Consider the following 72,089-nt stretch of genomic DNA (forward strand, 5'->3'; position numbering starts at 1 on the left):
GAGCAAAGACATTAAGTGATTGTGTTCTTCGTGGGTTTGAGATTTGATGTTCTCTCTGGTTGTTCTTCTTTTTGATGCCGTACTAAGTTACTTTGAATGAAACATTTTTTCTATCTAAGAATCTTACAACTGAAACAGGGAAAAGTAAGGATGTATCAAAGAAGAGCACACATGAGTACATGACCTGAAACTCTGACATTAATTTTTCTTTCTGAATTAGTATTTTGTAGAATACAAATGTTTATGATACTGAGATACCTCAGATACTTTGATAGTCCAGGGCAGCAAGAAAGCCATATATTGCTGTAAAAGCCATATATTGCTGTAAAAGCAACATATAGCTAATTTTAATCAGTTGTTCACCAGTTAACTACCTAGCTAGTCTACATCTATCATTAGCTTTCTTGTTAGCTAGCATTTTGCTAACAGTAGCTAACTTAAGATGTCTAAATGAACATGAGCCAACCTAGACCAGGTGTCACTGGATAATTGGGTGAACAAGGTTTCGAATTTATTGGCTAATAAATCCCAGTGTAGGAGTTGCTGCAGTCAGTGTCCACGTGCCACATCTGGTGTAGGAATGAAAACTCGCAGCCGTATGGCCCTTCATGGAATAGTTTGGACATGCCTGATTTAGGCCAGTTGTGCTCAGAGTGTGAATCCAATGTGCCTCTCGGCCTCTTTGTGTTGTTTAGTGGATTGGCAGGTGCCTGTGCTTCACTGATGTCCACTTGGACTGCATTTGTGTGTTGGTGTTACTGTTTTTGTAGCTTTTTGTCTTTAAAAGGATAGTCTGGATTATTTGAAGTATACGTACGAGGTACTCACTGATAGTTGCCTACAATAGATGGTGATTGACAGGCCCCTAGTCTGTGACCAGCACAGAAACTAAGCAATATATAGCTGTGGTGGTACTTCAGCCACCAACAAAATCAGTATGACTTTACAGGTATGCTATATTTAAAATGTTTTCATTGCTTTACCTTGCCTTTAGAAAGCCTATTTTGATGGGAAACCACATTTATATAAGCCAGATATCACCTTCTGCAAACCAACCAGACTGCACTGCCAAAATCTGTAATTTACCTTAACAAAAGTCACACAAACAATCTAACACATTTCCTGTGAGAAAAGACTGTCTGACTGCAAGGTAAAGTGGTGAAAATATTCTACATACAGTGTCCACTTAAAGTGAGACAGATTTTTTTTCTAGGTGGACACTTTTTAGGCATTGCTTAGCTTCTGTGCTCCTCTGCTTCTCCAAACGGGGCTCATGTCAACTGCCATCTTCTGTAAACGTTCAAACGATCACAGATATAATCCTAAAATTCAGCATTTTACTGCAATGTAAGAAGTTGATCTCCAGACATTACATTTAGTTGCCACACCGAAATAGTGTTCGTGGGGTCTCTTTGTGTATAAATAGCAGCTACATACCCCAAACTCTGATTTTTATACCCCAGTGACTTTGCAAAAATGAGCATTAGTCAGTTATTATTGTATTAAATGAAATGTATTAAAGCAGAGCAACATGTGAGTTCTTAAAAATGACTGCCTTTCATTTTAATATAAATAGATAGAGCTGTGCCCACAAAACGGTTGTTATACTGGGAAATAATTGAGCACAGTCCCTGAAGAGAACCCCTGTCTCTACACTTCTTTCTGATCATAGCAATCTTTGGGCTAAAAGGAAAAGGCACAGTCAAAGAGATATTTTACAGCAGTGCCGCTTATTACCCTCTTTTGCAGCCTTCCAGGAGGCTCATCTCGACATATTTTTGCCCAGTCCCAGCAGGGAGCATTAATAATCACCTCCATGCAACACTGAGGCCATTGTGACACAAGAGGTTCCCACACAGGCAACGTTAATGTCTCAAAGGAACCACTATTGACATCTTAGTCCCTCTGCTAGGATCTATTGGAGAGACGAGAAACCCCGCGCCTGATAAAATGCTGGCCTGTCAGCCTTGCAGGTTGCCAGTAAGTGTGCTGGGAGGGTGCCGAGGTCAAGAGCACTCACCCTTGACATTTAATAGCAGGAGGCGGGACCCCACTGGATCAGTTATACAGATTATCAATAAGCAGAGATGAGGTGAGAGGATCCAAATGGTGGGGGATAGCGCTGGGAATATTTTATGACTTGGACCAGGTTGCTAATTTGGTGCTTTTTAATTTTTTCTTCAAAAGCGTGTTCATCTCTAAAAGAAATGATCTGTCTTTATTATTAAAATACATTTTTTGACCATTGCACCTCACCGTATCAAATGTTTGTGGGCAAGTTTGCAGTGGTTGATACATATTTTGATCCTTTAGTTAAAGGGATACTTCTGAAAGAAGAGAAGGTGTCTGAGGTATTTATCCAAAGTCAGTGTATTCCCTACAGTAGACGGTCAACATGCCTCGAGTTCGGGGAAGTAGCAGGAGCGCCAGCAAGGAACCTAAGCAATGTACTGCTGCAGACTGGGTGAGCAACAAAAAGATTTAGCCACTTAAAAAGGGTCCATTTAAATAATTTAGTATTAGTTTAAGTATACAGTATATTTAAAATATTTCAAATGATGTACTTTGCTGTCAGACAGCCATTCCTGACAGGAAAACGTTGTTATATAAGCCAAATATTGCTCTTTCCAAACCAACCAAACTCCACAGGCACAATCAGTCATTTTACCTCACAAAACACAAGAGTTGCTGGTCTATCGCTGCCTCAGTTTGTTTGTGTTATTGTGTGACTTAAGTGTGAAGGGGTTAGTTCGGATTTGTCAAAATCACACAATAACACAGACAAACTAACCAATCGAGGCAACGATAGATCAGCAACTCCTGTGTTCTTTGAGGTAAAATTAATTGATTTTGCCTATGGAGTTTGGTTGTTTTGGAGAGAGTGATATTTTGCCTCTGTCACGTGGGTTTCCCATCAGAAAAGGCTGTTTTACAGCAAGGTAAAGTGATTAAAATATTATAAACACAGCATTAAGTTATTAAAGTTCTTATAATGCAAAGTTAATATGATTAAACACATTGGATGATTATTATTATTGACTGACACATTAATTTGCACCTTGATACGCTTAAATAAATGATTTAAATGTAGCTTGACCACCAAACTGTGAATTTCATTTGAGTCAAGAACTTATTTGGCAGTCACTGCTGCTCTGCTAAGCTAATATTAGGCTAGTTAGCTTTTTAGCAGAGCAAATTTTGCTGCTTTTTTTCTCCATGACTAGCCTCTGCCTTACTGTGGGTCAGCAAACTAAATGGTCACTGACGTTAATTCACCAAAATTAATATATCTGTATCTCTAGCTAGCTTTGACATTTTAGCTCCTTTGCTCTAGATGTGTTGTCTTGCTGTTTTCTTTAATTTTATACCTTTCTATTGCATAAAAAAGTGTTTAATGGCAAAATAAATGTCATTAACTCATATTTTGGACTGTGAGTTATTTTATTTTGGCTTTGCAGGGCAGAAAAAGGAAAAAGGAAATACTAAAGTTAAGTGCATTGTAACTAGTACCTGAGTAAATGTACTTTCAGCAACTGAAAGTGACTTCTTTCTTTCTCTTGCTGGCTTTTAATCCATTACTACACCCTTCACTTTCCAGATCAGTTACAGCCCACAAGAGGCACATTTTTGGGATATTTAGTGATTTACTGTTATGAGTCACTCAGGCAGGAAAGGGCGCCCCCTGCTGTGAAGAGTTGGTGCCCAATTATTGACGTGAAGTTAAAAAAAAAAATCCTCCCAATCCATACGGTCCAAATGAGACCTTGGCTCTCCACATTACAGAGATGGATTAGGTTAATGACCCCGGCATTGACCTACATTCCCTCTGAGGGGGGGTGTCCATATTACACTTTGGTTCATATCTGTGGCCCTGAAATATAGATGGATATCTGAGCCGCAGTCAGGTTTGGATGCCGGCGCTTTCTCTCCATTAGAGTTATATTGCTTTACAGTAAGGAGTCCCCTGATGAGCCTGTTTGCCACCTTTTAGCCCGCGGCCAATAAGCTCTGCACAGCAGGACATAATTGTAACTCCCAGATGAATATTAGGCTCTAACCAAAATCCTCTTAAATTATTGTCTTTTATTGTGTTACTTTCTTCTTCTTTTTGTCCTTTTTCTTTTACTACTTCTTCTTCATTTTCCTCTTTCTTCAACTTCTCTATTTGCTAACTTTTCTTGCATATTTCTTTATATTATTGTATATCATTATAATTCAAGGGAGAGCCCACATATATTTTGCTCTATTTGTATTTTTTATTTATTTATAGTTATTTATAATTATTAGAAATATGAGTGAAAGTTTACTGTTTCAGTGCCACTCATTGGATCAGTGCAAATAAAAAAGTGTGCTTATGTATATATTCTATGTTCTATATAATGTTTTATCAAAAAATTTTAAACTCCCCAATACCAGTATCAGCCCCATTAATTTATAATCAGACAGGCTCTAGTAGAATTTATACATAAATACACATTTTTTGCAGTGATCCCTCAAAAACTGTTAAGACTTGTGACAAAGGAGCAGGATGTTCTACAGTTTAAAAGTATACATTGTTGACCAAAGTGATATCAGGGCACTGAAACAATACATTTTCACTGGTATTTTTTAATAAAGGGTCACAAAAACACAAAGCAAAATATATGTATGTATTCAACCTGAATTTAAGATCAATTATACATAAAATTGTGCCCATAAAGTTAAGAAATAAAAACACTGTCTGTGGATAGTACTTATCCATAGACAGTCATAAACCTCTGCTTCAAAAGATCCAAAGTATCCCTTTAAATCATCTTCAGCACTCCACCGTTTGTTTTTATTTCTACATTTTTATTACTTATTTTATTCAACCAATCTATTGCATACAATTTTTCTATTACTTTTGTATTTAATGTTGTTTGTGAGTGGGGAAAAAGGGAACTACATCTTAATTTCAGTGTACAATCCTGAGTTGTAAAATGATAAATAAGTCTACCTTACCATCAGCCTTATTTCTTTTTACTTTGCCTTTTTCATAATATGATAAAGGCAACATTAAGTAAATGAATGAAGGTTTTATTCATTATTTCTTTTATCAGGGGGTATTCCTTTAAGGCCGCACCTCTTCTGCCGCCCATCATGGGTGTGGTCAGGAAACTGTTTGCCACACCAACATGTTTCATGGTGAGTACTCAACCAGGAAGTTCAACTGATGTGAGCACAAACTTGGTATTAAACAAACTAACAAAACAAAGGCTGCTGCTGCACTAAAGACCTCTGCTGCTGTTGGTTGAAAAACAGTCTTGCAAAACTCGCATACAAGCAAAAAAAACACAACAAAACTAACATTTTATTTGACCTCTCTGAGGGTGAAATATGTCCATTCTCCCACACTGCGCTGTGCTTCTTTGTCTCCTTGGTGGAATCAAGATGGTTGTTTCCTCGCCGCTCCCTGGGTGCGGTGGTGTAGCTGGCCAGGAGCACGCTGTGAGGGCCTGATGGGAAGATGGTGCTGGACCGAAGCTACAGGAGGCTGGTAAGATTTTCTAATGATTGTTGCCTTGGCTGCCACGCAGGGAAATCTCCTGAGCAGCATAATATTTTAATAGTTTTTTGCGTGTGTTTGTTCAACCCCAAGCCAAAATTATTGACTGCTAGAATGTGATAATGTCCCTGTGGATGTAGCTTCATGTAAGTCAGACTTTAAGATAGAGATGATTTGTCAGTTTGTTCAGTAAGCAAGAGAAATTAGCTTAGCTGCCCCTTTATTAGGTGTTAATTTGCTGCCTCCATATTTTTCCTGTCTGAGTCTATTCCTGGAAACAAGTCACACAGACATTCTGGTGCCCTTACAGTTCCCTGATTTATCCTGATGTATTGACCCTTCCTTGTGTCTGATCTTTTAAATATAATCTACCTACAGCAGTAAGTCTTGCTGACATTCTTTTGAGACACACTTTCACAAATCACCATTAAAAATAGGGGCAAAAGGTCCGTGTTCTCTTTCATTTTAAGAATTTTTATATGCTATCTAAATGCTAATGATCTAATTGATATTTGTGGGCATGAATAACTTCCCCCAAAGCCAGAAAGCAGAGCAGCGAGACTTAAACATGTGCTGTCATCAAGATGTAAAGCCTGAAAATACCTTTTAGAAGATTGATTTTGATGATTTTTTTTCCCCACCCTTTACCTTATAGTGTTTGAGTTTTGTCATGCAAATTTCAAGTCGTCTGAGCCAGAAAATTGGACCTACATCAAACTAACCGAACTGATGTTCAGAGGAGCTGTGCTTCAACATTTTTCAACAGAGTAGAGCAGGAACATCTTGTACTTTGTTTCTAAAAATGTGCATTGATGATCAGTAGTACATGCTTCATATTCCTATGGGTTATAGAGTATATAACCCATAAGAATATGAAGCACGTGCTACCGATCATAATATTAATAGTGCACTATTTTGGTCATTGCTGTACTTTATTAATGGGATTTAAAGGCTTGTCATGTGCAGAAATAAACAACTTATCAATGCAATGAAATTCTTAGTTTCCTATGCCTCTCTATGTGGTGCCATCAATCATTCTATTTACAAATATATATATATATAGGAGCTAAGTTTAATGAATAAGAAGATAGGAAATTAAATTTAATTAATCTATCATTCTGCACAAACAGGAAATGATGCATAGCAGTTTGAATAGTGACAAATTGATCAGCATTATGAATGCTGGAATCAGCATTCACATGCACCTCTTATTTTTTTTTTTTATTTGCTATTTCCCAGCTCTTGCCAAAGCTGTCAAACCACTTTCAGAGATTCTTTTCTTACTTGTTTTCCTGCTTTAAAGGAACAGTTCACTCCCAAATCAAAACTACAGATTTTTTCCTCTTACCTGTAATGCTGTTTAGACAGTTTCAGTGTGAGACGTCTGCCTTCTCTCAAATATAATGGAACTAGATGTCACTCAGCTTGTGGTAATAAAAGTGCCAGAAATGTATACAATACATTCAAAATAAACAAAAAAAACTAAAACTCAACAGCAATGTCTCTTTCCACAAATCATGAGGGATTATTTTCTTTCTGTGGTATAAAATTCAAGAGAAGGCAGACAGCTCCGTGGCCGATATCTCAAAAACTTGGCAACTTACACCTAAACAACCTAGATGGATAAATAGCATTAGAAGTACGAGGAAAAATATGTATATTTTATTTGGGGGTGAACTGTCCCTTTAATTGCAGATCTAAGTCCAAGGCAAATCCAGTTGTTTTGAATTTTTTACTTTAAGGTATTCTATCACCTGGAAGCACTGATGGATGTTGTTTAAGATTTACTGGTATAATTATGTTTTCAATCTTTTTAATGCTGTTGTCTGACTGGTGATGCGTATGCTTTAAGTAGCTCTAGGTGATTATCAGTCAAACCACTCTGCAGTCCTCTGATTGGATGATTGAGGCAGCTCCCATGTGTATAAATATGGAAGTGTTGCGATGGTGCCCCATATACCTGATGAAGGTCAGGACAGACCGAGACACTGCAATCAAACAAACATTTCAGCAGTTAGCGAGACGGTGTGCAGGAGTTAATCTCATTGTTTTCGAGTCGCATCGTCCTCCGATGCACCTGTCACATATTCAGGTGTGCAGATACTTTTTTCAAATGTTGTGGGAGTCTAAAAATGTTCTAATGTCCGTAGTATTTTCTTGGTCTTTATTGATCTTGTTAAAACATCAACATCCTTGTCAATTGTACATACAGTAATTTGTGCTTAATGGACATGGAGATCGCAAAGATCATTTTTTGTTAAATTTTCAAATAAACTCACTACTGTACATACAAATTTGCATGTATCAGATTTAATTTACTTTCAGTAATGAATTTGCTGTATTATAATGACAGTTACCGCACAACCCTAATACCAGAAAAGTTGGGACGCTGTGTAAAAAGGAAATGAAGACAGAATGCATCAAATTCAGGGGTTTTTCCACTTTGAACATTGCATATCGTGTCTTTGTATTATATTCAGTTGAAAATTCAGATCATTGCAATCTGTTTTTATTTATGTTTTAAAGAGCATCCCAACTATTTTGGAATTTGGGTTGTCAAGATAGATACTCCAACACTTTCTACAGCACATTTTACTACTCTGCTCTAGGCATTAAAATAGAAGGATGGAGTATAATCATATTAAAAATCCAAAGAGGTATTTCCATTTTGTTTTATTCTAAAGGTCACCCTCTCTATTTTAGTTTTGCCATTCATAGAGATCCCACGCATTTCTTCAGCCTGTATCTCTAAATTGAGACTATTTTGGCAGAGCAGAAACCTTGAAATTTTCAGAATCCAAACCAAAATCCAAATCGGCTTTATTGGCAGAGTGTACGGATACAAGGAATTTGACTCGGGTTTTTACATCGTCCTCAATACAGATATAGAATAGTTATAACAACCAAGAACAAGGACAACAAAACTAAACAAGTAAAGGTAAAAAGTAGACAGGACTGTTATACAAGAATGTGAAGAAATAGGTGTATATATAGCTTTATATAAATATATATATAAGTAGCTCCAGTGACTAACAGCATAAATAAAACCTCTGTACAAGTCTGTAAGTTGTGTAAGTGGTCTGTAAATTGTTTTCCATTATTCGTACATCATTTAAAATATTATTTACTGTATGTTACAACATAAAGGATTTGTATGCATAAGTGTTTGCACCATACATTTACAGATTGTATTCTGCTTGTGTTTTTAACAGCCCTCTCCAATGTGTAAAGTGTATTTAAAAAAATAATAAATAAAAGAAAGAAAAAATAGAAAGATTGTTGTGGTGTATACATGTGAAGGGATTTAAGGAGATTTACATTAGGGCTGCAACTAACTAAGTCATTTTCATTATCAATTAAACTGCAGATTATTTTTATGGTGAATCAATTAGTCTCTAAAATGTCAAAACAAAACAAATAAAAGACTTTAAGTCTGACATTTTTGCTTATTTTCTAATTTTTAGATGTGAAAATGATTCAGTCTTATAGAGCTGCAACAATTAGTTTATAATTCAGTTAATCCACCACAAGAAAATTAACTATTTTGAGGATCGCTTAATCGTTAAGTCAATTTTCAAGTAAAAATGTCAGACATTTGCTGGTTCCAGCTTTTTAAATGTGAGGATATGATAGTAAATGGAGAGTCTTTGGGTTTTGGACTGTTGGTTGGACAAAAAAAAAGCAATTTGAAGACATCACATTGGGTTCTGGGAAATTGGGATGAGCATTTTTCACAATTTTTTGACATTTTATAGACTCAACGATTAATCGTGCAAAATAATAATAAAGTTACTCAGTGATCAAACCAGGATCACTATGAATCACAATCAATCTAAACGACCAACCTTGTTTTTCCCTTGTTGTTCCACGGCACTGCTGCCTCACAGCAAGAAGGTCCTGAGTTCGAATCCCCGAGCCGACTGGGGAGTTTGTGGTTGGGGCAGGGCCTTTCTGTGCGGAGTTTACATGTTCTCCTCATGTTCGTGTGGGTTCTCTCCGGGTACTTTGGCTTCCTCCCACAGTCCAAAGACATGGTATAGGTTAACTGGTCATTCTAAAGTGTCCATAGGTGTGAATGGTTGTCTGTCTTTGTGTGTCAGCCCTGCAATGAACTCGTGACCTGTCCAGGTTGTACCCTGCCTCTCGCCCAGTGTCAGCTGGGATAAGCTCCAGCCCCCCGTGACCCTTCAAGGATAAGCAGTTATGGACAATGAATGAATGAATGAATGAATCTCTATTTAATATATGATGTATAATTGTTACAAGTTGTTTCCCCCTGCCCTTTCTTCTCCAGATGTGAGGAGGTTCAGACAGGCTGTTGGAAGGCTGCAGGAGAGCAAGACGAGTGTAACTTTGTAAATCGACAATAAAAAGCCACAGTGAATCCTCCACTGTAAGTTGATCGGCTGCTTATAACTCTGTCAGTTGTCCGTCAATGTGAGGTTAAACTTGTTTTACTGAAAACAAAAGCCCACTGTGACGAAAAATAAACACTCTGGACTTTATTAACATATTGTTCAATTTAACTGTTATAAACATCTGCTCCTTCTAAAAAATTGGTAATAATTTCTAACGACTGATAAGGAGACACTTAATTTGAACTTGAACTAACATGGAACAGGCAAACTAAAACAATAATTCTGGCCTGGAATAGAAATTTCAATGGAGGAAACCGTGGCTGTTCTCAGATTAGCAAGTATTTCAATTTAGCATGTTTCATTAATTTCTGATGAGATATCATGGCCATTTAATGGTAAATTACAATAAATATATTGACGATTTCTCCTTTAAAGTGTCAGAAATATTTAACTTAAACAGTCTTTAATAAAATTATTTGTTTAAGAAAGCAGCCTTTAATGAACTTTTCACAGTCAAATGAAAAGGTACAAAATCGGTGAGCAACTCACACAGAAACGTTTATTTTCCTCCCCAACTATGTACGACCATTTGTATGATAGGATATTTATATGTGATAGATGATCTATATTGATACTTTCCTGAAAAACCTATTGTATTCAATTTAAATCATGTCTTCTGCCCTGATTATCACTACAGCAGCAGCCAGCCTGCCAGTGCAAAATCCAACATGGCTGCCCTCACGTAGTAACTTGCATGTTTTTGGCAGTTATTAAAAAGTTATTGTAAGGATAACAGTTGTATTGTTACTAATATTTCAATATAGATATTTACATAATCAAAACTACCTATTGAAAATGTCTATCAAATATGATACAGCAGGTATACAAGATAATTTATCTTATTAGCAGGTGAGCACTTGAAAACAATTCTTTGGCTATCATAATCTGTATGCTATAATGACCAGTTCAGATGTTGACCAAGCTGTTTTTTGCTACCTGTAGGGTGAAATGAGCTTCATTTTTGAACAAAAAAGAACCAAAACCAATTGAAACATGCCAAATTTTCCAAATGCAATGAACAATATTTTTTTACGCTTCTAAAATAGATATTATTGTGGTCAATACACTTTTATAAATGCAAACAAAACAAAATATGATATGTAAATGATAGAAACATTTATTTTTATTTTGTCAAAAGGTCAAAAGAATACTGTAATTTAATTACAGGGCTATTAATGGTATCAGTCTCAAAAATCCCATATCAATCGAGATCTGGAGCTTACAGCCTTTTGTTGTCACTGTTTCTGCTGTATCGGCTTCTGCAGCTGTTTTGAAACAGTATCTGCTCCTAAGAGCATCGATCTTCCCTTTTCGCTCGTGTCCATGCGAGCCTAACTGTTGCTCCACCCTCTGAAAGACAGAAAGTCGACAAAAGATGCAGGATGAGCCTGCTGCGACCGCTCCTGCTGGACACCGCTGTAATGTTACTACAAGAAAATCTCGAGGAGAGCGTTTTCTATTGTTAAAAAATGTCAGGGGATCCCAAAAATGAACGCCCACCTTTGTTTCTAGCCGATAGGTTGAGTATTGAGGGCTGATCATTGACTGTAAGTGTGTGAGGCAGACAGTGGGAAGAAGCATGTGGGCTGCTGCTCCACACACACACGCACACACACACAGATATACTGTAGTTACTGGAGGAGAACTGCGCTGTCCGCGGTGCTGAAAACACACAAACGCAGCAAAATCAGGCGCAGATTTCACATGTTTTGTCTGAAATGATGCGAGAGTGCCAAATGGCGCAGACATTCATATCTATACATGCACAAAAAAGCAAAAAAGGAGGAGGAAGAATGATGATAGAAAGCGGTTGGAGTTGTTTTATTGTCTTCATGTGAGGGTCTGAAGTGGATTAAACCCCCCAGTTGGAAGAAATGAGCACAAAAATGACCAAAATAGGGCCATTTGCCCCCGTTTTCCTTCTTGTATGGTGGTGACAGTGTGGTGATGGTGGTGTAAAACACATTTGTGAGAGGAGGAATACTCTCTCTGCTGCACCGTGCGTGTCTCGGCGAGGCGATGTTTGACTTCAAATGCCATATTTAGGAAAAAAAAGACGCTTGATCGCTTTGAGTGACAGACGCGAGGGCGAATGGCGTCTTTGGATTCGGAGAAGACGTGAGAGCCAATGGCGTCGGAGAGCTCCTGTGCGCATAAGCGGTGGATTGGAGCTACTCCGGGTATACTTCCGCGTCCAATGCGTGTTCATGTGTAGGTTGAATGGATGAAACGGAGGGAGCGGAGAGGTATAGGCATGCTGTGATACGGCCCTATATATTGGCCGGCAGGACTATCTTCCTTTTAAAGACAACCTCCTCCTCGCATTGGTTTCCACTTAGTGATGTCGCGTATTTGTGTGGCGCACCTGTAAAGAGCGAGACAGGCAGAAGCCGGCTTTTTTAATTATTTGATTCCTTTTATTTCTTCTGTTCCTCCTTTTTTTCCTTTTGTTTCATGCATTTGCTGAAAGGAACTCATTTATTCTGTGTTTTGATTTAATAAATATTTCATTTCCTCATTTTATCTTGTTTGTGTTTGGCTTTTTATGTTTCCAAGTTTGAACTAAAGAGAGACAGAGAGCGGAATTCATCATTTTACACGCTATTGGCCAGGTGTTTTCATTCAGAGATTGTTTGCCCTAAGGACGTCCATAACTTTCATTTATAGAAACGGTAAGATATTTTTACACATTTGCTCATTCACCTGAAACATTTTAAATCGAGATTTTTTTTTTTTATCCTGTGTAGGAGCAGATCATGCATTCACTGTTAGTCTCAGGCTTGTCTTATTGCATGTAAACGCAATAGGAAAGTCACCGCGATGCATTCATGTTCCCATTGACGGCTGATTTTCCAACTCTGAATTGCGGTGCCTTGGCATATCATAGACTTACACGACAGGATGAGAAGGGATATTTCCGCACATGTGCTCGTTTCACAATCTGCCCAAGGTTTCAGACATGGACGGACGCATTTATGGCTCTTAGTGTGTAGAAATATAGGCCTTTGGGAGAGTGCTGAAACGTGGGATCCGCATAGTAGTCGCTTATTTTACCGCATTTAAAGTAAAAACGTTATCGTGCTGGGAATATTGGACTATAGCAGTAATGCTTTGTGTGTAGAATTTAACTGCAGTAAACAAACTAACCATATTGACATTGTTTTCATTAATCTGAGCTGTTTAATCAATATAAAAACTTGTATTTTTATTTATGATATAATTTAAAAAACATGGCCAATACAAATCTGGTTTAAACTACGATGCAGGCTATTGTAAGGACGACTCTTTGGATTTAAATGTAAAATTGCCTATAGGGTTTAAGATTGAGTGTAACTCCCTAAAAGGAGTAATGCTATATAGGTTAAGTGCAGCCTGCTTGGAGTTGCTGGATGATATTTTTTAAGTTCTGCTGTTATAGGCACGTTTGTATGAAATTTCTGAATTTCCATGTAAGTGTTAATTGTAAAGTGTAGACGAGTTTACAATTCCTAGACTAAAAACACACTCTGGATTTGGATCTCAACCTTTTCACACCAGAGTGCACTTATTACCATCCAATTTAATTAGGTATTGTCTCTAATACTAATATTAATGAAAAATATGTATGCAAAAGTAACTGCAGAGTCAGTTAAATCAAAAATAGTCAGCCATGCTGATAAATTTACTTTATACTTAAATTAATCTCAAATGACTAATTTTTCTGGGGTCTCTTGAATACATCAGGGACCCTGATGGCACCCTGACTGACGCAGCTTTGGGGCCACGCTCCAGCGATGTCATTGTTGTGTCTTTTCCCCATAGACCGTATGTTAAATAAAAGGTGTACTTTGGCTTCATGCTACCTAGCCCGAGTGCCTTTCCGAGTAAAATGTCAGTGGAAAACGGCACTCGGGATAGGTAGCATAAAACCAAAGTACACCTGCAGCGAATCAAGTAGTTAATCGTGCATTTCCGGGGTATGGACCGGTTTCCTCGCTGATTGGCTGAGGCTCTGATTAGTTTACTTAGTGGCCGCGTTCCCGCCACCGCCCCCTTTTCTACTGCGCAAAGACTGCGACCAAAAGTTTGATGTCTGCAGACTTTACATCAATAAATACCCGCAACGCCGATTCAACACCTCAAGGTAAGCCACCGCAGACGAACAGTGTAAAAAATATTGACTAACAAAATCAACTGTACGGAATTTGTACAAAGAATAAAGGGATTTAACACTTACGGTAGCTAGCAAGGTCAAACAGAAGCTGGCGCAGCAACGCTCGGACGTGTTGCTCGCAGAACTCCATTTGAAATATTCGTGTTTTACAACGACATAAAGTTGTGCAGTGTTGCTTAACGTTAAGCTAGCTAAATTAATGGTTACTGTTGTGGTGAGCGCTGAGGCAAATTTCGGTGCTAGCTAACACGCAAGACTACACCTATATGATGAGACATGAGCGCCACAAACTAATTTCATGAACGCCACAGCCGACACAAAACCATCGATTGCCAGCGGCTGTGTTCGCTAAATGCTCGTTTCTGGTATTTGTCTAAACCATGTTCGGCTAGATAGTCACGTAACCTTAATTAAAATGATCATGGAGCTTTTAATGCCAGTTAAACAAAAGTGATAAAAAACAACTAGTTTTGGCCATTTAGCATTTGCTACAGGCAGACGGTAACGTTAGCATAATTTGGACTGCGATTCAGTTGCAGTTTGGTCTGTTGGCGCACGTCGACTGCAGTGGCACAGGTGTGTCAGGTTAATCAATTAAACAGGCAGCTCTCAGCTCTCCTTCTGCATCCACTTCCCATTGTAGTTCATCTAATTAGAAAGGCCTTAGCTAAAGACAGGTTACCTTTAAACTCGGTCACCTTTTACCTTTTTAAACACAGGGTTTAATCCAGACCAAGTGATACATACACGTCTGGGGTGATATAGCAGGTGTACTTTTTATGTTTTGCCATTTATATTTGTAATTATTTCCAATACTTTGCAGAAATCTAACACACTCCTGAAAAAAAACTACATAATTAATAGAATATTTAGGCTGTTAATGTATATAGTTGTGTACATACAATGACCATTTTTTTAATGACCAGGGTTTTTCATCCAGCAACATAAACTATACTTTACTATATGTGATCTTGTGACATAAACAGTACTCTTAATTTACTACTTGATAGCATGGGGAGTGGTGCTGTTACTCATGCTTATGGGCGTATTCAGTTTTTGTTAAGGAAGCGGGTTCGTTGTAGATGAGCTCACAGGCTTTGAGGTCAATTGTTTCTGATCTGTGGTGTAAATGTGTGGAGTAATGCTGCAGGTGTCCTTTTTGTAGCACTATGTTGGTGATTATTTCCAGTATTTAGTAGAAATGTAATTCTTGAAATTACACTACAAAATTGGCAGAATATTGATTTAGGCTGTGAATATATTGATAGTGTGTACACACAGTGGCTGTTATTTTAAGGCAGGGATGTTTGACATAACGGTAGTTAGGGTGGCACAATAAGGTAAAAGTTATTTTGACATTGTGATATGATTCATGGTAAGTGGAATTGATCATTTTTGCATCACAATTTTCATATTCACTGGAAAAAAAACTACTTAAATTTTTAAGTGACATTTGTTGGGATGGATACCAAACAAACACATCTTCTTACATTTCAAGAACTAGATTTGTAGGCCAGAGCATCTCTAATTTTACAGTGCTTCACAATAATGTTGTTCTGTCACACATTTTCCTTTATCAAAAAAATGCAGTCTCTGTGATTTGGATGTTACACATGGCCATATTACTAATGATAGTCTTAATTTACTACTCGATATCATGGTAAACAGTACTGTTGTTCATGCTAATGGGTGTACCGGAACAGGTTCATTTTAGATGTGCTCCGAGACTTTAAGGACAATGGTTCGATTGTAATCTGTGGTATAAACAAAGGCATATTCTTTCTTGTTTGCAGTTTTCGTTCTTATGATTGTAGTTTCTGGCCTTGAATATTAAGCATGAATATGTTCAAGAAGCCACAGGCAGCTTGAGTTATAGCTGGCAGTCTGTGGTGAGTAATCTTCAGTTGGTGGGTCATGAAAAGATTACATATCGTCGAGCCAGCAGCTAAGAGCCTGACCAGTTAATTTAACAGGAGTTTGCCAGCACACGGGACATCTGTGGTCCTGTGGGTATAGGGGGACAGCCCAGCGAAAGGAAATGGTGGGGAGGTGCTTACAGGGTGTTTAAGGATGTGACATGTACTATAACTGTAGCTTTGAGTTTGAACATGACTTTTTAGTAGGATATATTTACATGTTTGGTGTGTGTTATTATGTGGTTTCTTAATTTAATTTATCTTCAATATTGATTTGACACTGTGACAAGTGAGAAACGTTTAGGACAGATGAAATACAGTAGAATATGATTAAAGATAAATTCAGGAGGATTTGTCCAAGCTGTTCTTGAACGCACCAGAAAGATGGTCGAAATTCATTCCCAGGACCTCAGATAACATTTTGGGCTGGTAAAGCATCCCAAATGCAGCAAAATAGTGAGGGGGAAAAAAAGGAAGTGCAAGCAGAGGGCAGATACAGCCACCACCACATACTTCTGGTGGTCATAAATGATGATTGAAAGGGATTATATGTATATGAGTGTATACATTATTATTTAGGAAAATGTTGCATATTTTGCCTTTAACATACTAGAAGCACAAAATCTGTTGCTCGTAAAGTACTTGGCCATGCCACTTTTTGTCCGTTCACCTGATTAAATATGGTTCTTGTAGTAATATTACTTTTTTTTTTTGTATATAAAGACCTATGATTTTTATTTGATGAAATTGCCTAATTCATGTCATATTTTACTTGGGTCTTGGTGTTTGGGATTTTTAAGAGTATTGTTACATAAGTAATCATATGCATGATTTTGCTATTAATACAGTAATATTAAAAGCATGAGGAGATCTTAATTCAAATCAAGCATCATTGCAGATTTCATCACACGTTCAGCTTTAATGTAGATGGGACAGGTTTCTCTTTCTATATATATATATATCTGCTGTTTTCATGCATTTTCCCTCGTCAGTGTTCATACAACTGCCACAATTTTCAGCAGCCTCTGTGCTCCTGAGAGGGACAAGAGATAAGAGCGGTTGTCTTTATGTATTATTGAGCCCCCACGTTTGCCTTTCTAAATAAAGGCTGCTGACAGAGTGACTAAAATGCAGGACAGTGAGTGAACTTCCAAAGGCCACATCACTTTGCTGCTGTACAGCAATGTGTGGTGCTGCTGTCAGAACTGGGTTAGTATACAGTGGGTGGCTTTAGCATCAAAAAAAGCAATTTTGCCCCCTTTGTCCTTCTTAAATGTCCATCCCATCCCCCTTTCTTCTCTCTGTGGCCTCCCCCTTTACTCCCCTTCTCTGCAGCTGATCTAGTGTGGATGGTGCACATGACTGTTTTGGTCCTTATTGTGTGTTGGCCACAGGGTGGCCCTCCCTCTGCATGTGTGGGTCATTACTGGAGGCCAGCAATGCAGTGTTCTTGACCCTGTCGCTGCATCACAGCAGCTTTTATAGATGCTCTGTATAGGTGTTATGTGGTGAGTGTTGATTTGTGTAGTTTAATGTTTGGCTGTATTAGTGTGTAGGCCTATGATGGTGAGAAGCAGAGGTAGTGTGAAATATACCTAGTGGTGTCTAAACATTGCAGATATTTTTTACATTGAATACATTGCATTATTGGATTGGATCTCATTGCAACTGTATTGCAATTTCTAAACCATGTGTCTACAAAAATGTAGGTAGATTTGAGAAGAGTATGTGTTTTGATTTTGTATTGATTCTCAAAGTGACTGCTAATTTTTAATTAATAGTTTACATGAAAATACTTGTGGCAGTGATTCATTTTGTGCGGTTTAACCCCTGACCACTAGATAGCAGTGGTATGTCATCACCATTATGACTACATAAAAAGTAAAGTAAAGTTTTTAGGCATATGGTGGTGTTCTCTTTATCATGACAGTTTTCTTAAAATTAGATAAGACAGTATTGTGATATCATGATGTCAGTCATATTGCCAGATTCTTCAATAGAGTCCTAAAACCAGATTTAGTGTTTGCATCTTGATCGTTAAATTAACAAAAATCAAAGTAACTAGTTTTCAAGTCTAAAAAGGCACCAAAAGACTGAAATGTCATTTATATATGTACTGTATGGTTTGTTGTCTTTTATTTCCACCATTGATATCCAATAATTAAAGAAAACTGGTATAACAAATCTCAAGTCCAGCTTTTAGTATCACACTGTCAGTTTTTTTTTATTTTTTTTATTTTGAATAATATATTGCCTTTACACCTTTTTATGTGACAGTATCTGGAAAATATTTACTGTCACAGTAAGGTTCACTCTCAGCAGGGATGGGTGTTGAGAACCAGTACTAAACCAGAACTGGTTCTTGACTGGCCAGTACAGAAATCTCAACAAGCACCTGGGCAAACGATACTGCTATCGGCTATTTAATTTCAGTCCCTTTAGTGATGTGATTTTTAGAGTTTTACTGTCAGTAAATTTTTGGAATCATACATTTGACATTGATTACTTGGTTTTAAGTGATCATCAGAGTAACTCTGAGTTAACACATTCATAAGTAATAGTGTTGGTAAATAGCTGCAAGAACAGACAATAAATTTGATCATAACAGACTGTTTTTTTTGTCTTTTTTTTTAAACAAAGTAAAAGAAAATTGTGAAATTGGAGCAGAAAATATGGAGTATCTTTTTTTTTTTTAAGCAGCAATGACATGTTGATATTTTTACATTGGTTTTCTAAAAGCATCAGGCCAGAGAGAATAAAAAATGCCTCTGGACAAAATTTCAGAACAAGTCAATATTGATGAACATGTGTTGTTGTCTCTTGAGCAATGCAAAACTACCCAACTGAATTTTATTTCAGGCACACTCTGTAGTAATTTTTTTTTTCTTACTAACATTGCTGGATTATTCCTTTCTCCCAAAGTGTTGTTGAGAAATCGTACACTTCTACTTTGGAGGCAGCCTGCCAATTATAACTCAACATTGCATCACTTTTCAGTATTATTCTGACTGGCTGTGGTATGAGGGAGCTGCTGCATAACTAACCCACTTTCAACCCCCCTACCCACTGTAGCTTTTACAGCTTCAGGACAAACTTTAGCAAGCTATTGAGTGTGCATCTATGTTGATACATTTCTGCTTCGCTTTAAATGTTAATCTGTAAACAAATGTGTTTGTAGAAAAATTAGAGCAAACATGCACTGAAATGGAAAAGAGTTTTAAGATGTGGACTGAGCAACACAGTGTCAGACGACATGGAAATTAGGTTTACTTACTACTGTTCCCTTGTTGTTGGCAAAATTACCATTATTACAGGGCTGCAACTAAAGATTATTTTTATCAATGATTAGTCTGCAAAACTTTTCATGATTAGTAGGCTAAACTGTTTCGTGTATAAAATGTCAAAAATAGTTAAAAATGCTGATCATTATTTCCCAGAGCCCAAAGTGAAGTCTTCAATTTGCTTCTTTTTTTCCAGTGAGCAGTCTAAAACCCAAAGGCTCTTCATTTACTATTACAAATGTCGGGCTGCAACTAACAATTATTTTCATTGTTGATTAATGTTAACTGTTGTACTGTTGTTTGCTGTTGTAAAAGAGTAAAGAAACCAGAAAATGTCTACATTTAAGAGGCTGCGATCAGATTTTTTGACATTTGTTCTTAAGTTACTGAAACTGTTAATGATGTTAATGATTAATCATTGCAGCTCTATACAAATAACAAAGACGAGCAGTAAATCTTGACAAATTATTTTGTTATTGACAATGACAAATTATTAATTGATTATCAGAATCAATTAATCGAGTAATCCTTGCAGCTTTAGATTAGTCAAAGTTGGCTTCAGAATTTAGTGCAATCTTTCAAGCTTAAAAAGTGCATATTTGAGGATAACTACATGAAAATCTTTATTTTTTAAAAGAGAAATTGGTTAAGATGTACACGTTGTGCACCACAGCACTGCCATCACTTTACACCTTATTTTTATCATCAAGGTATAAATATTACCATATTACAGCATTGGCTGTTCTAAGCGTCTGTCCTTGCACACGTCAGTGTGTGGGTAGACTAGTCACATCTGTTTTCAGCTGGGATATTTTGAACTGTTACTTGTGGGCTTTTAGTTTTCAAGGACAGGCCGTGCATGTCAGCGTGTGCACTCTGGAGTTCTTCACTCTGCAGCTTGTCACGCATACTTGGTCAATTTAATCCTCTGAGGAGCTAGTAGCAGAGATTCGTGCCTCCTCACTTTAAGTGCTCAGTGTCACATCAGTACATGCTGATCTCACTGTTGGCTTCAGGTTCAACTTAAAGAAGTTCTGCAGTTAGTCAGATATTTTTTGCTTAATTATTTATGCATAATAAAATCTTAAAACTTTTCCTGCTGCGTTTCCTCTCATCGATCCAGAGTTGGTCTAGTATAGTCTTAAGTATTTCTCTTTGTTTTGATCCCATAAAAGGTCTGAAAGAAATGACCTGTACAGTATATTTATATAATATCTGATGTTAAGAGACTGGCTGAAGAAAACAGATGCCATAGGCCTAATCAAATATAACAATTTTCTGCAATATTTCCAGCAGTGCTTTCCAAGTACTGTCAATGTGCAGGCTCTCAGATGTGGGTTCCTGTTGTCCATTAGTGCTACAGTTTATTGCATTTAACTTTGAAAGGTTTAAGCCAAGGGCAGATGGCAACAAAGTAAGAGGAAACTATTTCAGTAAGTATGGTAGTCATGTTTCGCAACTGTAGTAGATTGGTTGATGGCCTTTACTGAATCTGCCGTTAATTGAAACTAAAATGGCAGTCTCAGTATCCTCAAGTGGCAGCTGTGACATAAATACATAATTTGGATTTATTTAATTTGGAGCTTAAGGAGTTTTGGTATTCTTTGTAGGATACGTTATAAATGTCTGTTCTCTGGTAGTTGTGCATCAGTAGAACACCCTGACCAATAAGCCTATCACAGCCCCACCTGTATTGTCCTACATGTTGTGCGATATGCATCAATATGAACACTTTTTTTTTAAATCAAGCATAATGCATATTGTTTTTGTTAACTTTATTTGCAGCATTGTGTGTGTTTGATCCCATTTCTTCATTTAGGTCAGATATTTTCATATATGTTTTAATTTATAGTTTATTTATAATTATTTAAAATATATGTGAAAGTTGACTGTTTCATTGCCCTGATGTCATTTTGGGCAACAAAGTTTATTGTTAAATTGTAAAATCACCTAGCTTCGTATCTTTGTCACAAGTATTAATTGCTTTTGAGGGACTATAGCAAAAAAGTTTATGTATATTCTGTACAAAGCTTCTGTAAAAATCCAGTATCGGGGCCCTGATCATGAAAGTTTTATGACCGACCAGGATTAGTCCTGCATATTTTCATGACTGTTTAATCTGTTTTATGAATAATCGGTCAGTAAATGGTAAAATGCTGTCACAAGTTCTCAAAACACAGTGTGACATCATGATGCTGCTTTATCTGTCCAACTATCTATCCTCAACTCAAAGATATTCTGTTCATAATGATATAAAACAGAAGAGTAGAAAATCCTCATATTGGAGAAGCTGGAACAACTCACGGACGAACGCTGCTGTCAAGAGTACAGACGCCACAATGACGTTAAAGAAATGGAAGCTTTATTTTCTGGAGCAGCAATCAACACACAGCAGTAACTATTATACTGGAACCTGAGCTTATCTACAAACTTTATTGCTGACAAAAGTTAACACAACTACCCCTCAGCAGCAACTAAGGAAAACACTGAAAACTCAAATATGAAGATATAAGTGCTGTGCCACACATAATTCATACTCAAATTTATATCGCCCAGTCTTAGATACAGGTAAGAAATCTAATCAGATTGTGATTGATTCTGTATCAGCTGATTTACAGCTGTAACTCAGTCAAGAGTTTGATCAGCTGTGAAATCTTGCTTCCAAACACCCACTCAAAGTCACTTTTCCATGTAATTAATTAGCACTTTAATCAGTGAGCCGCTAAAACGGAGCCAGCACCACCAGCTTCAGAGGTTGAAGGATGCCACACGGCTAACAAAATTATATTTGAGTGGACCAGTTGCATGTAAAGTTATCACAAAGCTCTGTCTTTAGTGTGTCTTTTATTTTCTGCATGTTGCGTTTGTGACAATATACATAACTTTAGCTTGTGTTTAAGGTCAAAAGCATTTGCTGTATTTGAGTTGTGAATCTCTGCATTCTCTTCATGGTAACGCTGCGTGCAGAGGCTTTTCTCCCCCTTGTGAGATGGCTGTGGGATCTGAGTGTACCAATAACTAAACACGCTACACTTTAATGAGTCCTAAAAGGCAGCCTGCTCAGTGGGGTAAAATTGTGGAGGTGGATGGGTTTATCTTAGCAATGATGGGAAAACAAAAAAGAGAACCTTGTGGTCTTTATCTGGGGCTGGTTTCTGACGAAAACTGTGAGGCAGGGCCTCTAGGGAAACAAGATGCTCTGCACTCAAATGCCTGCACTAAGAGGAGGCTGCTGGCTGGCTGGCTGGCTGCACACAGTGAAAGCCTTGACTGAAATTTTTGGGGAGAGGCGTCTTGCCAAGCCTTCTCTTCCAAGTGTTTATCTAATGAAATATTTCTGCCTTGTGGCACTATCTCAAGCGGGACAATAGCCAATGTTTGTGCTTTGTACTTAGAATAAAAGGTGAAACATATGAAATGGAGATTGAAGTAAGTCATTTTCCTCAACAACAATATGTTCTCTTGTGGCCTGCTTTTCTCTGTTACTATGCACGTGGGGGAGGCTGCTTGTGGAGCAGATAACTGCTTAGGATTGCATGTTTTCAGCATATGAGAATGTTGGCAGAGTATCTCCTAAGTTTTTGAAGTTTCCGTCTTTGTGGCCTTTGTCATGTTAACAGAACAACAAAAAAAGTTGACATGAGAAAGCTGTGAGGTTGTGAAAAGTATCGATACTTCAATATCTTTTCAATACCACATTTAAAAAAAATACTATGGTCAGTAGATTTTTTTTTTTCATAGCTTCAGTTCTCTCTGCTGTAACTAAGACTAATTTTTTTCCCTGGTATTGAAAAGGGGTATCAAGTCTTGTCTTTTTTTATATTAGTATTATATCTTAGCTTAAAATTCTGGTATCGTGACAGCTTAAGCAAGCAGCACTTATATTTTGCAGTCACCAACTGGTTTCATACTTTGAGACAAATAACAGATGGAAAGAGCAGCAGGAGGGTTAAGCTGACCTGTAAAGTTCAAGCCCTCATCTTTGCATGACTGAGATGCTGCTTGCAGTGTATTTGGTGTCAACGCGGGCTGTACTTGCTTCAAATTATTGTTGCTTTAATCAGCTGAAATCTGATGAGCAAACTTTGATGTGATAGAGGATATTATTATTATTGTACTTGCCTGGAATCAAATGGTATCGGAACTAATGCCTACTTGTATATTGACCGAGATTAGTCTTTTAGTCCGTTTTAGGATATGGCAATAATTTAGTATTATCATTTAGTTTCATGTCATGTTTGTTGCCTTTTTTGGAACGCGACACATATATTCACACTCAGATTTGTGTTGTCTGTAGTAGAGTAACAGTTAAACGTATTCTAATTTACTGTTTACTATGTGTAGATATAGCAAGCCACAGAAAAATGCGAGTTCATTGTAGTATATCAAGGCCTGCAGCCTTCTTGCCTTTACTTGCAGTGAGAGGAGTATATGCAGCAGTCAACAACACAAAATGCAAGCCAGTACACTACTTTATAGTACTAGTATCAACATTATCTGTATGGAGCATTTCTGTATTTATCTTTAGTAACTTAGTTAAGAATTAAAAGGTATGTTGATGGTTAACTGAATATTGATTTAGCACCCTGTGACATCAGATCATGGGGTTGTGGCTTCCCATATTACAGAATAGGAGGGGACAATATGGATAAAATATTGCTGGTTCCAACCTCTTAAACGTAAGGATTTGCTGCTTTTATTAGTTATTTATGATAGAATTAAGTCTTTGGGTTTTGGATGTTAATTGTGCAAAATAAATAATTTGAAGATGTCCCTTTTGGCTTTGGGAAATTGTAATCAGCATTTTGCAGAATTTGTAAATATTTCATAAGCCATTAATTGTGAAAATCAATCAGCTGACTAATCCATACCCTAATAAAAATAATTAGTTGCAGCCCCAGTAGGGTTAGGGGAAATAATTGATTGTTAGATTCATCACTATTCTCTCTTGAAATATTATGAATTGAGGCACAAAAGTAAATAAGTGGAAATTTAAAACCCAGTTCTTCACGTTGTGATCGCCCGTAACAATTTTGAAAGACAGCCCATACATGCCTTATGCTGAACCAATTGGATGGTGAAACCTAATCAACATTAACATGTGCACTGTGCTTACGTCATGAACAAGGCTACTTCTTGAGTAGCCTGAACGTAAGCAGCTGCAGATAGATACAATTTGACCGGCACCCCCTAACTTAAAATCTTAAAATTTTCATGTAATCATTTCATAATTGCATCATGGCCCTCTGAATCGGGATTGAATTGTGAGGAGCCAAGAGATTCCCACCTCTCAGCCCTTGTGTTATGCAATTTTATATCGCAGTGTTGATATCATGATACAGTAAATTTTCTGGCAAATCAGTCCAGAAACAGCTATGGCTAAAATAAACAAGACATGCTGCATTACTGAGGGTTGACAAATATGTATTGTGTCGTGGTATTTATCGTCATATGGTCTAAACCTACAGAAGGAACAGCACTGTAAATGTTTGTGTTTATACCTTGATGATGCGTTGGCGGCTTAAGTGTTGAGGCAATTAATGCTTGTAGTCTGCAGCTGTCCATCTGATGTAACTAGTGTACTGCTTCAGCTCTTTCTACCATCTCTTTGCAAGCTGAAAATGTTCATAACACAGGTAACAGAAACAGAATGTACACATCACTACTCATTACTCATATGCCCTGGGAGATTGAGGCATCTCATTTTAATAGTATGAACCTCATGCATGCACTGCACCCTCCTGGTTCATGCTCCCTGCCGGTAGGCAAAAGACGTGGCTAGCAACAGCATTTGCATCAAAAGGCAATGGCAGGAGAATTGGTTATTCCTAAATGTATGCACAAATTTTAGATGTTTACCATTATTCGTATATTTTATAATAACTTAAGTGCTTTTTAAAACAAGCTATATAGTGCTTTGCAGGAGATAAGATAAAACACAAGAAAGGCAATGCAAAGACAAGCAAATATTTCAGGAGCTTGCTTTAGTGAAGCAGATTTATGTAATTGTTGCTAGCATACTGATCTAAGTCTCGGACAGTTGACTATCAGTGTTGAATGGTGCCATAATCTATTGTTTGTCTTCCACGTGGTCATCATGTACACTCATCGGGGGGGTTTTGTGTCTTCTAGTGAATGAAATGTATTTGTGGTAATAGGTCATGCAGGTTAAGGCTGTTTGCTGTATGGCTGTAGTTTCTATTTTTGCTTTGGTTATGTAGTCAGTTGGTTTTGACCTTGGTTTAGGGACATGAATCAAATGAGTCATGTATCTGCACTTGTACACTGCAACATTGGCAATGTAGTTTGCCTACAGTACACTCAGAAGCCTGAAAACCATCATGGTAAGGATGGATGTATTTTATTGAACAGATGTAGGCCTAAAACATGCAAAACTTAATATTACGTGCACACAAGTATCTCCCCAACCTGCAAGCAACGTTAGTCTGAATGTTTAGCTTTGACAGAAGTGATAGATTAGACTAGGGTTGCAACAAACAGTTATTTTCATTGTCGATTAATCTGTTTATTTTCTTGCTTAAACCATTACTTATTTAGTCTATAAAATGTCAGAAAATGATGAAAAGTAAAATGTATTCATAGATAATCAGTAGTCTTGACACTTCAGTAGTTGTTTGGTCTGGTAGAGGCATTTGTTGTTCAAGGAAAGTTGAACTAAATGAAAACATGTTTTAATCCTAATCATGATTGTATCCTAATTATTAGTGATTAATCGATTGTTAGCATTTTTAATGGTTAAGAAAAACACAAAATTTGCAATCTAAACAAACACACAGTTCTGAAGGATAAGATATTGCTGTGTTTCATATTTTCAAGTAAGCAAAACACAACAAACAAAACAGACACAACAACAGATGAACCCCCCTTGCCTTTGGAGTATCGAAAAATAAAAATACCATGTCTCAGCCTCTTCTGTTTACAGATTAATTTTTCAGTGCTCAAAATGTCAAAATAAAGCCAGATGCAAGCTGCACCAAACTGATGTCTTAAAATTGCTTTTTTGTCAGACCATCAGTTAAAAAAGATTCAAAGATATTAAATCAACAGTGTGAAACTCAAGGCAACAAATCTCATTGTCAGATCTAGTTATATCACTGCCCTTCACACAGAAAAAGTCAGTGATTGAGCACAGTAACTATAAAGCAGGAAGCTGTTAAGTGAAGCTGCCATACTAGATGTGTGTGCGTGTGAATCTGTGCATTACGCCATTTTACACACAGACTCAGATCTGCCACGTATCAGCAAACACTGGAGTGACCATATTGTCAGTTGCATAGGATATTAATGTTATTCAGATGAGGACGTTCTCACACAGATGAGTGTTGGCTTGAGTTCACAACAATGGATAATAATACTGCATCAAATAAGAGTGACCTCTTTTATTTGCTTTTTCTTGTTCCCGGTTCAATATGGAGTATGAGCGTATAAGTGAACATGTCAGTCAGATGCTGGCAGAGAAGTCAGCTGATGATCGACGCATGTTCTCAAATTGGATTGTGAAAAAACAAACTGCCTGAAACTCTTTTCTCTTTTAGAAATAACTAACATGAAGCTGACAAGTCTGCAATTCTCCATGGCTAAATGTGCCAAGTGCATGTTTTGCATCAGCCTTCCAGTCTTCAAAATGCTGTGCTCTAAATAAAAATGGACAAAAATGAGATTTCCCATATCATCACTAATTATCTGGTTCCATAACAATATACTGTATATCTGCCAATATATTGTTTTTGCCATTTCTTGTACAATTTTTGGCCCTTTGGAGAGAATGTAAAATAATTAACAAAGCTATTGGCAACGTGATGTTAATCAACGCAAACCATTCTGTTCTTTACAGTCTGCCATGTGGTCTGGCGCAGGCACACTCTCCCTATTTACATTCTTTGTCATGTGTAGAATAGGGCTGCAATTAACAGTTATTTTCATTTTTGATTCTTATCATTTTCTTGATTAATCGACTAGTTGTTTGGTCTATATGGTTTCTGAAAATGGTGAAAAATGCTAATCACTGTTTCCCAGGATGACATCTTGAGTCTTTTGTTCACAAGAGATATTCAGTTCTGTCGAAGGAGAAAAGACAATCTGGAATCAGAATTTTTTTTTTCTTTTAAAAAAATGGCTCTAACAATTAATCAGTTATCAAAGTGTTGGTTATTAATTTAATAACCTTGCAGCTCTAGTAAAGAGATGCACACTGATCATCCTTTCAGAGCAGAAAGAGCTAAATATCCAGATAAATAAGACTGTTAAGTACATTGTCATTTTTAGTCAAGCTCTCACAGTGGACTCTAATCACACACACTCACAGTACACCTCCAGTTTTTCACACTTGGATAAGCTGAGGTCGTAATTATTTTCGATTCTAATAAGAATCCAGAGCGGATCTACAGCTGTTTGATCCGACTGACACCGAGCTGTTTGCCGCAATTTGTCAGTTCACGTGCCTTTATGTATATCATGATGCACGGCACAGCCAATCGCTGCATCTGACAGTGACAGCTGAGCTGTGACAGTGTTGTAACACAATTAACAGACCGAGAAAAGCAGCAAATGAAAAAGATACTGCTTGTTCAAAAACTCAAAGGTGATCTGCAATGACTTTATTTAGTCAAGATAGAAAATACTGTTAAATACTAGTAGGACAAAATAATCTTTATGTATAAATAAAATATCTGAGGGAGGATGTGTGAAAGCATCAGTACACAGTACATGTTTACTGACGTGCATATACTTTTTTTGACCACGGTTTGAGAGCACAGAACAGTATATTTTAGATGTCAGATAGATGTAAACAAAAAGCAGTGCAATCAAGATGGCAAAGAATTTAATCTCTTCTGCTGGCTTTGTAAAATAAGGAAATTTTAAGACAAACATTTTTAATTCCTACATGATCAGTCTTCATGGCTCAGTATGGTGAAACACTGAAAATGGCACATTGAGTGTGGTTTGAGATGCTCTGTCACCACTCAGAAATATTGATCGGGTTTATTGGGGTATACCTGTTCATCTGGCAGTTGCAATACGGTTTTCATCACTTGAGTGGAGAAAATCAATTTGCATTTGAGTTACGGCAAGTTGACATTTTCACTAGATGCAACCAACGAGGTGAAACAAATTCATAAATAGGACACTAAATGCTCACTTATCTGTGCTGTCTTTTTGGATGATTTTGAAGAGACTGTAGACTAAAAACCTTTTATGTATTTGTGTGGCTGTGTAACTTTAATTTAGCAACACATAATGTGGATGGAATAACAGTAGCCTTAACATAATGTCCATGAACTCAAGATTGTCAAATTTATCGATACTTCCTATACCACAGGTTTAAAACTGTTAATTATTAGGGGTGGGGAAAAATTGTTTTGTGGTTCTTTTTCTTTTTAACAATTCCTGAATCTTTTTTGGATTGCTGTATTTATTTTTTTCATATAAAAGTAAGTAGCGCCTAGCCCATTGGCTCACTCCTAACTCATAATGGAATTTCCTGTTGATTCACTAACAGACATTGGCATCACAATTGCCGAAATATTTTAACAAACTGGTGGATTTTACTTCACGTTTAACCTAAAATGGCAAGAATGCTCACTCTTCAATGCATGTATTTCCTGTGGAAAGAAACTACAGCAACCTATAAGGGTCAAAACAGATTTCACAGTTTCGGAGTTCACTTTCATATGTGAAGGAATGATAATTTAAAGGCTCACTCTCTGTCCAGTTTTAAGGGACTTTATTAATTTTAGCCCCACACCTTATTTTACGTTTTCTTATGGCTCTTACTTGATGAGCAGCAGCAACTGAAGTTTACTTTAAAAAAAAAAGTGCAGTATAGCAATAATGCTGGAATGAAATATAATATAGAGACTAGAGAGTCTTTAATGGTGTTTTTTTTTTCTCCATGTTTTTTTCTATGATCCTAGTGTTGGCAAACAAAAATCTAAAATCATAATATTGAATCTGCACCCGAGTATCATCATAGTATAAATCATCCCACCCCTATTAATTGTACTGTTGAAAGTATCAAAGCTATAAAAAAGATTTAATTGTTCGTTCAAGATTTCAGTTCAGTCTTTATCATCCTACCTGAAATATGGCTTGCAGCATTGCAAAACCAGATAGTCTTCAGTGACTTTTTGTGTTTCACCACCGTGTGCTCTGTGCAGGTTAGAGATGGGTATCAAGAACCGGTACTGCACCAAAATTATGGGGAGTGAATACGAGAGTCAATAAGTGAATCTGTAAGCATTATCATTATTGTATTCAAAAAATTCTATCAATATCCATTGCTAGGGCAGGTTGTTAATTAAAGAAAGGGAACAAAATATTCTATTTTGTGTGCCTAGGACTTTGTTTCTTTTTGTCACAGTATCAAAAGAGGTATCAAGTATTGTTTTTTTTTTTTTTCCACAGTTAAGTGAAGTGGTTGTGTCAAGTGACAAAGGAAAAGAGTTAAAAACTGTGGATTGGAACATACTCAATTATCCTGTGAAGTTTGTACTGGCTCTGCATTGTTGTTTTTCCTGACAGGTTGAACATAGTGATGCCGCTGTGTGCAGCTTATTTTCCTATGTTAAACACAACCAAAATAAAGGTCAATTTATAGGATGTCCATGGAAAATTGGATCTGCAGAGGTGATAAGCATGTAAAATGCTAGCAGAGTTACTCGTCATTTCAGCTAAGGCAGGGCAGGGTGCCTTCATCATAAAACAATGTGAGAAATCTTTGTATGGTCGACGCATCAAATCAGTAAATTTTCTTTGTTTTTAAGAGTCCCTGAGAAACAACAATAACCTCTGAGCTAGCAACCATCATGCTTAAAAAAATGGCAGCTTCTGGCCCCCCTAGGTTGTTAATGGTATGAGCGTAAACAGGCTAGCAGCGTATCTTTTCTTTTGTGGGAATTTAGACATTATAGTGCCAGGGCTGAGCTCCCCATGCGCACGTTCCACCAGAACAAGTTCTCTTCCATCATACTTTTGCAGGGGCACCATTGCCGTATCCTGGGCTTAGATTCTAAGATGATTGTGATTGGTTTTAGAGAAACGCAAAGGAGGCAGAGCACTTTTTCCCCCTTATAGCAGAATGATCATGTGTGGAGCCAGTCTGTTCTCCATCACTGAGCACTATGGAGAGAGGCCTGGCTATGCAAAACTATAATTTTGATTGTCAACTGTGACAGGTCATCATCCTATTTTAGTCATTCCCATTCTTAAGCAAGTGTAATAAATGCCCTTTAATTGTTTGAATGGTAATGTAAGCATGGTAAACTAGTTGTTTTGTGGTTGTAGTGAGATGTTCTTCACAAATTGCTTAGTTTTGTATTAGAGTATATTAAGGTAATTTGATATTGTTGAACTGCTGTGGCTTTTTGTTTTATGTTGTCATGGTGATTTAAGTTGGTTGTGAGCCTCAGTTTTGTTGGTTTCTCATCTCAACTTCATGATTTGAACCAGTTGTCAGTGGCTTGTCAAAGTAGGAGAATGCTAAGGCTTATAGGAAACTTGTAGATTATATTACTGTGGATGTTTGCAGTTCTCATGCATTGTGTGCTATAGACTGTATAACAAGTGCAGGATGTGTCAGCGTAACTTAAGCGTGAGCTGTGCTGCTGGATGTGAGCAATCTGAGCAGACCAATTGATTTGTGCTTTCGAATTTTAGTGATCATCTTTGTGCCGCGCTCCCATTCATTTAACTAAATGCCATTCCTCATGCTTACTGTCAGTGTTGTGGCCAGGTTTCGCTCTTGACTGAACACCCTATGCTTCTTGGTTGTGCTGTTTGCTCCTGACTGAAGATGTATTGTGACTAAGTGAAACATTGCCTTTTGCTTCTCCCTGGTTTTAAGCCTATCTGCATGGACAGCTAGCTCAAAGAAATATAGCCTCCTTCTCTTCCCCCCAACAATAACATGTGATCTGACTCTGACTGTTGCTTTTGTTCTTGTTGATCTAACATGAAGTACTTTTTGTGTCCACATTTTCAGACGGCAACTCCAAACTAACATGGCAGTCAGACTGTGCGATGTGGCTTCTCTGCTTAGAAGTGGTTCGTGGGCACCTGAGCCTTGGACTGGGGTCTGTGGCACTTCTTTTTTGAAATCATTTGGCCATCAGAAGGCCTGCTTTTTGTCTCAGTGCTCAGGCCATACCAATGACGTTAGCTCTCAGTCACACTTTGGTGCTCAAATCAAATTCATCACATGTTCAATTTGGAATTTAGGCACTTTTGGGTTTTGTTTATGAAAAGCTCCCAAGTTGTTAATGTTTGACTGTATTGGTATGGTCTAAACCTGTCTGCTACTGTCTACTGTGATGTTATATATCATAGACATATAAAATTATGGCTTAAAATGCATAGTGGAGTGATTACACTGATCTGCACATGGTGAATATGTTAATAAAGGATGACTCTTCATACATTAACTTGTTGCTGGTTGCCTTAAACTGATTACTAAATCGTTTAAGGCCTGTTGTCCTATGCTAGCATACTGATGGCTGCAGATTTGGTGCCGCTGCTATAGGCTTTGCATATCTAGTTTATTTTGCAGAATGAAATGTTTCACTTTGGTTGCACATTTAACTCTGAAAGATATGTTTAAACATGCCACTTAGCAACTTTAATATTGCTTTATCAATTGTTGAGCTCCTGACAGATTAATAGACCGTCACATTGCTCTCTCAGTAGAAAGTGTCTTCTATTTGCCCAGAAACAAAAGCAGCAATCATGAATAGCAGAGAAGGGAATTCATTGTGCAGTCTTTCTTTTCTGTTTTCAACTTTTTTTTTTTTTTCTACCTGTGGTAGCGCTGTAAAATCTGACATTAAACATTTGGATAGATATATATGCTAAAGGAACAAATTTACCAGTATTCCTACAAAACAGTGTTTCAATGTGTGAAGAGTGTCCTTTTTTAACCATCTGTTGGTATTTTCATTTCTTTTTGTTTGATTAGCATGTGGTTCTGACTTGATTTTTCTTTTCTGTCTCTTTAGCAGGTGATTGCTGCCATGGAAACACAGCTGTCCAATGGGCCAACTTGCAACAACACAAGCAACGGTCCTTCAACAATCTCAAACAACTGCTCCTCACCTGTAGAGTCAGGGAGCATAGAGGACAGTAAAACTAACTTGATAGTCAACTATCTGCCTCAGAACATGACCCAAGAGGAGCTGAAGAGTTTGTTTGGGAGCATCGGAGAAATTGAGTCCTGTAAACTAGTCCGAGACAAAATCACAGGTAACACAACCGTTTGCTTTGCTATGGCTGGTTAATAGCTTGGGCCCAACAGATACACAGTGTTCTGAAATTATTGGCTGCGAGTATGTGCATTAATTTGCTATTAAATTGGCACACAGTTACATTTATTTTATATGAATATTTATAATCTAAGTTGGGAATGATTTTCCTTGCTTATTAACATCAATGTTGAACCCAAATAAATGTATCGGTGGGGCCCTACTAGCTGTATTGTTCATGTCATAGGCCTGTCTGTTTATGCATGCACAGTATGTGATTCCCTCTTTGTATATTTGACATCTAGCGACATAAATTATGGACCTTTTATCCTCAATAAATGCAGAGGCCTTTGTTTTGAAAGTCAGCCAATCATTCTGCATCTCATTATGGAGAATATCAGGCGACGTCTTTATATAGTAGCCATTATAAAACCTACCAGGCAGCAGAAGGACTAATTTTAATTGCTATATATTGAGGCTGTACTGAAGCTTTAAGATTGGCATTCAAAAATTCTAAATTAGCGTTCGGGTGCTGCACAGTCTGTTCACAATGTTTAAATCCACTATTTCTGCACAGTTGCAGATAAAGATTAGGCTTCTTTATGAAATGGCAGAAACTGAAAATATTTTGATGTTGGATTTTTCCCTTTTGCCAGCCCTAGTTTGCACTAAAGGTATGTTGTTGTAGAGAAAATATGTATGTCAAGATATATTGTATACTGCAGAATAGCTCAAAAATATTGCGACTATTTTTAAGCCTTATTGCCCAGCCCTACTGAAAGTTCCCCCATATTTTTGCTGTCATTTATGGTCATGCTATGGCTACTGTTCTCTGCGTGTTTTGACTGAAGGTTGGGTTCAGCTCTGACACATGCACAAAATAGAGTAGAGGGGCAGAGAAGTCGAAAAATATTTCTGCTTATTATATTTGTATAATATGTTTTTGTTGCAATATATATCTTTGTTGCTACCTGCTTTGCCTGTATTTGTTGCTCTTTTACACAACCACAGTATGCTCGTTAAACTAATAGTGAAGTGTCTCGTTTGAACATTGTCAAGATTTTATTGTCATAGAAGCAAAACCTGCGTGCAATGTTTCTGTCACTGCACAAGCACTTCATCCCAGTGCCTTGCCAGTACCTTTCTGCCAGAGAAAAAAAAAGCCACATGGACACAAGCCCTTAACCTTTTTGATGACATCCCAGAATATGACGAAAAATATTCAAAACCCTCGATAGAAGCTTAGCATCATCAGCATCATCTACATGCTCATGATGTCAGCAGATATCTCCTGACATCATGAGCATGTAGATGATGGCTGAGGCTGCTGATGCGTTCTTACCGCTTGCTGTTCTGGTCAAGGTTACATAGACCTTCCTCCATCTGCTTCTTATAGTGCAGCCCGATGGTCAGGCACGTGAGCCTCTCTGGCTTTTTTTAAGGATGTGTACACACACCTTTCATTTGCATTTGATCCTGAAACATTGACGACCTTAGTTGAGTGAACAAATCTCTCAGTTGAAATAAGGCTGCGCATGGGGCTTCTGTTGAGAAGCATTGTTGAACTAAGAGGCTAGAACTTGAATAATTATAGATTATCTTTATTCTGAGTCACCTTCATTAAATTAACATGGAAGATGTGCGCCTAGCCACATCTGGCTTTATATTATAAATAATAAATATTTCACAATGCTTATATACAGCTGACCAGGATTCTGTAGTCTTTGCATGGTTGCTGCTGTTTCCTACAGCTACCAACAGCCTCAACTGTAAAAATGTTGTGCAGCACTCTGAGTAGGTTTAGTTAAACTGTTTCCTTCCATGCTTCTATATCCACAGTGCTAAGCTGTTTTCTTTTAGGCTCTCTAAAATGTGTTTCTGTTATAGGTCCATTTGTTGTAAAGAAATTCTCCATATATAACCCTGATTAAAGGAAAGCGGGCACACTGTGTAAAATGTAAATAAAAAGAGAATGCAATGATTTGCAAATCCTTTTGACCCATATTCAATTGAATGCAGTACAAAGCAAAGATATCTTACTTGCAGAATAAATCCTTTTTTTTTTTTTTGTAAATATACGCTCATTCTGAATTTGAGGCATTCTGTTTTTGTTGTACACAGCATCCAACTTTGTGGTGTCTGGGTTGTACAAAACAAGGGTTTTAATATCTTTTTATGTCACCGAAAACAAATGTCCGCATAAGGTAGACCACAAAGGTTGGCATATTTGTGTGCTTTCATTATGCATTTACTGAATTTAGACTTGTGGCGTGCAGCGATGATTAAACTTGCCAAGTGTGTAGTCTTGCATGGAATAAATGCCTTTGTTCAGCCATGCATACAAGAAATGCATTTCATTGTTATTGTGCGAAATGGGTTGAGCTGAATTGACAAGTGATCCTTGTTTAGAACCAGTGTTGGACACAGTCTGCTTGGGTGATTGAACATAAACATGCTTATAGGTTGCATGTTTAGTGGAGAAAGTTTGACCGTAGCACTCCCAAGTAATTTAAATGTAAAAAACTGTTTGAAATCAGCCTGCCCCTGAGGCATTACTTGTTGAATGTGCCCGTCAAGTGGGGTGGTAGAAACGTAGAGTCCAATTTAGAAAGTAACAAAACTGAGCTCTTTTTTCTTTTTTTCTTTTTTCTGGTGGGGGCAAGAAAACAATTTGCTGTAGGCTTCCTCATGACTCAAGTTTAAGGACTAGCACTTCAAAATACTTAAGAATTTTGATCCTTTAGTTTACCGGTGTATGTCTTGTTTTTTTTTCTTTTTTTTTCATAGACAAAGGTAACTTTAAAATGTTAATTAAAAGCAGATGTAAGTTTATCCAAGGAGACTGCTTGGCCTTGTAGACTTGCTCTCTTTTAATGTTTTTGGCACCGGTCGCTTTTTTACAGAGCTTTTAAATATTTATTTTCTTTTTAATTCATTTAGATGTTTCTTCCAGTATGACAAAATTTAAATATGTCTGGAAATCTAATAAATGTCTAGACATATTTTGACTGGCTACAGCACCACTGTGGTATGTAGAAACAAGTGCTCAGTTAAGTTTTTGTTGACCAACGGTCTATAAATAGTCCTATAGTGTTCAACCCTTGAAGAAAAAAAAAACAATTTTGAAGAAACTGTACAAATGTAATTGAACCCCCAAAACTGAAGGAAGACGTTATTTGTAATGATGGAAAATCTTAAAGTTTCATCCTGGTATAGGAAAGTAGAAATGTCTGTTTGGGCAGAATAGCGAACCTGATCCAGTTTTCCACCTGGTGTGTTTTTAGTGTCCACGGCTGTTTAAATTAGCGATGTCTCATCGTCTCTTGCTTTTTAAGACCAAATCTGATCTGGAATGTATTTTAAATCGGAGGCATTCATTACTGACATTATGATTAGGGTTGTGAGGGGAAAAAAATCAGCTCTCTTCAGGATGGTGATTCCTTTTTCTATGATTCCTGAATTGATTTTTGTGATATTATCAAACCAGGAGATAAGTGTATCCAGACCCAGCATATGTTTTCATTTTGATAAACAGTTTTTTAAAACTAACCTTTTGAAGGTGGCAATATCATTGTTTGCAGTTATCATCTGTTTGTCTCAGGGATGTCTCCTTGCTACCTTAGATGTAGTAATTGTAAGTCAGTTGTTTATTTGGCTCGTCCTCTGCCTCATGCAGCTGTCCTGTTCTAAACAATCCCAGCTGTTGAGCAGAATAAAACTGGCTACTTGATCTGTGTTTATGTCAGCGTGTAGCATCGCAGTCACGTTCATCTTGTATTCAAGCGTTTGAAAGTGGTGCACATCTGTGAAAACCTGCATGTGTCATGTTAATTTCTAGTGGACACCTTTTACAAAAAGAAGTGCGTGATGTGGAGTATAGAATTACACAAGTTTCTCTTTGTTTTCAGATTGGGAGCTTCTGTTAGATTGGATTAGGGATGACAGTTAACACTAGCATCTTAAGTGAAACAAAGTGTGTAGCTGGGGTCTGTTTACGGCACCATTCCAAAGGCTCTTAGCATCAGTGGTGATCTGATTAGGAGTAATTAGCCATGTAAAAACAAATTGCCTTTTTATTAAAGAAATACAAATGCAGCCAGCTGGAAAGGGTGAGTTCTTAGCTCTCTGGCAATAGATACTTGTCAAACAGGACAAGGCAAGTTTCTTTTTTAGGTAAATGTATAAACAAGTCTGATTTAAACATTCAAACTTTTTGGCTAAAATAAACAACCGTGGTTCCAACGCTTGCTCTGAAGGAGTTGCTAAAGTTTCAGCATGACCATTATTGCTTTATATGCTAGTGCCAGTTTTATTTAGTATCACAATTGGATATGGGGAAAATAAGATCTGATTTTGACAGATATTGTGACACGACTCACAATTCTAGTGAGTTTAGTTAGTTTTGCATTTCATTTTCACTGAAAAATACAAATATGGTCTCTGTACCTAATAAGCACTTGATGATTTGTAGGTTGTGGCATCTCTGCAGCACCACAATGCTTCATTTATAATTGTATGTTGTGACATATTTCTTCTTTATCAAAATATTGCACCTCCTGCCATTTGGATATTCCAGCCATTGTCACAATTTTGGTTTCATTCATGTTTGGTCACATTTCCAAATCTTATGGTTTGGAATTTAATTTTAATTTTAAATCCCAGGACTAAGTAAGAAACGGGAATTGGTCCCTATTGTTTAGGGACCTGACTTCTTTTACTGCTATTTTTGTTATTATAAATATTATCATATTGTGTTGTACATCTGAACTTTATGTAAATCGCTTTCCTCTGTGGAACAAACTCGTCCAGTGCAGAGCTGGTAGCAAAGTGAGAAACGTGATGTCAGTTGATACCTCCATTCTGTCTTTTTTGTACCCAGATCTTGGAAAAAGAAATGACTATCTGTATGGTTTATCTCGAAGCCAATCATTGCCAGCATAATATGACATGTGATGGGCTCACTACCACAGCAGCTAAAACTCTCACAGTCTGTGGTGTGAGGTTGAGCATGGTATGTTTGATGGCACTTGCAGTTCAGTGTGTGGAGATGCTACCAAAATGTTTGAAAGTATGGCTGTTACTACATGCCTGTAGCATCTAATGAAAATCAAAGAATAAAATGCACAAGCTTATTTCAGGAATGTCTGGGTATCGAAGTAGGGGAAAAGGTATCAATTGTCTCACTTTAAAGGTACTGGTATTGTAATTTTTTAAAAGATACACAGCTCTACTACTATGGAGCAGATGTTTTGTCGATACAGGAATTTATGAAGCATCTGTTTAAACATGTTGCATTATGGAGTGACTATGTATTGATGGCCAGCTTTGCCCATGAACCAGTATCTAAGCAGCAGACCATTATAAGTGAAGCTGTTAAATTGGCATTTTAAAATGATTTTTAAGCAATAAAAGCTTGAATTGGAGCGGGAAAAACTGACTTCAAACTCAGTTGGGGAAGAAATTAGGCCCTTAATGTTATTCAAAGCCTCCAAGTCATTTCTCAGGAATGATGCTCTGATTTCAATTTCAGCTCTACATAAAACCCTATCCCCTCCAGACTGTGTTGCTTTTGTCTCTCCCTTGGCCCTGTGGCAATGGATTTAAGCCAGCCTACATCTGTGTACTGGTGCTACATCTGATGTTAAGTAATCACCAGAGAGATGCATGCTTCCTCTTTGCTTTAAATGTTCTCGCCTTGGCTGCTGCTGGTGCTGCTGCAGCAGCTTAGTCTTTGTGTCGTTTTCCTCCCACTATGGGCAGCACTAGTCTTTTACTGGAAGCTGGGTGCAGCTGTCTGTATGAAAGTGCATCCCAGCATGTCTCCTCTACTCCTTAATGACAGCTGAAAGTGAGCAAGTTGTTCGTTATAGCAACATGTTTACAGTGGATGTAGCGGATACTAGACGTTCCATAGGAAGATGTCGCTATAAGGGGTGTAGCGTGCCAACATACAGCATGTACAGTAGAACACAGTGAGGCAGGCGGTTTGCCCTGCAGCCTTAAGTAAAAGTGTCATTTCACCAGCTCATTTCAAAGGCTCGGCATGTTTCTCCTGGCTATATCAGTCCCTGAGATGCAAGGTGAAATTAAGTTTATGAACTTTACGTGATCACAGCAGAACAACCCATGAGAGCAGTGACTCATCGTATGGGTATATATAGGGTGTCCACATGTACAGTAAAGCTAAGTTAATAGCAGTACTGCAGGCAACATTTGACAGTTGGCTGTCTATTTTTCTGATACACCAATCTGTTTTCATTTTAATGTTTTTTAAATTTATATCAAATTTTTACATGTCACATTTTGATCACAATCGGAGCAGCAAAGATTAGTTAGCTGGTTGATTAATCGAGGGGTCGGCAACCTGTGACTCTTTTGCCCCTTTCCAGTGGCTCCATGTGGTTTTGACAAACGATTTTGTGGAAGTGAATGTTTTTATCATTTTAATTTTCGTTTGTCATTGTTGTAGGCCTGAAATTCTAATCCTAAAAATGTGTACCGTATACACTAAATCAAAAATGTTAGATTTTGTCTAAACGAGGGGGGACAAAAATAGCCGTCTTAAGAGTAAAGATTGGAGACCCCTGGTTTAGTTGATTGAAAGAAAATTAATTGCCAACTGCTTTGATAATCAGGCTTGGAAAGTAACAGATTATCTAATGTGGATATAAAAAAGGAACTGTAATCCATTACAGTTGCAAATAGATGTAATCCAGTTACTTGCATTTAGTTAAAATGCGGATTATTTAGCCAATTAGTTTTTAAACACATTTTAAAATAAAGAATATACTACCATGTGCAGTGCACGCTCATTACAATACCACTACCAAGTCTAACAACGCCACTGAAACACTTAAGCTAATCTTACAGTTGCCAATTCATTATCATGGCATCCAGTGGAAAAAAAAAATGATTTCACTACGTGGAAATTTCGCCTTTTGTTTGCCTTTAAGTCAGTCAATCAATTAACTGAGCACAACTATGTTTTAGAGACGAAACAATTCATGTTCAACTCAGGATTTCACCCTATTTGATATGTAGTCTATGGCTCCAGCTTGGACTGCAGTACTCATTTTTGCCTAGTTGCTACATATTACCCCTTTAATCGTGAAAGTAATCATCAGATTAATTGATAATGAAAATAATTGTTAGTTATGGCCCTAGTTTTATTTTATATCACAATGTTGATATAGATTGTGATACAGGAACTTTTCTTTCATATGTGCAAATTAATATATTTCATAGATTTACGGTCTACAGCACTCATGATCACGTGAGCACAGCGTCAGCACACATGATCATCTCATGGGCAGAGGACCCTTCAGCGTTCATGTAAATAATCATTAATGTCATGTGATAAGTTACTAATATGGTTTGCCACTTTGTTTGCTGGTTAGAGAAATATTTTTGGACAAGCTGTTTTTTTCTGGACATAAAAAATCAGTGAATTGCAATATTAAATCTTTCAGAAATACATAAATACAAAAAACATTTTTTAATAAAAATGTTTTCTATTTCAGTTTTATTCAGTTGAAGGGGTAGTTTAAATTAGTTTGAGATCCCTGGTCCACAGCATGTAAAAACTGATGAAGCTAATTTAAAAACTTATTTGAATTTAAAGTGATTAAAAATCTTGTGGATTCTCATCACTACACACATACACTCCCAATCATCTCTCTGGACCTTTCTTGTGTTTAAATTAGATAGTGTGGCTATGTGAAAATATTAACTCCATCTAATCTCATCTAAAGTTTCAGATAAAATTCAAGTTGCTCGTGGACTGTATTAATATGCTGAATCTGCTTGAGCTGGGTGAACTTGACCGGCAGTGGAATTGCAGAGAGACCCAGCAGTGTGGGTGGAGGAAATTGAATTGCCTCTGTGCACATAAAGAGTGGGTGTCAATCTATTGTACATTTTAGAGATAAACTGTAGAGGGAGGGGAACACATTCAGCCTCGGCTGCTGCACTGTGTCAGAGATGAGCTGGTGTGAAAGCAGAGCAATTGCCTGCCGTTTTTAATTTAAGATTTATTTGTTAAAGAGTTCGTTTGAGAATTTACTATAAGCTGTTAGCCAAATAGCCGTCTGTCGGGAAGGGGCTTGTTGTGACCCCTTGTTCTTCATGCTCGGCCAAATGGAACATAAAGATTAATTGTTGATTTGTGTATCCGAGTATTACTGACACTTGGGCTTCGATGCCGTTTGACCAGTGAATTATAAAAGTCGGTTTTGTCCATATCTATGTACAATACATTGTCTATGTCTGTATTTAGTGTTACTTTTTAGTTTCTGTTAAAGCTACTACAAGGATAGGGCTGGATATTGAACGTTGATACCTTTATGGCACCAATTGAATTGCTTCAGTACTATTGAATCTCAAAATACCTTTTCAATGCACATTCCCAATATTTTGAGTGCTTTCAATACTGATTTTTTTTTTTTTTGCAGTGTAAATACATGGTTACCAGCTACAGCGGAATTTCAATTGATAGGAAAATGCTTTGGTCATAAGTTAATTAACTTAGATGCTGTTGTGCTTAACACACAGTGCTAATAGGCTACCTTGATTTAACCTAAGCCATTAATGCCCACAATGTAATTTGCCTTTACAGCACTTAAAGTACTAGCTGAACTAAGCACACATCTGTTCGAGTTTCTGAAATCAAAGTGTGAGACTACAGGCTTTTTGTAACATCCTTTAATATTTACTTTTATCCTGGAAAAATGGTAAATTGAGTAACCACATGACAAACGACTAAATACATGATAAGACACAGAAATGGCTGTATCAAACGCTTAGTACCATTGTTAAAAATGCGTTGTTAAAAAAAAAAAATCAACTTTGTCTTCCAACTGAGGCATGAAAAATATGTGAAATTTAAATTTTAAATTTTTCATTTCCACCTCTAGAAGAAAGATCATTCTGTGGGTCTAAATATAGTCAGTAGTTAAAAATTTAAAATCGTATGCCCTCAATGTTGTAAGTTTTTCTCTGTGGTGTAAAAATGGTGTCAAATGTCAATTTTATTCAAATTCCAGTGTCATGACAACGCTGTGTATTCTGGCATTATGATTGCAGGGCAGAGCCTAGGCTACGGATTTGTGAATTACGTGGACCCGAAGGATGCAGAAAAAGCCATCAACACCTTAAATGGCTTGAGACTTCAGACCAAAACCATCAAGGTAAGACGAAATGTCATTTGTTTTTGTTTTTTTTAACCTCTAATAGGCATTGACGTGTTCATTCCTATCGCCAAATAAGTGGCCTAATCAGATGGTCACATATGAAGTCACTGTAATCTGTTTCCAAAAAAAATCCAAGATCCACTGTTCATGTGTAGCTCTTTGGGTTTGAGTTGGAGCATAATGAGGCTGGAGAAATGTGGGGTGGAAAGGGAGCCTATTGTTAATCTGGGCACATGCGGCTTTGCTTGGGCCTCAAGTAGAGCAGAACTGTTTCTATGGTTGCATGTGCTGTAGCACTGCTGTATGCCTTTACAGGGAGGTGGCTGCCATTAGCATTCATCAGGCAATGTAGCACTCAATGTGCTGGTGGAAAAACTCATTTGCTTCATATAGTGCTGCAGGATTTGTGGATGGTGAAGCCAGATTATTAAACGTGATTTTTTTTTTTCTTTTTCTCTCAGTGGTCTTACAAGTAGCTAGCCAGATCCCAGTCACATCGTGCAGAGGGGTTTTAATGAAAATGTCTGAGAGCGGAAACACATTTTGTGATGGAAAATTCCTGTTTGAATAGCACCAAATTTGTGAGCTTTACGCTTGATTATGTCTGTATATAACATTTGGATATTGACAGTTGAGGCTGGAGTGTGTTATGAGCCCTACCACTTGATTCACATGAATCAAAGAGAATAGGGGTTTAGAGAAAAATAAATTTTAAATATCGTGGTTCTTTAGAACCCGACTGATGCTAGATTTTTGGGGCTAATATTGATATTGGGGAGTAAAAATATTTATCGATATATCATCTGCTAGTCTATATATGCAGACTATAAACACACATTTTTTGCAGTGATCCCTCAAATATGGTTATTAAACACTGTAAAATGTCCTGCTTTAATTGCCTTTATAGTTAATCATTTAAATGTTTCAGTGCCTTGAACAAAGTTTGTTTAATAAACACAATTGAAAGAAACTTGAATGAAAAATGTGCCTATAAAACAGAAAATATGCATTATGTTTGGTAAAATAAAAAAATGAATATTGGCTTACACTGGACAAAATACACAATCCCAATAGATTGATATAGTGGTGATAGGCAAAAAATATCGGCTGATATATTGCTTGGGCTCAAATTGTTTAGATTGTCATTCCTGAATCAATTAATTTTCTGAATTGATTTTATGTACGCGCACTTAGTCCGTTAGCTCGATGCTAACAATTATTGCCATTAACGTACTAACAATTAAAGTCTCTAGAAAAAAGTGATTCAATTTTATTGCATGGTCTAGTGTTAAAAAAGCAAAGAAATTGCAATAAATCATATCAAATTGCAATACTTAAAAATCACAATGCATATTGAACTGGCACCCAAATATTGTGATAATATCAAATCGGGAGATAAGTGTATCGTCCCAACCGTAAAACGGAACACATCTTTTTCTCCCTCCACCTCTCTTCCTCAGTTCATACCTCCTGAAAGTAGAACATGGGAGCATTTTTTTTAATGTATCACACATCCAAAACTCTCCTAGCTACTCTGTCAGAAGTGCAAATAAACCCCAGTGAGGTAGAGGAATATACTTTGCAAATATTAGCATCAAATGAAGTGTGAAGGTGAGACTGGGACAGAGGCGGAGATGGGGGAGAAGCGAGGGAGTTGCCTGGCTGTGGGCAGGGAGCTTCAGCTTTCACGTTCGCTTTGTCAGCCTTCCCTTCAGGGCAGGAGCAGGGCGAGTTTTGAGGTGGGGTGACCAAGTGGAGCTCTTATCGATCTGAAAGCACAAAAAGGAATCCTTTTTGAAGGTTTAATTAAAGTGAGTGATTTTTTTTTTCCCTTTCATACAATCCTTTGCACAAGATTTCAGAGACGGACTTAGTATAGGAGTATTTAACTCGTCTGACACTGTAATTAAATACAGCTGTGGTGCTATTCAGGTAATTGACAGTCGAGTCACAAAAACCTGGAGCCACCAGACAGAGGGAAGAGCAGGATACAGCAGACTCTTGACTCTGCAGCGTTTCTTGCCTCACCCTCTGTGTGATTCTCTCATTTAGTTCTCCACAAAACCATCCTCAAGCTAGGGCTGCGAAATATATTGTAATATCGTGATATGAGACTAGATATTGTCTTAGATTTTGGATATCGTTCTATCATAATATGGCGCAACCCTAACCCTTACTGTTTTTAAAGGCTGCATTACAGTAAAGTGATCTAATTTTCTGAGCAAACCAGACCGTTGTAGCTGTTCAGATATCACCTTCATCTGCTGGAGCTGCAACAGTCGATTGATTAAGCAATTAGGAATCGACTATCAAATGCCAGCTATTTCAGTAGTTGATTTATTGGTTTAAGTATTTTTTTAAGTAAAAATGATCTAATTAAGCTTCTTAACTGAATATTTTCTCTTTTCTTCACATGACAATATTTTAACTGAATATCCTTGGGTTGTGGACAAACAAGACATTTCAGGACATTATCTTGGGCTGTGGGAGACGGTGATCAATATTTTTCACCATTTTCTGACATTTTATCAACCAAACAACTAATCGGTTAATCAGAAAAATAATCCTCAGATAAATCGATAATGAAATTGATCATTAGTTGCAGCCCCATTGTCCATATTAGTGAGTTTTTCAAAAAATCAATGTATTTTAAAACATGTAATGTTGTGTGTGGATTGATGGGAACAGGATAGGATGAGAACCATTCTCCTACAGTTGGGACTGGAGTATTTTTGTGGGAGTGGGATGTGACACAAAAAAATCCACCCCCGTGTCACCCTCTATTCTAAACTTAATAAAAGTATGTAAGGATTATAGCAAAATGCACTTTAATTGTGCACTAAAATGGTCCCTTTCAGTTTTTTACTATCACCTATTTTTTTAATGGATTATTACTTCTGTATTGACGTGTATGTTGCATTTTACTGCTGTGAATGTTTAGGCTCATTTTAAATACTATATCTACTCTACTGTACTGTAGTTTAATTTACAGCATTGTTCTAGAAATTCATCATATGTTTGCACTATTTCAGAATTTCAGTGTTATATTAGAGAAAATGTGTAGATCAAGATATATATCTCATATCACATAATGACCTAAAAGTATTGATATGATATATAATCCATATTGTATAGCACAAGCTCAAGCCATTCTCACATATCAGCTCCTAAATTTAGGCTGTAATGGTTCCCTCTGCGTGTTATTGTATGTGTCTACATGACTGAAAAGGGATTGCGCACTCTTAAAAAGAAAAAAAAAAAAGAATTTATGACTACTCAAGGGTGTAATGATGTATTGATCTACAGGACCTGGTAGATGGCTCTCTAGTCTCCCTATGTTTTCTATTACTCGGCTGTGTTTATGGACAGTGTTGATTTATGCTGCATATCTATCTGGTCTGGTACTGCTGGGGGCTCCCCGCCTCCTGTCTCCTGACTTGTAGCGACGGGAATAGGCGAGATTGGTTTTAAGAGGCAGCCGCACTGCTGTGTTGTCTATAAAAAAAAATTTCGAGAAATGATAAATTTACTTTTAAATGAGAGCTGTCTCGACAGGCCCGATGCTGCATCCATCTCTGTCAGGTTTCCAACCGAGTTGATGGACACAAAATGTGCCAGTTTAACTTTTTTCTAGACAGACTGATTTGTCACTGTCCATTTATCCGATGAGAGTCATAATTAAGTATGCACTGGGGGAAGAAAAATAGGGTGACAAACAGACTGTGGAGCAGACAAATTAATGCAGTGTATCACCCTATTGTTGTAGGACTCAAATGATTATGAAAACAAAACGGACAAAACCGGCAATACCAGTGGGATGATTAGATTTCCCGTGTCATGAAATTGTAATAGCATAGGTATGAACAACAGTTTTTGTGCTACCGTTTTCAATTTGTTTCATGTTCATGCTTCCACAACAACCTAAGTAAAGTCTATCAACAAAAATCTCTGTTCAGCCCAGTCAGAGATTATTTTAGCAAATTAATCACTATGTAGTGTCTCGGTCTATGCTTACTAGCCATAAACAGTCAATCACAGTAGGTATGTTTGTAGTGGCCATGGACTGTGTATGCATGTAGAGTGTGTTTCTGCATGCTGCAGCTCAAAATATATCTTAATTCCTACTAGGGACCCCACCCTCTTCTCTTCCTCTTGTCTAAATATTCATAGAGTCTCGCAGCTTTGGGATAAGCAAGAACTTTTGCTCAAGTTGAAACATTTTAAAACTGAGCACAGAGGCTTTGCCTCAAGTCATGCTACCTGGAGCAAATGTCTGTCTGCATTTGCATTTTATATCCATTCATATCAGTACTTGATTCATTTTGTCTGAACTCACCTTTTTGGAGTTGTTTAAGTCATAATACAGGCTTTTATTTGGGCACATTTTCTTTGATATTCACTGGGAACTATTTGACCATTCTTTAAAGATCAACCATGTTTTGTAGAGAATACATTTCAGAGCAGATACTGATTATTAGTAATCAAGGAGACGGATAACCGCAATATGTAACAATAGACATTTGCCTTAAAAAAAATAATAATAAGAAAAATCATGGTGTCACAGTTTAGAATAACAAACTCAAACACAAAAGTTTGTTCAAATGCATTTAAAGACATCTTTAATCAAATACTGCAAAAGAGACCTTTTCAACATTATGGAAAATCTTAAGTCCAGATGAGCTCACTCAGAACAGATGAGGGGGGTCATTATAGTGAACTGTATAACAATGCATTATTCTTATTATTGGTAGGACACTGAATGCACTACAGAGTTGTAACTACAGACCAGCTACATCAGAACCTGGCAGGAAAATTTTGGAATAATTTATTTTATTTGCAAACTGCGTGACTGGACAAAAGAAGCAATTTGAAAACATTACTTTGGTCTCTGGGAAATTGTGCTGAGCATTTTTGACTATTTTTTTGACATTTTATAGACTAAACAGTTAAAAAATGAACTGTAAATAATGAATTAATGAAAACTGTTAGTTGCAGCCCTAATACACAGTAAGATGTGGTCTGCATAGCATGAGTGTATTCAAAGTGAACTCAGCCTGGTTAAATATGAGTTGGTGTTTGTGTTCTCTCTGCCAGAAATGGGTCACAGCACCTGCTCTTCTTCTGTTAGTTTGTACAAATGTAACACAGAAGGTTATTTCACACTGTTTAATCAGAGGCGTGTGAGGTCATTACTGCATGTGCTAAACCTGACTGTAACAGTGGTATAACCTGTGGTCATGTGGCCTGTCTTCTGCCTGTAGGTTTCCTATGCGCGTCCAAGCTCCGCCTCCATCAGAGATGCAAATTTGTACGTCAGTGGCTTGCCAAAAACCATGACTCAGAAAGAACTGGAGCAGCTCTTCTCTCAGTATGGACGCATCATTACCTCACGCATTCTGGTGGACCAGGTGACTGGTGAGTAGGACATGGCAGCTGTCCCACGGTTTAGCTTTTCCCCCCTCCTTTTGTTCCTTTTTTTAGTTTGCTTCTTTTCTCCCCGACTGCCTCCCTAACAAAATGACACAGCCAGGCCTGAGAAATACATCAGAGGTGGTGGTATGAGGTCCCCAAAAATGCAATTTTCCACTAGAGGTGTTCATAAATATGCATAGATGGATAGAATATGAAATGGGTGTAAAGTAGCAGGACTCAATGCTTCATAATTTCTTTTTCCGTCCAATCTCCCTTCTGCCTGCGCTCACCTTCTTCTCTTGGCTTTCTCCCTCTTCTCTTCTCATCCCCAAGGTGTACATGCAATGCCTGTTTCATGGCAAGAAATGAAATGCATTTAGACCAGTTAGACTCTCTATTTCTCAGCTGTCATGGTGAAGCAGAACCCGTATGAAACGCTAATAAACAGAATCTTTCACCAAGACATTTCCCAGTGGTTCTGTCCCTCTGTGCTGGTGAAACATGATATTCCTTCAGGCATGCATTATGGGAATGGTTGCCTGTATTTTTTTCCAACATAAAACCACTTGTTTCTGGAGAATTCACTTTCTCTTCTGCTTCACTAATAATGGAATAGTCCGTGATCCAACTGTATGAAAAGCGTAAACAAAATGGCCAAAATCCAAAGCAGAATTGGAACTTTAACACTTAATACAAAGTTGTGCATGTTTTCTGATGCTATTTAATACAGTGGCTCTCAAAGACAAGATGCATTCAAGAATTGAAGCACAACAAACATTATGGAAATGCACTCGAAATCAAATGCTACATACAAAATGCAAAAGCACAAACCAGAGAAACGCACTTTTTAACAAGAACTTAATATTAAATATCAAATATAAAGCCGCAAAGTAGTACCGTAACCAACTCGGGGTACTAGAGTGATGGACCTCGTTTGGACTTGGCAAAGATACTGAAGCTCAAGGCTGATTGGCAGGCAGCATGAAGAAACAAGACCAAGAGCCAAAAGACATGCATGGATGTCCCAAGAGAGACAGTAAGAGGTAAATAAGTTAAAGGTATAATGTTTAAATGTATTTTATAACATCTTGGGGATTAAAGTTCTCAGGCACCATGCCTGTTTTCGGGCATAGAGCAGTTTTAAATTCATATAATACTTAATTGAATACATTGTACACATTTCCACCTGGGCAACTTTTCAGACTCACAAATGTTCCTTTAATCCATGAGATCTATTGGCTACACTCTGTGACTTAAGAAGTTTATGAATTGGGGGATTTCACCTGAAATAGCTAGCCACGTTGAAAAGTAATGTAATATGTACCTAGTGATGCTAATGTAGTAACAGTTACAGTACAGTAATGTTTAAATAAAATGTTGTTTCTCTCCCCCCAAATCTCTATCTGCTGGCTTGGGACGTCTCTGTGCGTGTCACAATCTTCAGTCTTGGTCTTGTTTCTTTGTTTCTCACTGCTGCCCACCAATGTCCCATGATGGGAAAAGCTTTGTATTGTTTCTGGTGCTCAATCAAAATATGTCCACTTTTCTCACCTCTCCTATTTCTGTTCTGTTGGAACACATTTCTCTTGTGCTTCTGGTATTTGCAACTTTTCTGGATTTTTGGAACAGGCTACTACTGATGTTTGTGGTTCTTGTACGTGATTCAGCACTGAAGTATTTCTGGATATGGATTACTTGTCAGATATATCAGCAATTCTCGTAAAAATATTGAAGTTAAAATTGCGTGTATTTTGAATTATTGACTGAGAAATATACAAACTGCAAAGTTCCCTTGTAAGATGGTCAAAAGCATTGATACTCAAATGCTTTTTCAATAACGTGATAATAGAATAAACAGTGCAATATCTATTAATTATAGTATCGAAAGATATTTAAAAAAAAGATTTTAAGTGCTCATTTGAGACCAGAGTTCAGCTCAGTCTTTATTGTTCTACCTGAAATTTGGCTTGTAGCAAAACTAGACAGTGTTCAGGGACTTATCCTGTACCAGCACTGTGTGCAGGTTGTTAATAGAAAAAGAGTCCTCCATACACAAAATACAACTGAATATGTTTTCTTTGTTTGCTGTGGTATTGACCGTGGTATTGAAAGAGTTCTCTTTTTTTATATATCTTGTATAAAAGTTTAAAATACTGGTATTGTAACGACTCTACTGTTGGGCTAGGTATCAATTCAGATTTCCCAAATCGATTTGATTCACAAGGTCTGATTTTGATTTCATTCAGTGCACAAGGAACTGTCTAACCTGGTGCATTATTAAAAATTCCCATGTTTACATTAAGAATTGACCCCCAACCCGTTAAAGTAACAGTATGCCCCCCTTGAACATTGAAAAATGTTTTATTTTATGTTGTGGTCTTCATTTTCGTCCACAGGAATAAAGACTTATATTAAAAGATCGATTTGGGGATTTTTAATTGATATTGGACAATGCAAAAGAAATGGATTCAAATCGATTATCGTCTTTCTTTTAATCCAGCCCTGTTCTGCTCCCTTGTATAATATGTGTTTAAGTTGGTTTATATACCTCAGATTTTGCTAATTGTGTGCCTTCTCTGCCGTCATTGCATTAATCATTTCTTTTGCTGTCAAAAGTATTGACTCACTTCTAATGACTCAAACTTTGTAGCGTTGCAGGCTAGTGATGAGCTGCATTTTGAGAGGCCTCATGGTTTTCAGAAGGCTTCAGTAAAATGGTCCTGATTAGATAACATAATCACGTCACTGTTAGAGGAAAAATAAGTTGAATTAATTCTGGACTCTGTGCATCTCCCCCAGTAAACTCAGTTTTTTGACCCCTAAATTAGTGTTTAAGCCATGTCAGTGAAGTCCACCCTGCAGATCATTACTGAATGTTTTCATGGCTGTCAGAGAATCTCAGCATATTACTGATGTTATGTTAATGTGTCTCCTCAGGCGTCTCCAGAGGGGTTGGCTTCATTCGTTTTGATAGGCGAGTTGAGGCCGAGGAGGCCATCAAGGGTCTGAACTGCCAGAAGCCGCCTGGTGCCACTGAACCTATTACAGTGAAGTTTGCGAACAACCCGAGCCAGAAGACCAGCCAGGCGCTGCTGTCCCAGCTGTATCAGTCGCCCAATCGAAGGTACCCAGGACCCCTCGCACAGCAGGCACAACGCTTCAGGTAAAAGGGGCACACCAAAAATAAAACAAAACAAAAAACAAAAAATCTGATTAATACTGCTAGTGATGTCTGAGGCTTTTTGAAATTAGCATTTAAATTGTCTCACAGCAGTATTATGAAAATATTCTGTGTTGGAGCTCATCAATACTCTGGACAGAATAATTCATCCCCATATTCACATCCTCAACTTTGCTGTGTTCCTCCTGTTGCAGACGTAGGCCTACCACACATATTTTGACAAATATGAAAACGAGATGAGCAATACTCTGGTGGGAAAATCAATAGATGGTCTGAAAGTTTTTTGGCAATTAGTGGCCATAAATGTGGAAATGAATCCATAAATGAATTTGCTTTTCAGTCAGCTCATTGACCTGGGTGGTATTAAAAAATTCTGGAAATTGAATTTTTGTGTAATATGCTGTGAAAGCTGCAGTGTTTCCAGCCTAACATGAGCTTTCTATATGAACTGAAAGTCTCCTGTTGGCTGTGTTGTGTAGGTTGAATATTGATAAACAAGCTCAATCAACAGGTTAATAAGGACATGATAGTCTTGGGATTTACTCGAATTACATCAGAAATATTACTCATCCCTGCCATCCTGTCAGAATGCATCATCAACCTCATTAAAAGCTTCCTTTATAATGAAATTAATGCATATGTGTTGTTGGTGTTTGTGTCTTTAGGTTGGACAATCTGCTGAACATGGCCTATGGAGTCAAAAGGTAAATTGATTTTCTTTTTTTAGCCTGCTTTAATTGATCCTGAGGGAAATTCAGACCCAGCATGAGGGAGTTGATGGGATACATTTTTTTTCCTTATGTTTATTTTTTTCCTTCCATGAGCTCATGGCAACATTGCGTAGGTAGTTAACGCTGCATAAGGTAGCACTGATTCAATATGAGGTTGCTGTTCAAAGAAAAATGCTTTTGTGTGCATGCATTAGTGCTTCCCTCTACAAGAAAATATATACATAATCCAGTCAGTGTGAGTTTATCAGGCTGTTTGTCTTAACAGCAAGTGGCAATATAAATGTTTAACAGAGTATGTTACGAGTAAAGAAGGAACAGAGCCCAGTGAGCGGCCTCTGACCTGCAACAGACACTTTCACTGTCTCGCTGCCTGTTTATTTGATAGGAACAGGTATAGTATACAATAGACAAGCTGAAAGTGGCTATTTGATGCAAGTATCATAGTATTTGTAGCAAATGTTTATTTGCAAACCCCTTCCGTAGAAGAGATTGAGACAGCTTTATGACATTTTGTTGTTCATCAGTTTTACGGCATTTTACCTCACTAAGTACAATAAAGCAAACATTTAAGGATTTAACATTTAGTTTGTTAATAAACCAGGATTTGGTAGCTCGTCAAGTTACCAGGTTATGGGGTTCCAGCACTTCGCTCCTTTAACAGAAAAAGTTGTCTGAGCAAAACATGTTTTACAGAATGGAACTTTACAGTCGCCTTTTGAAGCTGCTCTGGTTTATCTGCTCTGTAGTTTCTTAATATATTCACAGAGGCTGAGGAGCAAGGCCATTTAAACATTTAAACTCAAGCTTTAAATAATGAAGATCAGTGAAGTTTGCAAAACTTAAAATCTCGCATTTAACTTAAAATCTTGTATCTATTTAACAACTAAATTGTACTGTTGACTAGCTAAAGCTGTAATAACACATAACTTGTGAACTGAACTGAATTTTAGTGAACTGGAAATAAAAAGTATAAAATAATTACTATTAATAAATGAAGTACAGGTACCTCAAAATTGCACCTAAGTGCACTACTTAACTACATAATAAGCACAGGGAGAAACATGTCACACAAGACCCCAGTAGCTCTCAAACCCACAACCTCCTGAATATGAGCTGACAGCCTCAAGTCTCTTTAACTGAGGCAGCATATTTCACAGTTCAAGTCATTCAGCTGCAATCGTCTGGAGCGTGCTGCCTGTAATAATTAGACATTGGGAGTTACCTCCAGCGTATCGCTTGTTGCGTACCTGCCAACATTCGGTGTATATGCCGATCTTGTTTCTGTGATGAACAGCCATGATGATGGCCTTCTGTCATTTTAAGCCAGACTCAACAATATACACTTTACTCCCTTATGAGCTGCTCCATAAATTAACTATGAGAAAGTTGAGTCATTTGCGCTTAAAGTTTAATTTTGACTGGTAATCATTTAATGTGTCGCTCTCTAAAATGAGGTTAGTGACTCTATAAAATAAGGTTGATGACAGTGATGCAGTGAAGTGCTTTAATCTTGACATAATGTCACAACATGTCTAGATTAAAGCGTTGTCTACGCTGCTTGTCTACATAACAAAGGACAGACTTTTACAATCTCTTACTTGCTATTGCACAAAATTGCATACTTGTATTTTGAGCTCCAAACTCTTACCTTGATCTATTATGGACAGCCCTGTCCTGTTTTAAACTTTGTTGCGTCAGGCGTCTTTCAGGATTCACCAGGATACCAGTTTGTCTAAGTTCAGTTTTATAAGAATGCCTTCCTCGAGTATGATTGAAGTCCAATCCCCTGAAAGCTCAAAGGCCCATCACCAGCGACAATAGACTTGTGATTTCTCTTCTGCCCCGCTCGTCGGCTGACGTCTTCGTTGCCAAATCTCTCTCCGTGTCCTTGATGCTGGGAGCACACCTGTCATGGTGGATGTTCCCTGAGAGGCCAACTGGAGCAGCTAATCTTATGTGACACCTGCTGCAATAATTCATAGGCTTTCCATGCACTTTGAATTTTGTTTCTTCAAACTGCAAAACCACGTTTACGAAAGACCACAGCTTTTTGTGCCCTCTTTTTATTGCAGTCCTGGCACAAACTTCAACTTTAATGTGATGCTCATTTACCATCGTCGAATGTCTTGTTTTGTCACAAACCAAAGATATTCAGTTTGCTGACAGAGGAGTAAAGACATCGGAAAATATTCACAATTTCGCTGGAATCAGATAATTTAGACTTTTTTTCTTTGGGAAATGTCTTAAATAGATGAATTATTAAAATAGTTGGCAGTTAATTTAATAAACAACAAATGAATTAATCAGTTAATTGTCACAGCTCTAATTGTGATATTTCATTTTGTCCATTATAGCCAATTAAATACTGTTGAGTAGTTTACAGCAGTGCATTATAAGATCATGTTTGACTGTTTGAGAATTTAAAGTGTTATTTTAGAGTATAGATGTAATTGCAGCATAGCATAAAAGTACCAATATTATTTGTAAGTCATATTGCCCAGCCCTGCTGTCTTTGTAGACACACAAGGAGCTAAAAAAAAAAAGCAGCTACATTTTCTAAGAGAAGGGTGTAAAGCAAGGTTTCTTATTTCCAGCTCTAGTATGAGATAACTGACTGTGTGTGTGCATACATGTTGACTTGTCTGTGAACTGCTCTTTGCTGCTCAGTCAGACTGACAGCACAGCTTTTTTTTCTTTAACTTCATATTTCCCAGCTGAAGAAAAATATTTATATCTTGATCATCTAATGATTTAGCGGTTTCTGAGTTGAGACGCTGACTGTAGGAGCAATGTAAACACCGCTCGGAGAGGAGCATGGCGAGTGCTGATCTCTGTGGAGACTTGTCAGTTTCTGTTAGCCTTGTTGGCACGATCTCTTGTCTTATAAAAAAGGCCCATTTTGTCCTCATTTTGGCTCTCGCCTTGAACCGTTTTACCTTTTGTCTTTTACAGCCGGTTCTCCCCCATGGCCATTGACGGGGTGACCAGCTTGGCTGGCATCAACATCCCGGGGCACGCAGGCACTGGCTGGTGTATCTTCGTCTACAACCTGGCTCCAGATGCAGATGAAAGCATCCTCTGGCAGATGTTCGGGCCGTTTGGTGCCGTCACAAACGTCAAGGTTATTCGCGACTTCAACACAAACAAGTGCAAAGGATTTGGTTTTGTCACCATGACTAACTACGACGAGGCGGCCGTGGCCATCGCCAGCTTGAATGGATACCGCCTCGGGGACAGAGTGCTGCAAGTCTCGTTCAAAACCAACAAAACACACAAAGCCTAATACCCACTGAGATTGTTTCTAGAAAACTCAAAAGAAAATGGAATCAGAAAATGGAAGCGCATCGACCGTAACTTTCTACATTAGTAAAAACAGCTTTGTAAATCAGTGTTACGAAGAAAAACAATATTTAGCGTCCAACAATGTGATTTTTCTTTCTTTTCATTGCTACGCTTTGAATCTTCTCAATATACTTTAAAACAGGAAAAAAATAGAGCAGGTTTGAACGCCTGTGATGTTGAATTCTCTTGCTGTCTTTACAGATGGACCATCTAAAAACGTTACTATAGGTTTTGTCATTTTGTTGCACATCTGCTTTGAAACAGTAAGTCTTGTACGGTTATGTGTAGTGATTTTCTTTGTACTTCTGTGTCCTGATTTGCCTTAGGTGCGTTATGCCTTCAGTGGTTAGCAAGTACTTCTTTTGAACTCTTTGCAGTTATGTTGATTTTGTAAGTATTCCGTTCATTGTAATATAAGTTGGTTATTGGTTGGCTGCATAATGTTGCTTATTGTAAACTTAACGGATAAAAGACAAAAAAAAAATTCTTAAAGCAGTACCTTGCCAAAGAGCTAAGAACCTCTTTGATGTGGGTTTAAAAAGCATCTATTTTTATAAAAAGAAAAATTTGGAGAAACTTTTTACTGGACCTGGAACAAAATATTTTGACTTGGATACTTTGAGAAATATCTTCATATGACACCTTGTGAGCTTTTGAACTTTACAGGAAAGTTTGCAGTGGTTGAAATTTCTGGGGAGATTTATGATGTAAAAGATACCTTTTGAGATCTTTGTATTATCTTTAGATTATAGAATCAATGGCCGTGCTGGTTTCATTTGTAAAATCATCTGTGGGTCCCCCCCCCCCCCCATCATCCTGGTTGTTATATGACTACGAGCGACTCGCTTTCCGATTTGATTTGGAAAACGGACAAAAATACAAAGGTTTATTCGCAAAAAACTGCATGCAAAATTATAATGTGGAGATATCTTAAAAGGTAAATGGGGGGATAAAAATCAGTTCTTCCTAAAGGATTCCCTTCAGACGGAGCTCATGGTGTTTTGTGGTGTACCTACAATATATCATTAGACTGATTTTGTCTTAATATCAACCAATAAGGGTTTTTACATACTTTGTATGGACGATTGAAGGCAGCAGCTTAAGAAAAACTAGTCTGAAGAATAGAACGGATTACTCCTGAGCTTTGAGCTATGTAAATAAGTCCTTTTTTATGTTGAGTATTTGGCAGACTTCTTTTGGTTCTCGTTTGGACTTCATCGGAAAGTGTGATATTATATATATTGTTTGTTTTTTGGTTTTTTTTCCTGGAGTATGTAAGGTATTTTCATTTTGGATATGAACCTTTTTAGTTTTCAGTTTGCCTTCAGTTGAAATACTTGATTTGTTGTCCCACGGACTAGCATTACAGTGCATCAAATTTGTTGGTTGTTTGGTCTGTAGATAGTCTTGCTTCGTAAAAAAAAAAAAAAAGGTATTAAGAAACTATAGACATATGTTTTGTTTTTTATATATAAACATTATAGATATATATTTATGTGGTAAAGAATGGATATAAACCACAGTTTTGAACTATTTGATTAGTTTTTTTTTTCATACTCATATATATACGTAATGCATATAACCTGTCTTTAAAATCGTAAAAAAAAAAGTGTATATTGCTTTATTCACTTTGGGGGGAAGGTCAGTGAAGCAGTTCCATTTAACAATAGCCAAAATTGGTTGCAAGAGTTTGTCGAACAACATCTAAACTCATCTCGAACAAACAAACGGAGGCTGGTCGAGCCTTTAGATGCACTGAATACTGCACCTGCATCCTGCTTGGTATTTAAACCAATTACTTAGTCATGCTTCCCCTTAAATGAGCAGTGTGCTATGCATTATATAATTATCTTTGCAACTGCTTTTTCTCGTTTATCTATTCCTTCTTTGTGTTATTTGTAAAAGTTACATTTAAGTCTAGATGAGTTGTGATACTTGCTGCTGTGGGGTCGAGGCCACATTTTTCATGCCTGACCTGTCCATTGTTGAAAATTTTCTTTTTTGTAAATTCATGATTATTTGGTCTTGACAAATTGTGCTGATGGTCCGGCATGAAAAAATGTCACCTCCTCACCCCTCTTATCTCAATTCTTAATATGAGAATGATTATTTATTTGAAGTTGTATAGTCTGACTTGGTTCACAGCATTTTTGGAATAGAATATCTTTTGTTGAGTATTTAAAAGGATGTACATGTTCTTTACTTTGTGTTTGGATACTTTGGATTTTTTCCATGTTCAGTACATCAATAAATAAGTTGAAGGGCAATGCAGCTTTGTGAATGGATCCCATCATTCCTTTAACCTGTTTTTTTTTTTTTAAATGTTTAAAAATGGTAGAAATTCTTCACCTCATTCTGTCACGTTACTTTCAAATTGTTCAGCTTTTCCTTAAAGTACCAGTGTGCAGGATTTAGTGAGCTTGCAGATCGCAAATCCATCTCACTCTCCCCTTCCAAGCAAAAAGGAAAATCTATGGTGGCTGCAGAACTCACACACAGTATGTATCTAGAGCGAGTTTTTGGTTTGTCTGTTCTAGGCTTCTGTAGAAACACGGCAGTGCGAGAAGATCAGCTCACTCTGTAGATATAAACGGCTCATTCTAAACATCAGTTCTTATTTTCAAGTGATTATACACTAATGAAAACATGCTGATGAATATTATATTCTATTTCTGATATATTCTGCCAATAAATCCCACTAAGTCTTACACACCGGTCCTTAACTTTTCTTTAACTGTCCCTTTATTTTAAAGTTTAAAGCACACCCATTAATCACCTAGCTCATCTAATAGCTCTGCTCTCTTAAAACCTAATTTAATTTAAAGTTGGAGAGAATGCACAATTTAAAGGAATAGTAGGACATTTTGGGAGATATTCACTTAATCTGTCGGATTGTCACATGAAAAGATCAATACCACTGTCTGTACGGTAAAATATGACAGAGAAATCTAAGCTGTTAGCCTAGCGAGACTGAAAGCAGGTGGAAACTGTTAGCCTTATTCTGTCTGAAAGTTTAAAAAAACTCATCTAGGTGTTATTTTGGATCCCACTGCTTTTCTTGGCAAGACTCACCCCAGATTGTGTAAGGGGTTAGGTTAAGAATATCAAGGTGAGCCAATCAGAGACGGGGAACGGTGAGTTAGGCCAAGAAAAGCAGTGGAATCTGTATTAATGCACCAACAAGCACCTCTAAAGCTCACTGGAGTCTTATCACCGTTAGCAGAGAATCAGGAAGTCACTACTCTGGCCACGAGACTTCCCCTTGCCACTATTATTTATGTTAAGCTTAGCTAGCTGTTCGGCTCAGCTCAGTATTTGACAGACTCATGTGACATCAATATTCTCATGAAACTCTTGAGCGAATAAGTCTCACAAAATGTCAAACTATTGTTTAAATACTTTGATTCAAACACTGAATTGTACGGACTTGTCTTGCCTCTACTCAGTGCAGTACTTTTATTACCAACACTTTGTTTTGTTTTTTGTTTCTTTGTGAAGTATTGACACTATCTCATACTTTTGTTTTTAAAGTTCCTATTAGTTTTTTGTTCAAGTGATGAATGATTGATAGTCGTGGTCGTCATTAAAGGGACACTTGAGCACTTTTAATGTGGATGTCCAGTCAGTGTTGATGGCACAAGTCAGTTGAAGCAATACGTTCCTCGGTGTGTGCTATATTGACCAGGAAATCTGAGTTCTGCTGCATGCAGAGTTGTGTAAAAGTGCCTAGATGTACCAGGATGCATTGTGGATGAAACTGCGACTCCCACACGCATGTCGCTACGCCTGCAACTCACTGTGACATCACTGGATGCAGGAAGGACACCGGATTTTGCGGCAGAAGAACTCAGCTTTCATGGTCAGTATTGCACACACTGAGGAATATTTTAATGACTATTTACCATCATCACTGACTGGACGTCCACATGAAAAGTGCTGAAGTTTGTCTTTAATACTTTTTAGTGTGAAGTTGATTCTGTGATTGTAGCTTGTGTCTGACCCTGAATGTGGAAACAGAGTGATGACATCATCCATAAGCACTGTTTTCATAGTTCTGCCACCGGTTGTGATATTTCCCAGGAAAATGTCTCCATTACAAACTAAATTAACAAACAAACTCGTGATTTTTCCCCTAATATTTTCTTCTCTTACTCTACCCTGACCCAACCCCTGCTGTAGCCTGTTACTCAAATTATTACAGGAGCTTTCAGTTCACCTCTTCAGTGCACATGGTTGCTTCTTGCTTCAGAGACAGGAAGTGATCCTGTGTTGAGTACAGCTGTAGTCTTTGCAACAGTGGCACAAACAGTAATGCTACATGGAAACGCTAGGGGGAGAGTTGAAAAGTTGTTTATTTCTACTTTAATTGCACAGCAGCATTGAGATTAAAAGAGGAACAAACGCACAGCAGTTTAAATACACATCTGAATATTCTAATATATTCCACTGCAACAGATAATTGGGGCATAGTTCAGGTGCTGGGTTGAATTCGCTGTCGCGAAGAGCAGCACAAGGCTTGAAGGAAGAAGCCTGATATAGAGTATTGATTTTTCTCTTTTTTTCCCCCTTTTTATTTTTTTTTTATCTCATGCTCCACTTGAGGCAGACAGCCTCGCTGAAGATGAAATGGCCTGCTTTGAAGTGCGCTTCCCTACTGCGCAGCCACCTCACACTGCCCGACTGTCATTTTAGGGGCATTGCAAGGACGCAGATGGGAGCCGCTGAAGAAACCACACTGCCTTTTTGTAAAGAAAGCTTTAAAGTACTCACTGTTTGGGTTTTAGAAGGGGGAAAAAAAAGTTTCAGCACGTTGCTCAGTTTAATGAAAACAATATTTATGGCGTGCACCATAATGTAGTCATTTTAGCACTCTGTTTGGCTAGCAGAAGATAAGGAGGCTAATCTGCGTGCTGCTTAAAAAGCTTTCAGAGTCTCTCCGATATTTACTGTTCCATTAGTCCGCATGTTAGACCAGAAGTAATCTTTCCTGACAGCAGTTTTTAGTATGAAAGGAGTCATTTGTGCAGTTTAAAAGCATTCCGCATGTCAATGTTGAGGTTGCATGGCACTTCTCGGGTTTGTTGTGCTTTACTGGAAACAGATATTGATGTGAGGAGCTTTGGCTGACTGACAGCATGTTTGTTTCTTATCTGGCATGTTTGAGGCCCTTCCTCCAGCTGAAACTGGTCTTATCATGGCAGACAAGTTATGTGATTGGACACTGTCGCTATATGTCGTGATTACATGCTGCTGGTAAAAATAGGATTAGGCTTCAGCAGTTAATGGCCATCACAGATGAGTTGGTGTAAGTTGATGTCACGTCCTCCTTAGTTATTTTGACGTAAAGAAACAGATTTTAAGTCAGTGGGTTCCCTCCAGCAGGGCACTGAATCATCGGGGTTTTGACTGCTGCTTGAAAATTACTTTGACTCTTTTTTGAATGCTTTGGACAAGCAGTCATTCAGATCACAAAATGAGGTACAAGGGACAAAAACGAGCTTTTAAGTTTGAAGAGGACACCATTTTATCTTGAGCGACGTCTCAGTGCCTGCTATGCAAAGGCCAAAATATTAAATTGTGTTTTGATGGAAGCTGCCAAATCAAAAACTAACCCAGACCATAAAGGGAGGGAAAAGTCTCATTAACTTGCTGTGGCACCATCTGGTCTGTCTAATGCAGTGGTTCCCAACCGTTTTTGTCAGATGTATCCCCACAGCCCTGTCAGATGAACTCAAGTACCCCTTCAACAACCTGTCATGGTCTAAATGTGTTCATTTGAATTGATTCTTTGAAACCGGATGCTGGTTTGGCACCATTAATTATATAAAAGTGAATATTGTTATAACACTACAATACAGTTGAAGCGTCAGTGTTTAGGTCGGTCTGGTCAAGTTTGGATTTGTACTACTACCACTTTACAGTATCACATTTATCTTAATCTTTATTTATCTTGTAGTTTTGGCAACTATTTCCACTGTTTCCAGTGAGCATCTGCAACAATTTATGAATTATTTTTAGCTATGTCAACTGTTTATCCATTACTTTTATCTAAAAAATTGCACCTGTTTTTTCCATTACTTTAACTATTTCAACCATTTCCATTTAGCAATTGCAACAGTTTATCTATTAGCTAACGTTTTTAATTATTTCTCCATTTTCAGTTAACTCTTTTCAACTGTTCAATAACTCATAGCTAGTTATTTCAACCGTTTATCAGTTACATTTAGCTAACTATTTCAATGGTTTATCCCTTATTTTCATCTAAAAATAAAAACTGTTTTTCCATTATGTTTAGCTAAATATTTCAAACATTTCTGTTTAGCAAGTGTGCCAATTTAGCTAACCATTTCAAATGTTTATTGTATTACTTTGAGCTAGCTATTTCAGCTATTTATCCATTTGTTAGCTAGCTTGACTGTGTCCACTATAACGGTTTTCCCCACACGTTTAGCTCACTCTTTCAACTGTTTATTCCTCTCTTTTAGATAAAAGTTTATGTATTACTCATGGCTAACTATTTCACCAGATTCATTAGGCCTAGTTTTAGCTAGCAATAACTATATCAACCTTTTATCAAGTTTTGGATAAAAAATGTTATCCCATTACTTTTAGCTACTAGTTCAACCAGCCTATTTATTCCTGATTTTTAGAAACTTAAAAATTTCAGTCTGTTACTTTTGGAAAATGATTTTAAATAGTCCTACTTTTATATTTATTTAAACTTCATTCATTTGGCTATATGTTTACTACAGTAATGTTATTTCAACCATTTCATTTTCTTTTGCCAAATTCAACTAATCAATTTCTTTAAGCCAATTTATTTCAGCCATTTATCCATTGCCTTTAGCTAGCTAACTGTAATTTTAACAGTTTAACCTCTATGCTCACTTTCTGCTGGTTCACACATGTTTAATTGCAACACAGAGCATTAGGTGTTACAGCTCACTGTGAATATACATTTTTTTTTAATCAAATCCTAATTTAAGTACTCCTGATTATGACATAAGTAAAACGAGGTTGATGGTGTGTGTGCTACTTAGCGTACTTGCAGTTTTTAATATATTGGTTGCATTTTCTGGGGTATAAAAAACCTTTAGGCTTCTCCTGCGTGCCCTTGATGTACAGTTGTAAAGTGATGTTGCTTTGACCTGCAGTTCCCACATGGCCGGTGCTGTATGTGGAGACATGAGCTCCAGCAGAGTGTCCTCTGTACATTTTCTCTTACATTACAGTAGGTGTTAATGAAGAAAAGGGTCACACAGATGGTCCTTCCATTATCATGCCACCCATTTGCTGCTTTCACCCTCATAACAGCCTCCCTGCACTTGTAAAACCTAACATATTGTAGCATGGTAGGCCTATGTAGTTGGACAGGAGATAAATAAAATATGCTTGTACATTTTGTCCAGAGCTGCTGATGTCAGCAGGCTCACGTAAACATATTTGCATATGGTCTGTTTGCTGATGTGATTTATGGCCCACCAGGTTTTCTATTACACTCATTTATAATTTGCACCTACCCTCCTGTTCAGATTCCACAGTAAAGCTGAGACACAAAGGCCCTTTTTATCTCATGGTTTTCTCTTATTGTGTATGTTGAGAGCTTGTATTCATGCACAGATAAATGGGATAATAGAAGTCTGTTAATGACAGGATGTTTGTAATTTTGAGCACAAAAGCAACAAATCTGCAGAGGTGGGAACACCAGCGTTTTGTATACCAACAAATTCCTTGCACTAGTTACTAAGAAACTAGTTTGCACAAAAAGCTTTATAAAAATCTGAACTTACCTGACTGGGAGATGTTGTCTTGTAGGTCAAACGTGAGGCAATGGCAAATAATAAAACCTCATTGTTCTTGTCTTAAAACACTGAATTCATAACAGGATGGCTTCAGTTGGACAGATTTGTTTTTGTTTTTTTGCCATTTACAATATTGCCCACCAATTAATATTACAGGGAAATGTCTCAGATGTTGTTTCTGTTCCTTACCTGTATTCCAATTTCATTTTATTGTCAAGATGGGATGCTGACAAAGAATTAGAATTGGCAGGTTGACACTTCTGATTTAATGCAGTGACAAATTCATCTGAATGAGAGTCCACCAGACTAATTTTGAAACAATGAAACATGGCAAGATGTATCATTTCCTCTGTTTTCTTACAAAATACAATCAGTCACAGATATTGTGCAACACAGTAGATGCAATTCATCAGTTTCCAAGACAGAAATGGGTTAGATTGGATAACAGAATGCAGGATTAAATCTCTATTTACTTTACAAACATTAACCAGTATCCAACAAGGTTCACCTCTACATCTACCAAACATGTGAGTGAGGACATTTGCATGCAAAGCTAACATGTTGAGATAAAATAAAGCATCTACCTCGCTGATCATTTTGCTGCATCGTAAAATGCTAGATTCGATTCATCATATATATCCTTTGGATAACGTCACCCTGCAGACATTTTAGCATTTTTTATATTGGAGCTAACCTGTGTATTTTTATTTTTTTGTCAAATGTTAAAAAAAGATGGAAGTCCCATTTTCGCCTGAGCAACTTTAGGTGGCAGAACACAGTCTGTTGCAATATTATGCACATGTCCACAGGGTAAATGGTGCTGTGCACCTATCTGCTGGTGAAGCAGTTGCCAGTCTCTAGTTTAGCTTCCATTTGTTTGGTCATTGACATTACAAGTAGGGATGCACCGATCTGAAAATTCTGACCGATACCGATATCCGATATTAATATTGCTGTTATAGCCGATAACTGATATTTACCAATATCGCTATATATATTTTTTTTTTTTAAAAAGACTGACTACAGACTGAAAATCATGCAAACTGAATTTTTGAATGTCTTCCTTTATTTTCAAAACGTGTTTTACTTCCAAATAAGAAGGTTACAGGGCCATAAAACACAAGTAAGTTAGGTTTAATCAACAAACCACTTGGGTTTAAGAACCAAAACTACTTTGGTTTTGGTTTGGCTCAGTCAACAACTTGGTTAGATTTAGAAATAGATCATGGTTTCAGATAAATAAGTCATGTGACACACATAACACTGGGTAAATTAAAACTTTAGATAGCGCTGCCTTTTGGTTTCACATGCGACATGAACCCCAGCCTTCTGGGTGAAAGTCCTGCCTTTGTTTGACCCATTTAATCCTTGTGCATCTGTATGAGGAGGGGTGTTGCAAAACATCTGTATTTGAGACCCTGGAAAAGAGAACAGGCAGAGTTCTCCAGGTTAAAATGCAATTGTGTCATTCATCTCGCTTCCCTCTGATTTGCAGTGTGCTCTGTGCAGCGTTCTTCTCTCTGTAGAACATTGTCTTTCATCCACCGATGAAACGCTCTTGAACATTTTAAATGAAAAGGCCTTTAAGCTGATTGGGGTGGAGTGGATGAATAGTGGTCCTTTATGTGACTTGTATATGATCCCTTTAATGGCCCGGTGTCACGGATAATTCACAGGTAAATTCACAAGTGCCTTCTCTTTGTGTCAGGTTCTTCCATTAAACCCGGCCTGAAATATTCTTTTTAACAAGCGGTTATGAAGGGTTCGACATGTTGCACCTGTCTATTTAAGAGGATAAGTGGTGATCAGTGCCCCTTGTTGATTGAGCATAAATTCAAATGAGTCAATTGCAAAGGTTGAAAACAGTGAAATGAAGTTAAAGTAGCGTTTTTGTCCGGCTTGAAATTAATTAAATGTTGGAGTTCAGAGGAAATAAGCCCCGTTTTTTGTGCATCGCATGCAGAAATGTCCCTCCATTCTCGCCGCCACTGACAGAAACGCCATGTGGCTTACACTGCGTTGTATACAACGTTGAATGCTTCCTTTTTGCATCATATTTCCATTTTTCCCACATCAAAGACATTCGACTCAGTATAGGACCTTGTTCTGCTGTCTTCCTATTTCTTGCAGTCCACGGTCAAACATGTTCAGTGATTGGATTTAAGTTCTTACATCACAAATGTTTGGAGCTTGGCTTCCTCCAGCCCTGTCAGATCAGCACTGACTTCCATCAACAAGGCATCATCTATCTCCTCTAACGACTCTTAACAGGGCTCCATGTTATTCTCCCTATGAGGCCTTGGCACCTCCGTTCCATAATGAGGCAGTGAAGAAAAGGGGTGCAGATTAGAATAACAGCCTTAACTAATCCATAACAGGCCGATGAGGCGCCACGTTTGGGGGAACCGTGTCATTTCTCATTTTGCAGTGCCATGGCAAAATCTCTCCTCTCTCTCAACCCCCCACGCAAAACAAGCCCCAAGAATAGCGGCTGTGGCAAGCCGCCGGCACAAGGACGGCAATCAACAAAACATAGCTTCTTCTTCCCCTGTCTCTCTCTCTGTGCTCTCTCTGTATTTTTTTTTCAGCTCCCACCAATAGTCTGAAGAGAACAGAGAGGAAATCCATGCCTCTGACTGTTGACTTTGGAAATCAAAGCTGAGTTTCAGCTCGTCGGAGACTACTGAGGACTCTAGCCCCCATCTCAGGGACACAGGCTTCTGCCAGTGATTGCTATCGATAGGTCTTGTTCTTCAGAGATGCTTTCTTGAACCAGCAAAAGGCTTTTACAGTCAATCATTTTTGAAAATGGGTCCATTTCTCCTGATTTAAAATGTTCACTAGAGGCCCCTGCTGGTCAAAAGAATTTACAGCAGGCAGATTTGCATGGATTTGGACATAATAGAAACTAAAATGTTAATGTTAATTTTTTTTACAGAGCTATAGTTAATCTGAAAAGAACTTTGTGGTAGAAATATCACTTCTAGTTCACGTTGTTTGTTGGTTAAAAAAAAGGTGTAAGACTAAACTCTACCATTCTGCAGTTAATGATATATTTAACTCAAGATCGGATACAGCATTATGCTCAATATATTTCAGTTCAAACATAATTTACATTTGGAAAGACTCACTGAGCAGTGAGAGCCCTCTTCTAGAAGTGTGTCCAATTTGCAAGTCAAAAACAAGATACACATGAAAAGAAACCGCACAGTGATTGAGTCTGGAGGCTTTACAGTGAAACGCGGTGCATCGTCACAGATTACGTCAATTTATGCACCTTATTACATTTGAAGGATCTGAGGGAAACACGCCTAAGTTCTATAAGTTTAGATTCACCTTCAATTTGTCATTTAGAGGGATAGTTTGGATTTTTAGCCACCTAAAACAAGACCCACCCACTGTTTATGACAGGAAACTGCCAATATATAAGCCAAATATTGCTCTCTCCAAAAAATAGGCCCCACAGGAGTTGCTTGTCAACCACTGCCTTAATCAGGTAGTTTGTTTGTGTTATTGTGAGACTACAGTGAATCCAAACAAACCATTTAAATCACCAGTGTCAAATAATAACACAAACAAACTAACTGATCGAGGCAGTGGTAGACCAGCACCCTCTGTGTTCTGCAAAGTAAAATTAATGTTTTTGGCGATGGAATCCGGCGGCTCTCAGAGAAGCAACATTTGCATTATATAATGACTATTTTCCAACTGAAAACGTTGTTTGACGCCAGGTTTCTCGGAACTTTGGTGCCATCAAGTGAACCAGTCCAGGTTTCCACCAGCTTTGAGCAGAACCGTTGATGGATGTCAAGGATGTCAAGAGAGATTACAATGACCTCTAGAATCTGACACACCCACTTTGGTTCCCAAGGAAATCCAGTTATTTTCTTGGTTTCAGCTGGAACCCAACATTTCAGTTTCCAAAGTAGTTTAAAGTTTGGTAGAAATGCTCAGAACAGTTCAAAATTTAGTGCTTGAACTTGAACGGGGTCAATTCCATGTTGGCGGAAAATACCACATTTCTCCTCAATCATTTCCTCATTTCCTCCCAGTCCTACACACTGGTCCTTAACAGCCTGTGGTTGCTGTGCAAATGGAGTCATGTAGTCAATTATCATATAAATGTTACCACTTTTATTATCACTAGCATGACTTTCCAACATGGTGCTAATATCCATTAAACAATACCAAACATTTTATTACCCTTCACTGAAAACATCACAGTTTCAGGGGGCGCCCCTGTAGCTCAGTTTGTAGAGCGTGCACCCCATGTACTGAGGCTATCAGTCCTCTGCCAGTCCTCTATCAGTCCCACCTGTGGTCCTTTGCTGTGTGTCATCCACTCTCTTTCTACCCCCTCTCCTGTCTTCACTTCAGCTGTCTCTGTCAAATAAAGGCATAACCCCCGCCCCCCAAATAATAATAATCTATAAAAACCACAGTCTCAGCCACTGTACCACTGTATCTTTACGACATTGATAAAACAGGTCACTGTACTCTAATAAAATCCCCTAGAAATCATCTCAGGTGAGGAGAATCACACTCCTGTTGTGCAGTAGCTGCAGCTGGATTCAACATGAGCGTCAGGTTCTCTCACCACGGCAGCACAATCTGATAAGCTGCTGCAGTTCTGGCCGCTTTCTACGACTGCAGCGCAATGATACGAATGACAATGGTGGCCAATGCAGTGCACCTTCTGTTGCATGCTAGTGGCAGATTTACTACTGTGATTTAATTCCCCCTTTGACTGCAGCAGTGTTCAGCATTTTTCCAGCATAAATGGCAGAACGAATTCCCTATAAAGCAAACATACTGGAATATAACTACAGGCCTCTAATGACCTCTTTTTTTTTTTGCTCATACATAGATTCAGGCGTGAAACAAGAGACCAAAAGCACGTCTGAGGACAGAGAAGCTTTTTAGACACTGTTGACAGATTGCAACATCCCACTGTGCATACTCATATATGCATGAGGCCTTGATGAAAGCTCAGCATGAGTGTGCCTGTTTGTCCTAGAAGTCCGTTTCTGCATGCTGCACATCTGGATGCATTTTGCATGTTTATGATGTGCCCATACATCTATGCGACGTGAGTTTTGCATCAGTCTGTTTACATGTGTGCTAGGTGGAGGCTGAAGTAGCTGCTGGCTGCTTCGCCTGCCTCTGTTCTCCTGTAATAAGGCCTGATTTAAGGTTGACCAGAGCACACCAGGAATAGTGCCTCGTCCCTCATTTCCTCTGCAGCCAGTGGAGATGAGATCTCTTCACAATATTTACCCAGGGAATAATGATGTTTGATTTGACTCTCTTCTGGGTGTGTCTCTGCGAGGGCTATTTTCATCCACTGCTGCCACTGAGAGAGAAAACAGACAGAAGCTATGTCCACAGAAAAAAAAAAAGCCTCAGATCATTGTTTATGGATGATGCTAGGCCGGTGTATTTCTGTGCTTGGCCTTCAGAATGAAGAGCTGCTGTGTTGCACTGTTGGTAGCGTGACTCACATTCGGCTTCGCAGCTTATTACTTTCCTCTTAAATGCTCCTGACCAGCTCAGGTTGGATTCAGTGTGAGGATGCTTCATTTGAGATGCTCGACATTATAAGCAGGGACACAGAAAAAAGGCCCACGCCTCTCCTATAGAAAGACTCCGAGATGTTTTTCTGCTTGTTTTATATCCCTTTGTGGTCACTGTGTGCCTCTTTTTGTCTCTTTGCAGCCATTTGGAGTCTCTTTGTAGTAGTTTTGTCTCTCTATTTGTAATTGTTTTGTCTTTGTGTTGTAACGCTTTGCAGTCGTTTTACATCTCTGTTGTTTGTCTGTTTATGTCTCTTTGCAGTCATTTTGTGTCACTTTTTGTATCCTTGTAGTTTTGTAGTGTCTTTGTATTGTGTGTCTCTTTTAAGTCATTTTGCAGCTCTGCAGTTTTGCATCTCTTTGTTGTTGCTTTGTGTTTCTTTTCTTCTTTGTGTTGTCTTTGTAGTCATCTTGCATCTCTTTGTATTCATCATGCATTTTTGAGTCTCTGTAGTCTTTCTGTATCTCTTTATAGTAGTTTTGCATCTCTTTTGTTCCTGTGTAGACATTTATGTCTCACATGGCTCTTTTGCATCTCAGTAGTCATTGTGTGTCTCTGTAGTAGTTTGCGTTTTGTCGTAGTTGTTTTGTGTCTCGTTTTGTGTCTTTGTCGTCATTGGGCATCTCTTTGAAGTCACTTTGCATCTCCGTAGTCACTGTGTGTCTCTGTAGTACTTTTATGTCTCTTTGTGACTGTTCGGTGTCTCTTTTTACATCCTTGTAGTTGTTTGCTTTTCTTTGTATAACCTTTGTGTCATATCACATCTCTTCCTAAAAGAGAACTTTTTTTCTGCAGATAAAGCAGAACTCTCAGTTGGTGCTGTTGGTTGAAAAACTGCAAGAGACACTTTCTGCCCAGCGGCCCCCTGACTGCTCTGGCCCCTCGGTCTGTGCCCAGTAGGCCTGTTCATCTGGTTTTGTGAACCTCCAAAAATAGCAGTTTTTATGTCTTGCATTAAATATTTTTGAATGATTTACTTATTATGAATTCAATTTTAATGTTTTGACAAAACATTAATTTGTGTGTTTTGGCTCAGACAGAAATAAAAAGCAGACGTGCTGTCAAAGCTTTGTTAGACATCACTATTAATCATGCATACTGAGGTGAGCATGGATGATGAGGGGAAAAACAAACTAAAAAAGTGAATACTTTATTAGTTTTTTCTTAACAAACACTTTATTAAATTGTCTATTCAGATTGGAATGCATTATGGGTAGTGGCTATTCAAAGTGAAAATAGGGCTTGGAAATCCTGTGGGATTGTGGGTTGTATTTATCCACCTTTAGTTTCCTCTGCAGCTCGGCTCGAATGCTACATAAACGCACTGTAGTATTTACCTCATTACAGTCGGCACTCTCTCTGAGGAGCAGAGTCATTTGCATGGCTGCTTGTCAAACCATGTTAATATTGACAAAGATTTGCACCCATTTTAATCATGCCACGTAAAAGGTATACAAAGTTGTTTATGACTGCTCCACCGCTGCGCAATGGGCACATTCTGTACTGCAGTGCACATTAAAAAAGATTGCACTTTGTTCCGAGCAGCAATTGCAAATCACAGACGTCAGAGAGGTAGAGGAAAAATGGATGAGTGCGATGGCAGTTTGAGTCTAACGAAAATGCATTTACATATTAAACCACACGGCAGCGTGCAGAGCGAGGCTCTGTTTGAATTGCACGCTCCAGCCTGCCTTCCCTCAGTGTAAGGAGTAGCAGGGGCCTCGCCGCTGTGACTGCAGTACCGTAAATTTGAAGTTGTTTACGGATGCTGCCATCTTGGTGCGCTCCGGGAGGGAAACTTGGAGCGGGGCCATTTACCGGCAGCTTGATGAGAGTGCAGTGAGGCGAGTTAATTAATACAACATCCCTGGGCCCACAGGCTAGGCTGCAAAGCTAACCCAGGAGGGAGGAAGAGACAGAGAGAGGAAGACACAGAAAAGGACGGAAAGAAAGGACAAATCATGCGTGGGAATCAAAGTTATATATGAGAGGATAAAATGGTGAAGAGGTTACATTACCTACTGGGACTGGGAAATATAAGGCAGCTAAACACAATGAAATTACACAAAATAAATAAAATCCTAAAGCCAGGATCAGAATAAATGATACTTCAGTCTTTCAAGATGCCCAGTATGTCAAATTAAGCAATCACAGGGTTATTAATTCATGCTTTGAATTGGCCAAGAGACAATTCAAAGACTCTATCTCGTTGGATCCTGACCATCATAGTATTTAATGACTTGTGTGATCATTAAGGTGCCAGGGATTGACTTCACTGTTCCACTTGACAGCACCAGCAAAGACATTTTTACATATCTGATTACAATTTTATGAATGAAAGTGAACTTGGGACCAACCATCATCACTCAACTGTGAAGGTGGGATCTGGTTTTTATTTCAGAAGAAAGCGTTCGAGTGTGCAGCAGGCAATGTTGTGAGACTACATTATTTAGGTGTAATACTCTTGACCCAAGGGTGATCGTCAAATAATCGCCATTCACAGAAATTCAACATCATACCTCTTTCGCTTCTCTGGTTTTACCGTCATGAGAAGAAGAAGAGTGCTCTGTTATTCCTGGGTCCAGCATCACAGAATATGTCAAAGTTTTCCAATTGAGTGAGAAAAGGCAAAAACAACGTGGACCTGCTAGTCTTTTTGTCAGGACATTGTGATGCATTTCAGATCAGAATTGTAGTCAAGGCTACCTAAACCATGACCAAGTCATGACTAGAGCTGGGTATCATTTAAAAATGGATTATATCAGAACCCTTAAAGTGTTACCAACACCAATATAGTACTTCATTCACAGCCTTTTTTTGAAGGTTTTTCTTTAAGGAGAGATCAAAACTCTCCTGTTTGTTTTCTTTGTGATTTAGATAGCACAATTTTATTACAGAAGCATCCCTTTGTAGTCATTTGGAGTCACTGAAGCAGGAAGTTTTAGATCCAATCACAGTAATGACTTTAACAATAAATCAGACATGCAATTCAGCAACACACCTACAGTTGTGGTCTTGAAATAATATCCTTAGTCCTCTTTGTCTGAGACCTGTAAACGACTGAGTAAAAATACAGTCGATTTCAAGACAAGATAAGACCAACACCTTCAAAAAGTAGTCTCGAGACCAAGACCAACCTTGAGTACTACAGCACTATGTCAGATGCTGTGTTGGTTGTCTTAAAATATGATATGAAAATAAAACAAGCTGTTGTTGTGCCCAAAGCTAATTTTTATTCCTTTCATGCCTACTGAGGCCTAGTATTGGGCTGATATTGTGTAGTCTGATCTTGGCAGGTATCCTGAGGTATGGATTCAGTGTTTAGGTTCCTTCGGGTGTTTTCTGCAGGAAAATGTAGGAGGAGAGGAAGTCGCACAGACGAGGCTTCAACAGAAAGTGATACAGGACAGGCCTGGCATTTACTCACCCAAACTACAAGCTCCACTATTTTGGATATTGACGTTTTACACACCATTAAAAATGCATCTGCCAGCTTTCTCCTACTGGAATAACTGGATACCACCGCTGAATGTTGTATTCATGAGCAGGAGACTGACAGCAGACGTGTGCTTCTGTGAGAGAGAGAACTTTTTAAACACTAAAGAGCATCCAGGTCCAACCCACTCCAACACAAACTTGAAACACACAGATCTATTGGCCTCGGTGACCTCTTAAATAAAGCGGAAAAGAGCAACTTTGGTTCTCCAGCTCTCCTTCCCCTGCAACCGATTTTTTGGTAAACTGTGAGCTAAGATGTTTTCCAGCCATGGCACCGCAGTTGCCGCTTTCCCCCCTTAACTCAACTTTGCCTCAGTGAGAAAACTCTTGTCTGTTGAGCTCCATCAAACACGAGAAAAACTTGCCTGGAGATAGAGGAGTCCGTAGGGAGGTCCTCGCCTCCCCCTCTCACTCTTTCTCTCCGCGTCTGTATCCATTTATTTTAGCTGGCAAAAAAACAACTTTGGGACCGAGGTTGTCAAACAACACTTTTTCTCCCAGCTGAGGTGTGTAACAAAGCAAATAACAATCTGCAAACTCAGCTTTCCAGGACTATTCTTTATTGTCGTATATAACAATATATGTAGACTATGGATTTGAATGCAGCTCAGACTGGCCAGTGCTCTCCTGTGCTCAACAATGATATCATTTTTTAATAATAAGATCCCTCATTCATTGACTAAGTTTATCACGTTTGCAAATCAGCCAAATGACGGCAGCAAAATACTGTAAATAGCACGCCTGCCAGTAGACACAAAAGAGATAGGGGCTATAAATACCCTGAATAAATCCCGCTAATCAGGAAGCGGGAGAAGC

At 37.9% G+C, this 72,089-nt stretch overlaps 1 protein-coding gene across 5 annotated transcripts; it reads left to right on the plus strand.

Annotated features, from left to right (window-relative positions):
* Positions 1–12,206: 12,206 nt before the first annotated feature.
* Positions 12,207–56,670, plus strand: elavl2 (ELAV like RNA binding protein 2). 5 transcript variants are annotated; one of them, XM_084711957.1, is made up of 8 exons: positions 12,207–12,614; positions 31,294–31,384; positions 32,303–32,546; positions 41,627–41,730; positions 46,995–47,148; positions 50,083–50,269; positions 50,992–51,030; positions 54,010–56,670. In XM_084711957.1, the coding sequence occupies exons 2-8, from the start codon at positions 31,313–31,315 to the stop codon at positions 54,338–54,340; spliced, it is 1,131 nt and encodes a 376-aa protein (XP_084568083.1). In that variant the 5' UTR covers positions 12,207–12,614; positions 31,294–31,312; the 3' UTR covers positions 54,341–56,670. The 5 variants fall into 5 exon arrangements, with proteins under 5 accessions (XP_084568083.1, XP_084568082.1, XP_084568080.1 ...); XM_084711956.1 differs by having other exon boundaries at positions 12,217–12,614; positions 32,306–32,546; positions 50,083–50,308; XM_084711954.1 differs by having other exon boundaries at positions 12,222–12,614; positions 50,083–50,308.
* The last annotated feature ends 15,419 nt before the right edge of the window (positions 56,671–72,089 follow it).

Source organism: Lutjanus erythropterus, chromosome 23 (assembly GCF_056507025.1).
Source record: "Lutjanus erythropterus isolate fLutEry1 chromosome 23, fLutEry1.hap2, whole genome shotgun sequence".
Classification (NCBI taxonomy): domain Eukaryota; kingdom Metazoa; phylum Chordata; class Actinopteri; order Lutjaniformes; family Lutjanidae; genus Lutjanus; species Lutjanus erythropterus.

Coding starts and splice junctions, on each gene's coding strand:
- elavl2 (XM_084711954.1), top strand. CDS start 31,313: ATGGCAGTCAGACTGTGCGATGTGGCTTCTCTGCTTAGAAGTGGTTCG. Junction 32,547..41,626: donor AGTCCGAGACAAAATCACAG/GTAACACAACCG, acceptor TTATGATTGCAG/GGCAGAGCCTAGGCTACGGA. Junction 51,031..54,009: donor ATGGCCTATGGAGTCAAAAG/GTAAATTGATTT, acceptor TGTCTTTTACAG/CCGGTTCTCCCCCATGGCCA.